General features: G+C 38.8%; 3 protein-coding genes across 3 annotated transcripts; all 3 read right to left on the bottom strand.

Moving 5' to 3' along the window:
• Positions 1-31,081: 31,081 nt before the first annotated feature.
• Positions 31,082-32,020, bottom strand: LOC101608450 (olfactory receptor 5M11). The gene has a single exon (XM_004667618.2). It carries the CDS (start codon positions 32,018-32,020, stop codon positions 31,082-31,084), a length of 939 nt encoding a protein of 312 aa, XP_004667675.2.
• Positions 32,021-39,612: 7,592 nt separating this feature from the next.
• Positions 39,613-40,554, bottom strand: LOC123457614 (olfactory receptor 5M11). Its single transcript, XM_045141496.1, has one exon. It carries the CDS (start codon positions 40,552-40,554, stop codon positions 39,613-39,615), a length of 942 nt encoding a protein of 313 aa, XP_044997431.1.
• A 5,066-nt stretch (positions 40,555-45,620) lies between these two features.
• LOC101608154 (olfactory receptor 5M11-like) lies at positions 45,621-47,408 on the bottom strand. Its single transcript, XM_012950957.2, has 2 exons — positions 47,098-47,408; positions 45,621-46,635 (listed from the first exon to the last, which is right to left on the bottom strand). The coding sequence occupies exons 1-2, from the start codon at positions 47,406-47,408 to the stop codon at positions 45,621-45,623; spliced, it is 1,326 nt and encodes a 441-aa protein (XP_012806411.2).
• Between the last annotated feature and the right edge of the window lie 24,681 nt (positions 47,409-72,089).

Raw genomic sequence — 72,089 nt, 5'->3', positions numbered from 1 at the left:
TGTATTTTAGGTAAGCCTAATGCTTGTCTTATCTAAGGAGTTGGTAATCTAATCAAATAACTCAGTTTATCCATCTGACCTTTTTGTCTAGTGAGAAATTTTATCTGTTAGAAATGACTTTAGATGTTTTGAACAGAGAAACTATAAAGAGAACCAAAGCTATATGCTGCTTGTCATTCCCTCTTTTGTCCGAAACAATTAACTATTTTATCTTTGGACAGGGTCTGGGAGACACATGGCTTAAACTTGCATGGGGTCTGAGGTAAAAGGATGCATCAACCCTTTTTCCAGACTCCAGCTTGCCATCACTTTAAATACCATATATTAGTAAATAAAAGCAATGGTAAATGACAGAACAGAGAGCTAAGCATCCTTACATTTATTGTCTTATTTTGTAATTGCTTATTTGATTTTACCTAAGAACTTTATTCTACCTATTTGTAATGCACCATAAGTAAGAGTCTTATCTATGTCTAACCTGGTTTGACCTCGAAATAATGTAACTTACATCTGTGTTTATGACTTTGTGACCTACCCAGGATAGGACATCACCTATGTCTAATGCAAGCTGAATTTATATTAAGTCTGTATCCCTATATAAAAATTTTAGAGCATCCTTAAGAGTCTGTAAACAGTTGAAAAATAATTTAGGCATGGTGTCTATCTATGTTTAACCTGTAAATTAGGTGCTTTGTACCTTATAAAAGGAAGTTATTTTTAGGCCAAATTTGATCTTTTTAAATCTCTTATATCCTTTATACATATGCATGCCTTCATACACAGATTTTAACATTCTAAGTTCCAGTCAAAAAAAATTATTTTAAAAAGCATTCTAGGGCTGGAGAGGTGGCTTAGCGGTTAAGCACTTGCCTGTGAAGCCTAAGGACCCGGGTTCGAGGCTCAGTTCCCCAGGTCCCACGTTAGCCAGATGCACAAGGGGGCACACGCATCTGGAGTTCGTTTGCAGAGGCTGGAAGCCCTGGCGCGCCCATTCTCTCTCTCTCCCTCTATCTGTATTTCTCTCTGTCTGTCACTCTCAAATAAATAAAAAATGAACAAAAAATATTTAAAAAAAAAAAAGCATTCTATGACCAACACTGCAAGATTCCTTTCCAGTAACACCCATCATCTCATCCTAATCCATAAGTAACAACCATCTTTCAAGTTAGACCTAGGATAAACTACACTAAATTGATTCATCTTATTACCCACTGTGGTGGTTTGATTCAGGTGACCCCCATAAACTTAGGTGTTCTGAATGCTAGGTTCCCAGCTGATGGAAATTTGGGAATTAATGCCTCCTGGAAGAAGTGTATTGTTGGAGGCGGGCTTATGGGTGTTATAGCCAGTTTCCCCTTGGCAGTGTTTGACACACTCTCCTGTTGCTGTGCTCTACCTCATGTTGGCCAGGGGGTGATGTCCACCCTCTGCTCATGCCATCATTTTCCCTGCTATCATGGAGCTTCCCCTCAAGCCTGTAAGCCAAATTAAACTTCTTTTTCTCAGAAGCTGCCCTTGGTTGGGTGATTTTTACCAGCAATGCAAACTGGACTACAACACCCACTGACAAGCAAGTAGTCTAGCCTCAAAGGTTTAATTAACCATTTTATTATTGGAAATTTGTAGAGAAATAGCCTTAGCAGAAAAACTTACAATCTCCTTAGTATTTATGTAACCAAACATCTCTACCTGACAACCAGACTTGTCTTATAATACCAGTATATATACCTATAAATTTTACATAATCCATTAACTTGAGATATCTTCTATTAATAAACTCCACAAAATGCATTTTTACAAGTTATCAACCTGTGAATATAGGCTAAATGTGGCAACTGTTTTGGGGCTAATCTTTATTAATACCTTTAACACCCTTAGAAATGATATCATTAAAAGCAACTAAGGCATATTTTTGTCTTTGTCTTGAAACAAGCTGGCCTGGAACTCAGGCCGGTTGCCTCCTCCTTTTAAGTAACAGGGCACTACAATATTTTTAAATACCTGACAAATTATGAACTACCACCTCAGGGAGAATTTTGTTGTTGTCAATAATCCTCTATGTAGGTTTAAGATGACCTAGAACATGAACTCAGTAATTGTATTTAGGATATCATGTAACAACTTATGGCCTGTTTATATAAAATTTCAGCTCACTGTAGACTTTAGTTAAATCTGACCTTTTAATGACAAAAAAAAACTCTTGAAATAAATCAATTGTAATAAAGAAACCAAAAGGTGTCTATAAATAACATCTTATTGGTTTAAAGCCTCAACAAAAAGAGAATATCAAGTATAATTTAAATTTAAACTATGTACTTATTTTTACCAAGCAATTTAGAAGTCACATGGTTTAAAAACATGGAGTTAGGCTGTCACATTGGAAACTTGAATTAGTGATCCTCCTGTCTCAGCTTCTCAAGTACCCAGATAATAGGCCTGTGCCATCATGCATAGGCCATTTTACTTTTTTTCTTCTTTCTTCCTTCTTTCTTTCTTTTTAAAGAGAGAAAGAATTTGCCACACATGAGCCACTGGAATCTAACTCCAGACTCTTGTGCCACCTAGTGGGCATGTGCAACCTTGCACTTGCCTCACCTTTGTGCCTCTGGCTAACATGGGAAATGGAGAGTGGAACATGGGTTCTTAGGCCTCACTGGCAAGCTCCTTAACCACTAAGCCATCTCTCTAGCCCTCATTTTACTTTTTGTGATACCTGTATGAGTAAAGAATTCATAGTTATGAAAAGATATATTTGTCATAGAGCACTTGGGCAGAAAATCAAGACAGATAGCAAGCACCATTCTGTCTCTGTATGTCCTGAGAGACATGGTTACCTCCCTAACTCAGTTGACATAGCCACAGTCAATGGGGGGAGGAGGCATGTGGCTGGTACCCAGACCTATTGAAGAAACCTTTCCATCCAGGCATCTAGGCTTGGGGCTTGGCTGGGGGTGGGGGCAGTTTCCATCTCCCCCTCATTTAGGTCAATAGAAAACCTACTGTCTTGGGTTGGTGGCTTCCAAGAGGTTCAGCCTCAAGTCTCCAATTGGACTAGGCAGGACTCCAATTGTACTAGGCAGAAGTTAGTACTGCAGTAGTGATGGAGCCCAGAGCAGGAGTCGGAGCTCCATCCTCCCATCCTCTATGGGCAGCCGTGTGTCTTGTGGCACAGTAGCTTCTAGTGGACAAAGGAAAAAGAAGGGGGAAAAACTTAGAAGTAATTCCTGGTTTCTGAACCTCTGTGTTGCCATGAGACTCCTCCTTAGCTCAAGCTCAGAAGAACCAGCTCCCAAGCTCTGGAGGAGTTCCACCTGGTTAAGTGTGGGTAGGAGTCAAAGAAGCTCAACAAAGTGAATCTCCCTTCAAAAATTGTCACCTTTATATAACAGCCCTGCCTGGTGACATACTAGTTTGGCCCAATAACAATAGTGTGAATTAACAGAGATTCTAATCCCAGCAGGGTGGAGTGGGCTGGAAGAGAAACTGATTTGCAGAGATGTGAATGTCACAGAGGATTCCAGTCCAAAGGGGGCCTGTCTTCCTGCCTGGCCACCACCAGGCACTATTCATGCCCTCAGTTCAGAGATAGTGATCTTAGCCTCCTGCAAGAAGAGAAAACAATCCAGTTTTCCCACAAGTGGAGATTAGCAGGAGAAATATACCAAGTCATGCTCACAACAGGAAAACATGGTTCTCATTTTCTCCAATAATATAATAATCATAATTTTTCTCCTCAAGATTGTTTTGCCAGAATTGCCTACCATAACAGGGTACTAGGAGTCCAGAAAAGTGCTTAAACCCCAAACCCTAAGCTTGTTTCTAATTGTAATCAATGAATTGAACAAAAAAATGAGAAGAATAATTTTTAAATTATCATATTTGTCGAGGAAAGTACACAGCCAAGGAAAGGCTCCATGTGGCTAGAGAACCCATGTGGAGCACTTGGCAAAACCATGAAAACAAGAGAGAGCAAAGAAAGTTCAGGGAGCTCCTGCCATGTGGGGACTTGTAGAGGATAAAGAACCATGTGGAGAGTAAGGTCTAGGGGAAACTTAGAGAAAACTCACCCACAGCTGAATGTTCCCAAGTGGTCAGAGAAATATTTCCTTTTTAAACCATGCAACATTGTTATATATAATATTTTATGATTTTGTCTTTTATAATATAAAAAACATGACACATCTCCCCAAAATAAGGATTTAGGAAATTATTAGCAGTTTAGGGCAATAAGAGGCACTATGTGCTTTGTAAAGCAGAAGTATCATTTATTTGCCTATTTTAATAGTTAAGAGACTTTATTCTAATAGGTATAACTACAGTTATTGTCAAAATGAAAACTGAAAGCAAGTAGAAAAAACATTTGTTGGGCTAGAGAGATGGCTTAGCAGTTAAGCGCTTGCCTGTGAAACTTAAGGACCCTGGTTCAAGGCTCGATTCCCCAGAACCCATGTTAGCCAGATGCACAGGGGGCGCACACATCTGAAATTCATTTGCAGTGGCTGGAAGCCCTGGCGCGCCCATTCTCTCTCTCTCTCTCTCTGCCTCTTTCTCTGTCTGTCGCTCTCAAATAAATAAATTAAAAAGATTGCTTACTAATTGTGTATTGAAAGCTCTCAGTTTTCAGGACACCAAAAAACAAGACAAAGCAAAACAAAAAAATAGTTCTGAAGTTTCCCAACAATAAATTAAAGTAAAAGAACCAGCTTCTTCAGTGGTTATAAAAATACAAAAGAAAATAACTAGAGGTCCTCTTTTCAGTGGTAAATTTAAGCCTTGCAGGCTAAGGAGAAAGTCCTTTCATACATGGAGATGGGGTGCTCTGGGATGTAGGTATTGGAGAATGACCTTCCCAACTTGGAATGTTCTCCTGTTAGTGAGACTCAGGCCTCTCACAAGACCATCCACATAGGCCCAAGAACAAGCTAGGGATGCACACATCAACCAACCACTGCCAACAGGGAGGAGCCACAACTGACCCCATGTCAGTCCATAGGTGACCATGTGAGAATGAGTACAAGCAAAACGCTATGGAATGCAGGTGACCCAATGACAAGCAAGACCTAGGAGGTCTACTGTGCAGCAGATAGTGGTTTGTTGTCATGGTTTCTCCTTTTCCTGTGGGAACCGCAAATTCAGTGGAGTAGTATTCAGTCCATTACTTCAAACCTATACAAGATATAATCTCCCTTTTTGTGCCCAAGTGTTTCTGTATTTCAAACTATTTCTTTGTTAATGAACTAAGTCTGGGAAATAAATGACTAAGGAAAGAAGCTAAAAGTTGAAGAGTTAATTACTGAGGATAAGGAGCTACACTTATCTTTGTCAGCAGATGGAAAAGTACTAAAGAGAGAACTGTTCAGAAAAAGTTCAGAAGGACAATCAGAAACAAAGACAGTTTGGGCTAAAACAAAGTAAAATGAAGTTCATTTGTAGGGTGGCCTGACAACAGAAATGATTGATATTCAAATTGCCACATATTGTTTGTTCACTTACCCATCCCCTTGGCTATGAAAATTATAAAATGGAAATAAAATCGCAGCTCAGGGTCAGAGCTTCTTTGGCCCCTGGGATAAATAAACTCCTCTACTTTCGCTCATCCTGTGTTAGAGTGATCTTTTCAGAGAACTTTGGCAACAATGCTGGAGGCTCCAGTGCAATTTTCCTTTGCCATGACAACCATTGGTCAGGACCAGCAGCCACCGCTGGGCCTCCCAGCCTGCCAAAGGTCCCTGAAACTGGGAAATGTGTGCCCCCAGACATGATTGTAGGGTCCTCCTCCAAGTGGCCTAAGGAGACTGTGAAACCCTGACCTGGAGTTCCTGAGTAGAAGGAGATGAGACTGAGTCAGATGTCCAGACCAGGTAAGAGCTCCCCAAGGAAATTAGAAATTGGTAATTGGAAATTACAAATTGAAATTGGGATTGTGACTAGTAAAGTCTGAATTATACTTGAAGTGATTTTGAGATCTGGAGGAAATGGCATGAATTGATCCCTGCAAGAGAAATCCTAAGCCATGAAGCCTTGATGCAGGTTTGAGGTAATGGCCCTCTTTCTTTTTTCTTTTTTTTTTTTTTTGAATTTATTTTTATTAGTTATGGACATACATAGTGTGTAAACAATGCATGTTGGTATACCCTTTCCCTCATCCATGCCCCTATTCCAAAGGCGCTCTCCTCACTGGGGATGCAGGTCGTCCCCGTGGGGATTGTGGGTCATGCAATGTGGGGGCAGCAGTCAGTTATGGAGGAGAGGCAATGTCTCTGTGCAAAATGTCCCAACTTGTGGCTCTAACAATCTTTTGGCTGCTTTCCCCCTTCCACAAAATTCCTTGAGCCATGCTGAGTGCATTTTAAGTCTGCTTCAGTGATGGGGGCATCTCTGGTTTGGTAGGTGTTGAGTGTCCTCAGTGTCTAGCTCCTTCACTCTTGTGCTGATACCAGGTTCACTGAGAAAGCAGCACTCTTGCTCATTTCCCCAGTTCCTCTGTGGTTTTAGCTGGGGCTGGACTGAGGTGTAACGTATTATTTATCTCCTTAGGACCTGCTCCCATATGAAAAAGAGAAGCAGATTCTCCAACTGAGAGTGAAGTCAGTACAGGTTAAATAGGATAACCATTACTAATTTAGAGAAAATTTAACTGGAGTAGACCCTCTTATAACCCAAGATTAGTGGAAGCTTGATATTAGAAAGCAAAATCATTATCTGGATATGATTCTAGCTTGTTTCCCAGTTCCAGACATGGTTTCTTTTCCACTAGGCAGATCTGTTAGCTAATCCAAGAGCCATTGGTTATCTACCATAGCTGTGTGCCATGATTGCTTTTGTGTGAACATCATGTCAGGCTGTTTCCTTCTAAGTAGCTCATATAGCCCCTTCAAGCACTAGATGGGCAAACTGTCTGAGAACTGGCTGTCTTCCAGATTCCAGTCAGGTTTCTCCATGCTCTGTGCCAACAGCATATCGTTTCTTCAGCAGCAGGGTCTTAGCACTGATTACTCTGGTGAGTAATCAAGTGCTGTAACAAAAGAATGTCTTTTTTTGGGAGACATGACAACTCATTGTGGGTGTTAACCACACCCTGGTAGGAGTTACAAGCCAGTGCCAACAGAAAAGAAAAAAGAAAAAGAAAGGAAAAAAAAAAGAGAGAAACAGGAGAAATTTAAGGTTCATCACACCCTCTCCAAGGTCCTTTGATTCAGGCACTCCCCCTAAGGCCCTGTGGGTTAAACCTTTTACTCTATCTTGCAGGATATAGGATTCTATGGTACAGTGCAACTTGGGTTCAGTTTTGTGTTTCCCCCTCTCTTACCCTCCCCTAAGACTTACACTCCCTATTATTCAGACCTCAAGAAGCCTATCAGGTATGTCAACAACCAGACCTGATTCAGGTGAAGATTCGCAGATGAGTGACATAATGCAATGATTGTCTTTCTGTGATTGTGTGAGTTCAGTGAGTATGATTTACTCCAAGTTCTGCCATTTTTCAATAATTTTCAAAGTGTCATTTTTTTCTTACTGCTGAGTGGAAGTCCATCGTGTAAATATACCACATCTTGATTATCCATTCATCCAATGATGGGCACCTGGGTTGACGCCAGTTCTTAATTAACTATTATGAATTGAACAGCTATAAAAGTGGTTGAGCAAATATCTCTGAATGGAGGTGTGGAGCTTTTAGGGTAAATGCCTAGTAAGGGTATAAATGGGTCTCTTGGTACCTCTATATTCATTCTTTTCAAAAGTCTCCATATTGATTTCCATAGTGGTACCAGCTTACATTCCCATCAACAAAGAATGAGGGTTCCGTCTTTGCCATATCCTCACCAACATTTGTTTTCACTTGATTTTTTAATGTTTGCCATCCTTATTGGGTTAAGGTGGAATCTCATAGTCGTTTTAATTTGCATTTCCCTAATGATTAGGGGTGTTGAATATGTTTTAAAGTGTGTGTTAGCCATTTGTGTTTCTTCCTCTCAGAACTTCCTACTCATTTCTCTGCCCCACTTATGGAGTGGGTTGTTTGATTTTTTTATTGTTTATTATTTGGAGTTCCTTAGAGATTCTATGTATTAGGCTTCTCTCAGTGGTTCAGCTGGTAAAGATTTTTAACCATTCAGTGAATAATCTATTAACTCTGTTCATGGCATGTTTCTCTGTGCATAAGCTTTTTAGCTTCATGAGATCCCATTGGTTGAGTGATTGTTTGATTTTCTGAGCTACTGGGATTTTGTTCAGAAAGTCTTTCTCCACTCTTATAGCATGGAGTGTGCCTCCTATTTTTTCTTCCAGAAGGAGAAGAGTTTCAGGTATTATATTGAGATTTTTAAACCATTGGACTTGATTTTTGTATATGGAGAGATGAGTGGGTCTAGTTTCATTTTTCTACAGATGGGCTCCAACACCATTTGCTGTCTTCTCCAGGCTACATTATTAGCATCTTTAGCAAGTTTGTCAAAGGTCTGGGTCTTCAATTCTATTCCATTGGTTTAGGTGTCTATTTACATGCCAGTGTCATGCTGTTTTTGTTACTATGGATTTGTAATATAGCTGTAGATTGGGTATGGTATCTCCTGAGGTTTTCTTGTTTGTTTATTGCTGAGGATGGGTATGAGGCCTGATGCCATTCCATATGAATTTTGAGATCATTTTTTTAACCTCTTGAAGAAAGATGCTGGAATATTTATTGTAATAGCATTATACCTGTACATTGCCTTTGAAAGAATTGCAGTTTTCACATTATTAATTCTACATATCAAGCATGGGAGGTCATTCTCAATTCCGCTACAATTTATTTCTTGAGATCTTTATGTTTTCCTTATATAGGTCTTTCATATCCTTGCTTAGTGTTACTCCAAATTATTTTTTGTTGTTGTTACTATTGAAAATGTGACAGCCTCACTGATTTATTTCTCTGTACATTTGTCCTTTGCATATACAAAGGCTACTGATTTTTTTTTTTGCATTTATTTTTATCCTACTACTTTATTGAAGGAATTAATCACACTTAGAAATTTTGAGATGGAGAATTTTGGGTCATTCATGTACAGGATCATGTCATCTACAAATAGGTCTAGCTTGACTTCTTCCTTTCCAATTTGAATCCCTTTTAATTTTTTTCTCCTGTCTTATTGCTTGGGCTAGTACTTCTAGTACTATGTTGAAGAGTAGAGGTAAGATTGGGCAGCCTTGTCTTGTTCCTGATCTCAGCGGGAACTCCTTGAGTCTTTTGCCATTAAGTTTTACTTGGGCTTTGTGTGCTTTATATATATATTCTTTATTGTGCTAAGATAGAAACTCTCTATGCCTATTCTTTCCAGCCTTTTGATCATGAAGTGATATTGTATTTTCTCAAGAGCCTTCTCTGCATCAATTGGATTGATCATGTGTTTTTATGCCTAAGTTTATTTATGTGGTGTATTATGCTGACTGATTTCCTTATGTTGAACCATCCCTGCATCCCTGAGATGAAGCCTACTTTATCAAGGTGGATAATGCTTTTAATGTGTTGTTGGATTTGTTTTGTGAGGATTTTTTTCAGGATATTTGCATCTAAGTTCATCAGGAATATAGGCCTAGAGTTTTATTATATATCTGTCTGGTTTGGGTATTAGGGTGATACTAGCTTGATAAAAGGAATTGGGGAGGATTCCCTGGTCTCTGATAATCTGAAACAATTTGAGAAAAATTGGTCTCAGTTTCTCAATGAAGGTTGATTGAATTCAACTGAGAAGCCATTCAGTTCTGGACTTTTCTTTTGGGGGAGGTTTTGATTACCTTTTCAATATCCATAGATGTAATAGTCTTGTTCAGGAGATTAATCTGCTCTGAGATTAGTTTTATTAGGTGGTAAATGGCTAGAAGTTCATCCATTTCTTCCAGATTATTCAATTTAGTGGAGTAGAGGTTTTGGAAGTATTCCCTGATGAATCCACCAATTTCACTGATGTCTATTGTAACCTCTCCTTTTTCATTTCTGATTTTGTTAATTTGATACTTCTCTCATTTTTGCTGGATCAAATTGCCCTTGGATTTATCAATCATATTTATTTTTTCAAATGATCAGCTATTTATTTCATCAAGTTTTAAATTGTTTTCTTCATTTCTAACTAATTAATTTCTGCTTTGATCTTAATTATTTCTTTCCAGCTGGAGCTCTTAGGGTTGGATTCTTCTTGCTTTTCCAATGCCTTTAGGTTGACAGTTAGGTTATTAATTTGGGATCTCTCTATCTTTGTTAAGAAGACATTTAGTGCTATGAATTTCTCCCTTATGACTGCATTTCTTTTCCCATGTTTTATAACTCATGTTTTCATTGTCATTTAATTCTAAGAATTTTCAAATTTCCTTTTATATTTCCTCCACAACCATTCATTTTTTAAACATGTGCTTTTTAGTCTGCAGGAGCTGGTGGAGTTATTCATGTGTCTCTTGTTGTTAATTTCTAGCTTTAAAGCATTGTGATCTTATATGATTCAGGAAGTTTCTTCAATTTTCCTGAATCTATAGGGGCATACTTTATGGTTTAATACATGTCCTATTTTGGATAAGATACATGGGCTGCTTGGAATAATGTGTATTCTGTAGATCTGGATGCATAGATAGATGTTAGATCTAGTTTATTTATGGTGCTGTTGACTTCTATTACTTCCCTCTTGATTTTATGCTTGGATGATCTGTTTATTGATTATAGTGGAGTGTTAAAGTCTCTGACTATCATGGTGTTGGTTTTTATTTATGTTTTGTTGTAAAGTAGCTTTTTGTTTTGTAAGCTGTGGTGTACCTGTATTTGATGCATGTAGATTTATGATTATGGTGTTTTCATGTTGGATCATTCCCTTGATGAATAAGAGGTGGCCTTCTTTGCCCATTTTTATAATTTTTGGTTTGAAGTCTATTTCATCAGATATTAATATAGCAATACCTGCTTATTTCATATTTCCATTTGCTTGGAATATCATTTTCTATCCTTTCACCCTGAGGAGGTATCTATCTTTAGTAGTGAGGTGGGTTTCATGAGGAAAGCAAATAGAAGGGTACATTTTTCTGTTTTGATTTTGTTTTTCAAGATAGTATCTTACTTTAGCCCAGGCTGACCTGAATTCACTAACTAGTCTCAGACTGTCCATGAACTCAGAACAGTCCTCCTCTCTTTGCTTCCCAAGTACTGGGATTAAAGATGTGCACCATCATACCCAGCAGTGGAGTCCTTTTTTTTTTTTTTTTTTTTGCTTTTGATCCACCCTGATAACCTGTGTCTTGTGATGGGTGAGTTAAGCCCATTAATATTTAAGGTTATCACTGTGAGATTTGAATTAATTTCCTCCATGATGAAGCGTTTTAGAGGGTTTAGTGCTTTCTTGTGTTTTGTAGTTGTTTGAGCCTGGTCCATTTTTGCTTATTGTGGTCTTCTTCTTGTTGGCTCTTAAGATTTGTTGTTTGACTCTTCTGTGTGGAGTATTCCCTGGAGTTTTCTCTATACGTTTGGCTTTGTGTTCATATAGTTGTAGAGTTGACTTTTTCATGTATAGTTTGCCTTTTGCTATCTATTATGAAGGATCCTTTTACTCTGTAGAGTAGCTTGGGTTTCCATTGAGAAATCTGACATAATTTGGATGGGGTTGCCTTTGTATGTTTTGAGTTGTTTCTCTCTTTTTAACACTCTCTTTTTATCGTCATTGTGAAGAGTTTTAGCTATGGTGTGCCTTGAAGAGTTTCTTCTTTGTTCCTGTCTGGTGTTCTGTGGGCTTCTTGTATCTGGATGAGCCTCTCTTTTGAATGACTAGGCTTTTTTTTCCAATAATTTTGTTGAATATGTTCTGTATGCCTCTAGCCTGGAATTTCTCTCCTTCTGGCATACCAATGATCCAGATATTTGGTCATTTTCGGGTATCCCACAGTTTTTTTCACATTCTGTTCACTTGATCTTTTTGAACTTAGCAAAGTGTTTGGCCTCCTGATCAATTTCTTGTTTTGTCTTCCAGGTCAGAGGTTATGTCTTCCACATGAGTAACTCTGTTAGTGAAGTGTTCTAGACAGGCTTGTATAAACTCTCTTTGATTTTTGTTTTCTGATGTGTTATTCTGCACCATGTCCATCTCTGTTTTGAGGTATGACTTCAATTTGAGTTCTGATTTTCTTGATGCTTTCTGGAGTTTATTCTTACATTTGATCTAGTTTTCATTAAACTTAATCTGTTGGTTGTTGATACCTTCAATTTCTTGACTCACCTTCAACTCATTCATATCTCTTTTTAGGGTTATAACATTTTCTTCAATAAGGTTAAACCTACTGTCAAAAGCTGAATGCTCTAAGAGATGATCCTGTTCTATTTCATTGATATGATTTTTGTTTTATTGGTAGTTTGCTTCCAGTTCAGAAATTCTTTTTATCAGGGTCTTGTTGATTGTTGTGTGTTCACTTGGGATTTAATTTGTATTGATTTCTCTGTAATTTCATTGGAGGTTTCCATTATTTGACTAGGCATCCTTGGTGGCGATCTCTGTTTTCTGACTTTTGTTGGCTGTTTTGTATATTGGCATACCCATCTTGGGGATGCACTTATTCTATTGAGGAGGGAGCCAGTTTTTGCCCTTGTAGAATCTTCAGAGGGTGTTCTTTTTTAAGTGTGAACCAGGTGGTTGTAATGACATATAAAGGGGCTATAACCACAGAAATGTAGATTGTGGAGTTTGCAGGTATATCAAAGGTACCTTGGGATCTGGGAGCTCTGTCCTACTAACTCTATTTACATGTACCCTTCAGCACACAGTAATAATGGGTTGGAGAAATCAGGCACCAGTAAGTTAGAGAACCAAAGGTAAGTGGCCAGCTACTACAGTGGCCTGTGCATCTGCTGACTCAGGTGGATAGATGTCAGTACCCAGTGGCCAGTGAGGATACCATAGCAAAAGGCCTGCTTTCACAGCCCCCCATGGGGATGAGTGCCTCCCCAAGCCAGGATCAGTGAGACCTACCAGGCCCAGGGACTAGGAGGAGCCAAGGAACAGGGATTTGGCCTACTCTGTGCCATGTAAGCACACCCTCTGGGCAGAATTCTGGGGCCAGGCAACCAGGACCTGGCCTACTCACTGTGTGCCATGCAAACACATTATCCACTTCAGGGTCTCATTTTTTTCCATTTTAAAGAATTTTATTCTTATTTATTTAAAAGAGAGAGGCAGAGAGAGAGACAGATATCTGAGCTACTACGGAATTCCACCATTTTGTGGCCTCACACTGAGGAAGAGGTTAAAGGATGGGGAACAAAGGAAACAGGATAAAATCTCCCTGCAAGGTTTTACAAATGCCTCTGAGCTAAGGGAATGTGAGTGGAAGTCACTCAAACCCTAAATCCAACCACATACATACCAGAAGAGGAGGGGCAGTCCTCCATACTTGCAAAGAAGGGTAACCGCTGTCCTGCTGTGTTCCCAGAGGCAAAGGTCAATTAGGAATAGCTAAATTCTGGGGCCAGTCCTAGGCAAATGCTAAAGTCCTGGGGAAACTTGTCTGTCTTACTCTCACTTGCTGTGGCTGGGGTATTTCTCCAAGACTAAGGACAAAATGGGGGACAGGACATGAGCAGGCACCCCGCAATTGCAATGTATCACTTAGTGCTTCCTTAGCAGGGCTTAATCTGCTTGATGGCCAGGTAGCCCTAGAATAAGAGGGGGAACCTGACATACAAGCATCATTGTTGGACAGGGAGATAAGGCAAAAACCTCTCTGTGTTTATGATGCACTCAGGGAAACCCCTGATTGCTCTGCTTTCTTGGTTTCCTTACCTTGCTGAGCCAGGAGATCTATATACACAGGGAATCTCAGGTTCCTGGCCTCAACATGATGATGAGTGAGGCCCAAATTGCTGTTGCTGTGGTCAGATGGGGACTTCTTGTAATAAATTTGTAACTATTTTATGTTTACTTCAACTCTGTATACTTCTTTGTTACTGCTAACTGACAACAGTCCCAAGGTTTGTGTGTAAATTCAGAACTACTCAATACAGAGTTTGTAAAAATTTTCTAAAATTTCTAATAGTCTAATCTGCTTTCCTAGTTTTTTAAACATGTGTTTCAGAAAGCTGACAAAAGAGGTTCCAAAACTCAACAAATGATAAAAATCAATATGCACATTCTGAATAAATAATATAAGCCAAATCTGGTCTTTTCTTTTATAAAAGGTTATTTCAAAGACAATAGAAAAAAACACTTAAACGGTCATATTAAAAAGACTTATGATATGGACAATAAAAATTTTGCTGGTAATTATAATGAGATAAACTAGTTAAAAGGATAAATTGAAGAAGAAAGTTTAATTATTGGTTGTTAAATGTTTGATTAAAAAATGATTGTTACAGAATGGTTACACAGATTGTAAAGTAAAAGTATGTATATAGATGATGGTATAAGTAAACTTAAACAGAAGGATTAAAGACAAAGATGAGTGAGTTTTAAAGTGCTTGATCAGATGACAGATTTCTTAAGATTAAGATGATTAATAACCTAGGGCCTGGAGAGATTGCTTAGTGGTTAAGGTGCTTGCTTGCACAGCCAAAGGACCCAAGTTCTACTCCCCAGAACCCATGTAAGCCAGATGCACAAGGGGTGCATGCATCTGTTCATTTGCAGTGGCTGGAGTCCCTGGCGTGTCCATTCTCTCTCTCTCTCTGTCTCTGTCTCTCTCTCTCTACTTACATATTTCTGTAAAAATTATTTCTCTCAAATAAATAAATAAAAGTAAAATATTTAAAAGGTGATTAATAACCTTATATTATAATGTTATATTAGACTTATTAACCTTTATATAAGCTTATAATTAGATTAACAAAAGATGGCCTTAGCTGGTTGAAAGATGTTATGATATTCAGGTTGTAAATTTCAGACTTTAATTTACTGGTGTTAATCTGATCACAATACTAGTTATGAGGTTGTAAAGGACTGGCTTTAAAATGCTCAATCAAGTTATCTATGTTCCTCTATTTGTCAACCTTTTAGTATGTAATTCTCTTATAAGGTTATTATACCTAAAAAACACTGTAACCTTAAGTTGGTTCCTGTCTTGTTAATGATGATTTAGTGGGTCAATATCAGGGAGATTGTTGTCTAAATCTTATAAAAGGTGATTTAGTCATTGTGTCTGTTCTTAGGCAAACTGAAAAAGTTCTTCATGTCCTATTTTAACCTATTATATACAAATAGTGTTAGTTTAGTTTATCTAAGCTTCATATATTCTAACAGTCATAAATATTGCTTTATGTTAAATTTCAAAAATGATTCAATGTTTAAAGGTACTTGACTAAGAAATTATTTTAGGACTGGGGAGATGGCTTAGTAGGTTAAGGCACTGGCCTGCAAAGCCTGAGGACCCAGGTTCAATTCTCTAGGACCCACATAAGCCAGATGCAAAAGGTGGTGCATGCGACTCTAGTTTATTTTAACAAAAAAGAAAAGAAATTATTTTACATCTGTCAGAGTTTGCCTAATGTATGTTAAACTCAGGCTAATTTAGCTGAACAATGTCCAGGTTTGACTTTATTCTTTACTAGTGTCTTATATTATATCTTTTTCCTCCCACAGGAATATCTGTTTCTTTTTACAGAATTTGGTACAACCACCTCTGTCTAACTGTAGGAATGTCCTGTGCTGTCCTGCTCACAATGAGATTAGTCCCAGTTGCTCCTGCTGACTAATATTTTTTTAAATTAATTATGGACATACTAAGTATGCCTACATCATGTGTTGGTACAGTCCTTTCTCTTGCCCTGCCCCTTGCAAGGCTGTGTGCTACTATTGTACTTGTGTGTACATCTCATCAGGGTTTTTGCTTCTAAGTAACTTAGACCTCTGGTTGCTTGGACAGTTTTTGGCCACACCCTACTCCTGCCTAGTAGCTGATGTGGTGCTTTCCAACACTAGATCATAATAAACATTTAGAATTTATATAAATAGGCCTTCTGTTCATTTGGACATCTAAATTATTGAATTCAAGAAATATTATTATGTATGTGGCTCAGAAGTACATATTTCACAATTTAAAGACACTAAAGTAGTATATCTCCAAGAGGTGAGACACTAGCATTTGGTGGGAATTTAAACAGCGAGAAAATTTATAGCAATGCAATACACCCAAGTTTAAATACTCTCTCTATGAGGGAGAGGAAGGGATGGCTGGCTGACCATTTCAATTCAACATTGTAACCTCAGCATAGAGCAACACAATAAGAATGGAAAGATGAAAACTCATAAATTGCAATAAGAAATAAAACCATTTAACTCAGAGATTACACAAGATTAATATTAGGGAATTTACAAAATACATTAAAAATCCTTCCTAAAACTAATGAAGAAATTAGTATATTTTCAAGAAGACAGACTGATTATTATTTAAATGCAATATATATATATATATATATGATGTTTATTATCATACATGTGCTAATAAAAGACAGTATAGAATAAATAAGACATAAAAATCCCCCTGGCCTTAGAATTCTGAATGATGTTGAATTAATTTGTTGTTGTTAAATTCTGATATAAAATTGCAATTTTTTATTTTAAAATATTTAATTTTTATTTATTTATTTGAGAGAGAAATGGGGAGAGAGAGTGATGAAATAAAGAGGTCAATACAAGGCATAAATAAGGAAATAGAAATAATGAAGAAATACCAATCATAATTACTAGCAATGAAGAGCACAGTTAATAAAATAAAAAAAAACCCTGTAAAAAATCTCACCAGGAGCTTCCGGTTAAGATGGCGGCGTAGGTACCACGCCAAAGCTGCTTAGGGGGGAAAAAGACCAAAAAAACTCAGCAAAATACACACTTTTACTAAAAAGTGAGGTGTATAGGAAATAGAGGCGGCAGCGGAGAAGTAGAAGAGTTATAGAACAGCCAGAGCCCGCACAGGTGGGATAAGCGGCTCCGGCAGCTCGGCCAACTGCCCGCGGCCCCAGCGCAGCAGAAAACCGCCAGACTCGGCTCGAGCCGCAGGAAAAGCCAGGTGCGGGATTTTCCCCTCACACCGTGCTCTCCGCAACTCGGGACATGTGAGGGGAGAGCGGCAGCGAGCAGTGGAGGAGAAGACCGCGAGGTAGAACACGTGGAGCAGCGAGACAACCAGAGCAGCCGCGGCTCCCTCCCCTCCCCCACCGCCTGAGCCCAGCTCCAGCGAACACAGCAGCGGCCCGGGACCCGGCCACGCCAACTTGGGCTGACAGCGGGACCCAAGCAGGAGCAGAGTTCGGCAGCAAATTCAGGGGCTCCAGCACCGGTACCAGTGGCCCCAGCAGCAGCGGACCCAGGAGCGGAGGCGGCGGCAGATCCCGCAGCAGCGGCTTCGGGGGGGAGCAGCGGCTTCGGGGGGAGCAGCGGCGGTGGACACGGCAGCGGCAGCTTCAGCAGCGGTGGTGGCTCCGGTGGTGGCAGCTACGGCAGCAGCAGCTGGCAGCAGCAGCAGCTCGGTTTGCCCCGTAGGAAAAGTAAGTGCCCAGCTCCAGAAATCAGAACAGCAGCCCGACGACCCAGGCAGCAACTTGACTGAGACCAAAATCACCCAAGGTAACTGGAATTGTACCAGGGAAGGGTCTCACTTGGTCACAAGCTGACTTGGATCCCTCAACAGACCAGAAATCTAAACCTCTTTGTTGATAGAGGATCTGGTCATTATAATAACTACTCTTGCATACATACTCGGGGCTGTTTTTGATTGAATGTGTACAGAGTTTAGTTAAATTTTAGAATCTACCTGTATTTTATTCCACTCAGCCTGCTTGAATACTCCTATAGCAGGGAAACTCAACCCCTAAGAACATCTTTGTAGATACTCTGAGAGTCTTAAGAGCCACACCTAATACCTTAAGGTCCTACCCTGAAAATATATTACATCAAATCAATTGATACAGCTAAGAATACACAGCTAGCTAGAAAATCTAAGCATTAACTTAATCCAAGATGCAAAAATATATACATTATAACACAAGAAACACTAAAAAGCAAGACGATATAAATCCACCTAAAAGTATTAATGCATCAGAAATGTCCTCCAGTGAGAAAGAGTTAGAGGAAATGCCTGAGAAAGAGTTCAAAAGAATAATTATAAATATGTTCAAAGAGGTCAAAGAACACATGAAAACAATCAAAGAAGAAATCAAAGAGGAAATCAAAGGAATCAAAGAAGAGGCAGGACACCAATTTAATGAAATAAAGAAGGCAATACAAGACATAAATAAGGAAATAAAAATCATAAAGAAAAACCAGTCAGAATTACTAGCAATGAAGAACACAGTTAATGAAATAAAAAACTCTGTAGAAAATCTCACCAGTAGGATGGATGAGGGAGAGGACAGAATATCTAAGCTAGAAGACCAGGTGGCAGACCTAATGCAGTCCAACAAAGAGAAAGACAAACTTATAGAAAAGTATGAGTGGGAATTTCAAGATATTTGGGACACTATGAAAAGATCCAATATAAGAATTCAGGGCATAGTAGAAGGAGAAGAACTCCACTCCAGAGGCATAGTAGGCATCTTCAACAAAATCATAGAGGAAAATTTCCCCCAAATTGGGAAAGAGGTGCCAATACAGTTACAGGAAGCCTTTAGAACCCCATCCAGACAAAACCCAGAAAGAACCTCTCCTCACCATATTATAATCAAACTTCCAAACACACAAACCAAAGAAAAAATATTGAAAGCAGTTAGAGAGAAAAATCAAGTTACCTACAAAAGCAAGCCCATCAGGATTACAGCAGATTATTCAACACAAACTTTTAAAGCCAGAAGGGCTTGGAGTGATATATTCCAAGTTCTGAAAGATAACAACTGTCAACCAAGGTTACTTTATCCTGCAAAGTTATCCATTCAAATAGATGGAGAAATAAAGACATTCCATGACAAAAACAGGTTAAAGGAGTATTTGAAGACAAAACCAGCTCTACAGAAAATACTTGCTAGAATCCTCCATGCTGAAGAAAAGGAAAAGCACACATATAAGGAACCTAGAAAAAACAAGCTATACTCAAATACCAGTTAACAGAAGAGAGCACAGGTAGAACCAGTAACACACACACACACACAAAAATGGCAAACATAAATACACACCTTTCAATAATATCTCTTAATATCAACGGTCTCAATGCCCCAACGAAAAGATATAGATTTGCAGACTGGGTTAAAAAGCAGGATCCTACAATTTGTTGTCTCCAAGAAACACACCTTTCTACAAAGGATAGACATTATCTTAGGGTGAAAGGTTGGAAGACGGTGTTTCAAGCAAATGGGCCTAGAAAACAAGCAGGGGTTGCTATCCTAATATCAGACAGGGTAGACTTTATTCCGACGTTAGTCAAGAAAGATAAGGAAGGTCACTTTATATTGATTAAGGGCACACTCCAACAGGAGGACATTACAATCCTAAACATATATGCACCTAACATGGGGGCTCCCAAATTCGTCAAACAAACTCTATTAGAACTAAGGTCACAGATAACACCAAACACAGTGGTGGTGGGTGACTTTAACACCCCACTCTCATCAATTGACAGGTCATCCAGGGAAAGAATAAACAGAGAGGCATCTGGACTAAATGAGGTCATAGAAGGAATGGACCTAACAGATATATACAGGACATGTCATCCAAAGGCTGAAGAATATACATTCTTTTCAGCAGCACATGGAACATTCTCTAAAATAGACCATATATTAGGACACAAAGCAAATCTTAACAAATTCAGGAAAATTGAAATAATTCCTTGCATTCTATCTGACCACAATGTAATTAAACTACAAATCAGTAGCAAGAAAGGCTATAGAGCATACACAAAATCATGGAAACTAAACAATACACTACTAAATGATGAGTGGGTCAATGAAGAAATCAAAAAGGAAATCAAAAAATTTATAGAGTCAAATGATAATGAGAACACAACATACCAAAATCTCTGGGACACAATGAAGGCAGTTCTAAGAGGTAAATTTATAGCCTTAAGTGCCTATATTAAGAAATTAGAAAGGTCGCAAGTAAACGACCTAATGCTTCGCCTTAAGGCCTTGGAAAAAGAAGAACAAGGCAAACCAAAAATTAGTAGACAGGAAGAAATAATAAAGATTAGGACAGAAATTAATGAAATAGAAACAAAAAGAACAATCCAAAGAATTAATGAAACAAAGAGTTGGTTCTTTGAAAGGATAAACAAGATTGATAAACCCTTAGCAAATCTGACCAAAAGAAAGAGAAAAGAGACACAAATTAATAAAATCAGAGATGAACAAGGTAACATCACAACAGATTCCAGAGAAATTCAAAAAATCATAGGGACATACTATAAAAGCATATACTTCACAAAGCATGAAAATCTGAAAGAAATGGATGATTTCCTTGATCTATATGACCTACCTAAATTAAATCAAAATGAGATTAATCACTTAAATAGACCTATAACAAACATGGAGATCAGAACAGTTATCAATAATCTCCCAACTAAAAAAAGCCCAGGCCCGGATGAATTCACTGCTGAATTTTACCAGACTTTTAAGGAAGAGCTAACACCATTGCTTCTTAAGCTTTTCCAGGAAATAGAAAAAGAAGGAATTCTACCAAACTCCTTCTATGAGGCCAGCATCACCCTGATACCAAAACCAGGCAAAGATAGAACAAAAAAAGAAAATTACAGACCAATCTCCCTCATGAACATAGATGCAAAAATTCTCAACAAAATATTGGCAAACAGAATACAAGAGTATATCAAAAAGATCATTCACCGTGACCAAGTAGGCTTTATCCCAGAGATGCAGGGATGGTTCAACATACGCACATCTATAAATGTAATACATTACATAAACGGGTTGAAGGACAAAAATCACATGATCATCTCATTAGATGCAGAGAAAGCATTTGACAAAATCCAACATCCCTTCATGATAAAAGTCCTACAGAGACTGGGAATAGAAGGAACATATCTCAATATAATAAAGGCTATTTATGACAAGCCTACAGCCAACATATTACTAAATGGGGAAAAACTGGAAGCTTTTCCACTAAAATCAGGAACAAGACAAGGGTGTCCACTGTCCCCACTTCTATTTAATATAGTTTTGGAAGTCTTAGCCATAGCAATAAGGCAAGAGACACACATAAAAGGGATACAAATTGGAAAGGAAGAGATCAAGTTATCATTATTTGCAGATGACATGATTCTATACATAAAGGACCCTAAAGACTCTACTAGCAAGCTGTTAGAGCTGATCAAAACCTACAGCCATGTAGCAGGATACAAAATAAATAGACAGAAATCAGTAGCCTTCATATATGCTAACAACAAACACACAGAGGATGAAATCAGAGAATCACTCCCATTCACAATTGCATCAAAAAAAATAAAATAACTTGGAATAAACCTAACCAAGGAAGTAAAGAATCTATACAATGAGAACTTTAAAACACTCAAGCGAGAAATTGCAGAAGACACTAGAAAGTGGAGAAACATCCCTTGTTCCTGGATTGGAAGAATCAATATCGTGAAAATGGCAATCTTACCTAAAGCAATCTACACATTTAATGCAATCCCTATCAAAATTCCAAAGGCTTTCTTCATGGAAATAGAAAAAACAATCCAAAAATTCATTTGGAATCACAAAAAACCTCGAATATCTAAAATAATACTGAGCAACAAAAAAGAGGCTGGTGGTATCACCATACCTGATTTTAACCTATACTACAGAGCCATAGTAACAAAAACAGCATGGTACTGGCACAAAAACAGACATGTAGATCAGTGGAACAGAATAGAGGACCCAGATGTAAGCCCAAGTAGCTATAGCCACCTGATATTCGATAAAAATGCCAAAAATACTCATTGGAGAAGAGACAGCCTCTTCAGAAAATGGTGTTTTGAAAACTGGATAAATATCTGCAGAAGGATGAAAATAGATTCTTCTCTCTCGCCATGCACAAGAATTAAGTCCAAATGGATTAAAGACCTTAACATCAGACCGGAAACTTTGAAACTACTAGAGGAAAAAGTAGGGGAAACCCTTCAACATATTGGTCTTGGCAAAGACTTTCTGAATACAACCCCAATTGCTCAGGCAATAAAACCAAAGATTAACCACTGGGACCTAATGAAATTACAAAGATTTTGCACCGCAAAGGACACAGTGAAAAAAGCAAAGAGGCAACCTACAGAATGGGAAAAAATCTTCGCCAGCTATATATCTGATAGAGGATTAATATCTAGGATATACAAAGAACTCAAAAAGTTAAATAATAAGGAATCAAACAAGCGAATCAAAAAATGGGCTATGGAGCTAAATAGAGAGTTCTCAAAGGAAGAAATACGAATGGCATATAAGCATCTAAAAAAATGTTCTACGTCACTAGTCATCAGGGAAATGCAGATTAAAACTACATTGAGATTCCATCTCACTCCTGTCAGATTGGCCACCATCATGAAAACAAATGATCATAAATGTTGGCGGGGATGTGGAAAAAAAGGAACCCTTCTTCACTGCTGGTGGGAATGCAATTTTGGTCCAGCCATTGTGGAAAACAGTGTGGAGGTTCCTAAAGCAGCTAGAGATTGATCTACCATATGACCCAGCTATAGCGCTCCTAGGCATATATCCAAAGGACTCATCTCATTTCCTTAGAAGTACATGCTCAACCATGTTTATTGCTGCTCAATTTATAATAGCTGGGAAATGGAACCAGCCTAGATGTCCCTCAACAGATGAGTGGATAATGAAGATGTGGTACATTTATACAATGGAGTTCTACTCAGCGGTAAAGAAAAATGAAGTCATGAAATTTGCAGAAAAATGGATGGACCTGGAAAGTATTATACTAAGTGAGGTAACCCAGGCCCAGAAAGCCAAGCGCCACATGTTCTCTCTCATATGTGGATCCTAGCTACAGATGACTGGGCTTCTGTGTGAGAATGAAAATACTTAGTAGCAGAGGCCAGTAAGTTGAAAAGGAGACATAAAGGGTGGAGAAAGGAAGGGAGGAGGATACTTAATAGGTTGATATTGTATATATGTAATTACAATGATTGTAATGGGGAGGTAATATAATGGAGAATGGAATTTCAAACGGGAAAGTGTGGGGGTAGGGAGGGAGGGAATTACCATGGGATATATTTTATAATCATGGAAAATGTTAATAAAAATTAAAAAAAAAAAATCTCACCAGTAGAATGGACAAAGGAGAGGACAGAATATTTAAACTAGAAGATCAGGTGGAAGATCTAATACAGTCCAACAATGAGAAAGCCAAACTAATGGTAAAATATGAATGGGAATTTCAAAATATTCAGGACACTATGAAAAGATCAAACATAAGAATTCAGGGTATAGTAGAAGGAGAAGAATTTGACTCCAAATGCAGTAGGCATTTTCAACAAAATCATAGAAGAAAACTTCCCCCAAATTGGGAATGAGGAAACAATGCAGATACAGGAATCCTTTAGAACATCAACCAGATAAAACCTGGAAAGAACCGCTCCTCGCCATATTATAATCAAACTACCAAACACACAATCCAAAGATAATACATTGAAAGCATTTAGAAAAATCAAGTTCCTACAAAGGCAAGCCCATCAGGATCACAGAAGATTACTCAACATAAATTTTAAGAGCCTGAAGGGCTTGGAGTGATGTATTCCAAGTTCTGAAAGATAACAACTGTCAACCAAGGTTAATTTATCCTGCCAAGCTATCCATCCAAATAGAAGGAGAAATAAGGATATTCCACAACAAAAGCAGGCTAAAAGAATATTTGAAGACAAAACTAGCTCTACAGAAAGTACTTGAAAGAATCCTCCATGCTGAAGAGAAAGAAAAGCACACATACAAGGAACCTGGAGAAAAAAAAAAAAAACTCAAATATTAGGTAATGCAAGAGAGCAAAGGTAAAACCAGAAGAACTGCAAAAAATAGCAAAAATAAATACACACCATTCAACAATATCTTTTAATATCAACAGCCTCAATGCCCCAACCAAAAGACACAGGTATGCAGACTGGGTTAAACAGCAGGATCCTTCAATTTATTGCCTCCAAGAAACTCACCATTCTATAAAGGATGGACACTATCATAGAGTGAAAGGTTGGAAAATGGTGTTTCAAACAAATGGGCCTAGAAAACAAGCAGGAGTTGCTATGCTAATATCTGACAAGTTAGACTTCAGTCAAAAATTACTTAGGAAAGATAAGGAAGGTCACTTTATATTGATAAAGGCACATTCCAACAGGAGGACATTACAATCCTAAACATATATGCACCTAACACAGGAACACCCAATTTCATCAAACAAACATTATTGGAATTAAGTCACAGATAACACAAAACAAAGTTGTAGTGAGTGACTTCAACACCCTTCTCATCAATTGACAGTTCATCCTGGAAAACATAAACAGAGAGGCATCTGGATTAAATGAAGTCATAGAAGAAAAGGACCTAACAGATATATACAGGACATTTCATCCAAATGCTGCAGAATACACATTCTTTTCAGTAGCACATGGAACATTCTCTAAAATATACCGTGTATTGGGACACAAAGCAAATCTTAACAAATACAAGAAAACTGAAATAATTCCTTGCATTCTATCTGACCACAATGTAATCAAACTACAATTCAATAGCAAGAAAAGCTATAGAGCATACACAACGTCATGGAAATTAAACAATACACTACTAAATGATGAATGTTCTAATGAATACATCAAGAAGGAAATAAAAAAATTCATAGAGTCAAATGATAATGAGAACAGAACATACCAAAACCTTTGGGACACAATGAAGGCAGTTCTAAGAGGGAAAATTACAGCTTTAAGTGCCTATATTAAGAAATTAGAAACATCTCAAGTAAAAGACATAATGCTTCACCCTAAAGCATTGGAAAAAGAAGAACAAGGCAAACCAAAAATCATTAGATGGAAAGACATAATAAAAATTAGAGCAGAAGTTAATGAAATAGAAACAAATAAAAAATCATCCAAATAATCGATGAAACAAAAGTTGGTTCTTTGAAAGGATAAATAAAATTGATAAGCCCTAGCAAATCTGACCAAAAGAAAGAGAGAAGTGACACAATTAATAAAATTAGAAATGACAAAGGCAGCATCACAACAGATACCAGAGATTCAAAAAATCATAGGAACGTTGTATAAAAATGTATAGTCCACTAAATATCATGATCTGAAAGAAATGGATGATGTCCTTGATTTATATGACCTACCTAAATTAAATCAAGATGAGATTAATCACTTAAATAGGCCTATATCAAGTATGGAGATCCAAGCAGTAATCAAAAATCTCCCCCCAAAAATGTCCATGCCCAGATGGATTTACTGGTGAATTTTACCAGACCATCAGGGAAGAATTAACACCATAGCTTCTAAAGCTTTTCCACAAAACAGAAAAAGAAGGAGTCTGATCAAATTCTTTCTATGATACCAAAACCAGGCCAAAAATAGAACAAAAAAGAACATTACAGTTGAATCTCCCTATTGAATATAAATGCAAAAGCTCTCAACAAAATATTGGCAAACAGAATACAAACATATATCAGAAGATCATTCTCCCCAACCAAGTAGGCTTTATCTCAGAGATGCAGGGATGGTTTAACATATGCAAATTGACAAATGTAATACATTATATAAATGGAATGAAGGACAAAAATCACATGATCATCTCATTAGATGCAGAGAAAGCATTTCATAAATCTAATATCCCTTCATGATAAAAGTCTTACAGTGACTGGGAATAGAAGGAACATATCTCAATATAATAAAGGCTATTTATGACAAGCCTACAGCCAACATATTACTAAGTAGGGGAAAACTGGAAGCTTTTCCACTAAAACCAGGAAGAAGACAAGGGTGTCCACAGTACCACTTTTATTTAATATAGTACTGGAAGTCTTAGCCATAGCAATAAGGCAAGAGACACATATTAAGGGGATACAAATTGGAGAGGAAGAGATCAAGTTATCATTATTTGCAGATGACATGATCCTATACGTAAAGGATCATAACACTCTACCAGCAAACTGTTAGAGCTAATAAACATCTATAACCAGGTACCAGGATATAAAATAAATACAGAGAAATCAGTATCCTTCCTATATGCTAACAACAAACACACAGAGGATGAAATCAGAGAATCATACCCATTCACAATTGCATCAAAAAAAAAAAATAAATAAATAAAGTACCTTGGAATAAACCTAACCAAGGAAGTGAAGGATCTTTACAATGAACACTTTAAAACATTCAAGTGAGTAATTGCAGAAGACACTAGGAAATGGAAAAATACCTCTTGTTCTTGGATCAGAAGAATCAGTATTGTGAAAATGGCAATCTTACCAAAACCAATCTACACAATCAATGCAATCCCCATCAAAACTCCAATGGCATTCTTCATGAAAACAGAAAAAGAAATCCAAAAATCTCTAATATCTAAGTCAATACTGAGCAACAAAAATAAGGCTGGTGGCATCACCATACCTGATTTTAACCTATACTACAGAGCCATAGTAACAAAAACAGCATGGTACTGGAACAAAAGCAGACATGTAGATCAATAGAACAGAATAGAGGAGACAGAAGTAAGTTTGGGTTGCTATAGCTATCTGATATTCAATAAAAATGCCAAAAATACTCGTTGGAGAAAAGACAGCCTCTTCAGCAAATTGTTCTGGGAAAACTGCATATGTACATATAGAATGATAAAAATATATTCATATCTCTCCCTATGCATAAGAATTAAGTCCAAATGGATTCAAGACCTTAATATCAGACCTGAAACTCTGAAAATGCTAGAGTAAAAAGTAGGGGAAACGCTTCAACATATTGGTCTTGGAAAAGACCATTTCTTTTTTTATTTTTTTTATTTTTTATTTATTTATTTGAGAGCAACAGACACAGAGAGAAAGACAGAGGGGGAGAGAGAGAATGGGCACGCCAGGGCTTCCAGCCACTGCAAACAAACTCCAGACACGTGTGCCCCCTTGTGCATCTGGATAATGTGGGACCTGGGGAACCGAGCCTCGAACCGGGGTCCTTAGGCTTCACAGGCAAGCGCTTAACCACTAAGCCATCTCTCCAGACAGAAAAGACCATTTCTTTAGCCTGACAAAAGACATTTATTTTTATTTTTGTAGTCAGTAAATACAGTCAAGTTAGTACCATTGTTAGCCTTCTCCCTCTCTCCCCCCTCAACAGTGCATTGTGGGATTAGTCTTTAGTATTGTGTGTGAGGAAATGTCTCTGTATGTCATGACCCAACTTATGGCTCTGACATTCTTTCTGCCCTCTATTTCACAATTTCCCTGAGCCATGTTGGGTTCATATTAGGTCTGCTTCAGTGTTGAGGTCTTAGGAGCCTCAGTGTCTCTGGATATCTGGTTTGGTAGGGCTTGATTGTTCTCTGTGTCTACCTCCATCACCATTGTGCTGGTTCACAGTTTACCAAGAAAACAGAATTCTTCATGTTTCCCCAATTATTCTTAGTTTCAGCTGGGGTACTTTTGAGGTATAATGGGGTAGTTCTCTCTTTAGAATCTGAATCAGTCAGAAAAAGGGAAGCAGATTCTCCAACAGAGTATAAAGTTAGCACCAAGTAAATGTGATAACTATTATTTTTTATAGAGTTTAATGGAAAATGGGCTCATTGTTGAATATGGTTCTTACTTGTTTTCCAGCTCCAGCTATGGGTTCTGTTCCACTGACCAGATTAGTTAGCCAAACCAAGAGCAGATGGTTTCCCACCATGGCTATGCACCACTATTGTGCACATATGAGCATGACATCAGGTTATTTGCTGCTAGGTAGGTTAGACAATGCATTGCTTGGCGACAAATTGGTCATTTTCCCCCAGTTGCTCATGTAGCACTTTCTGGCACTAGACACGCTGTCTGGGGACTCATTCTCTTTTGGTTTCCAGCCATGTCACTCCATTATATGTGCCAAGAGTGTATGGTGTCTTTAGCAGTATGGTTTTACCACTAACCTATGGTGGGTCAGCAAGCACTCTAACATAAATCTCTCTTCTTTTGGGAGACCTTGTAGGTCTCTCTGTTCAAAAGCTCATTTTGGATGATATCCATCTGCTGGTACTTGGAGTTACATTTCAGCACCCAAGAAGAGAAGGAAGAAAAGGAAAAGTGGTATAAAAGAGATAGAGAGATGAGAGAGAAGAAAGAGAGAGAAATAAAAGCAGGAAGAGATAATGGTCAGTTTTCATCATACCCTCTCCAGGGCCTGTGAATCTGGTGTTCCATCTAAGGGCCTGGTGAAGGGTCAACCATTTGGTCTGTTTTTTATGATGTAGAGTTTTATGGTACTATTATTGTCCCCTACCCCCTTCCCCACCCTCTTCTCCCTCCCCACCCTCCCTACCATCCTGTCCTTGAGATGCTTGCTAGGTAAGTCAACAACCTGGGTAGATTCAGGTTAGGAGCTGTAGATGAGTGAGGCTATGTGGTGATTATCTTCCTATGATTGGGTGAGTTCACTGAAAATGATCTGTTCCAGCTCAACCATTTCTCTTCAAATTTTGTTGTGTCATTTTTAGTTCACTGAGAATGACTTGTTCTAGATTTGGCCATTTTTCTTCAAATTTCCTTACTGCTGTGTAGAATTCCATCATGTAGATATACCACATCTTAGTTATCCACTCATCTAATGGTGGACATCTGGGGATTGGTTCTAGCTCTTGGCTATTATGAATTGAGCAGCTATAAAGATGGTTGAGCATGTATCTCTCAGCTGAGGCATGGAGCTCTTAGGGTACATGCCCAGTAAATGGGTTTTTTGACTTTTTATTGCCTAGAATTTTGAGTTCTTTGTAGATTCTAGAGATTAGGCCTCTGTCAGTTGGATATTCAGCCAATATTTTCTCCCATTCTGTGGGTAATCTATTGGCTCTGCTTATAGTATGTTTGTCTGTGAAGAAACTTTTCAGCTTTTGTTGAGTGATTGTGTGTGTTACTGGCGTTTTGTTCAGGAAAGTCTTTTTCCATTCCTAAATCATGGAATGTTCCTTCTAACTTTTCTTCTATTAGTAGCTGAGTTTCTGGTTCATTTGGACTTTATTGTTGTGCATGGCAAGATGTGTGGATCAAGGTTTAATTTCCTGCATATGGTTATCCAGTTTGTCCAGAACCATTTGTTAAAGATGCCTGACAAAAGACATTTTGATGATAAAACAAATCTATATTTTTCTTATCATTTATTAATTTTTACCTAAGTTTTGAGTAAAATCACTTTTGCATTTTAATGTACTCCCTAAGCATTTTCTTTCTTTTTCTAAGTAATATTCTCATATATGCAGTATATAAAACAACCCTTGTCCTGTGTGAATGCTTACAAGGAAATAGAAACTTTACTTTCTGATCATAATTTGGCATAAAAAGTAGAATCAAAGGGATGCAGTTATTTTTTTACACCTCAAAGGAGATTAGTTTATTCTGATGTCAACTAAGAGTGACAATGGCCTTAGCAAAAAAAATTCAGTTTATTCCAAAGTCCAATCTCTTTATACTTTCAACAAGTTTTCATATCACCTGAACATGGTAAGAAATATGTGAAGACCCTACAAATACACCTGTGGAAACATCAGGTACTTAAGCTGCAGCAATGTGGGGAAATCACTACTTTAGACATCAGATGCTTTCTGATGGCATTCTTAGTCTTTGCGTTAGTGAAAGCAAGGGGTTCTGTTTATACAATCCAAAAGTATTTTCCTAGTTGTCTCAGGATGTTAGATCACTTAGAGGTGATCAATAAATGGCTCTAGAAGCACTAAACATAGTCTAGGATAGTTTGGCTTCTGGTTTATAGCACCCCAACTCTCTAATCAGAGAAATAATATCAACCAAAATTGAGATTATAAGGGGAATTAATTTGAAATTGGCTATCTTTCTACTTTCATTTCTTATTTTTACCACAGAAATAATTAGTGCCACTTCAGAATGGTTTATTATAATCAAAAGAGGGTTTTGATTTATGAACTGGTTTGTAAATTCTTAAAAATATAAATTGTTACAGTATTGTTCTTTAAAAAATCGTATCATGACTCATTCCCAGTTCAGTTTTCCCAGGGTCCTGTAACTCAAGAGCATGACATCGCCATTTGCATGCTTTCATGACACTAACTCAGGAGCCACTGTCCACATCCAAGAACTTAGTCAACTGATTCTACCTCTCAGGTCTTTCTCAAAACCAAATACTTCTTAAAGCAAAGTGGCCATACACTCGTAGAAGGACATGTCCTCTATTTAATATTTGTTCCTTCGTTTTACTACCATCAAAGCTGGTAGAATTGTAAAAACAGTATCAAACTCATACCTGTGTAAACAAAAATTCCCATTAAATAATAAGCCACACCTGTGCTAAATGTCCCAGAAGGCAACATGGTTTTTGGTTAACTCAATGTTCAACCTGCCTATCAATATTGCAGAAATTTATCAAAGATAGCAAGTTCAGCACAACAGACTTGAGGTGAAGAATGTGATTCTGCATTTCTCACACCCCCTAAGGTAAGACCAATGCTACAGATGTGTAATAGTTAACTTTTCTCATGACTGTGAGAAAATACCAGACAAAGAAAGAAGGAAAGAATTATTACTTTCCTATAATGGCTTAAAAATGGATATGATCAATCATAGTTGGAAAGCATGTAGGGAAATATGAGGCTTACACAAACAAGGAAACAGAGTGATGACTGATTGTGGTCATATTTTCTCCTTACTTGGTATGTTATTCCATTTAGGAGAGTCTGGATGAAGTCAATGCTAAATACTAGGGTGACATTTTCCTCCTGAAGTAAAACTCCTTACTGGCATGCCTAGGAATATGCCTCATTGGTGAGTTTAAATCAAGTAATATTGAAAATGAGCAATGGTCCACACAGTACATATTGAGAAGGAAGACCTATAAGAATAATGAAGGTTCATTTGCTCCTAATATGAAAATTCTAAGCAAGATAAATAAGGCATGCTCAAAGAGATAATAAAGCAATAACAAAATGCAAATGCACCTGAATCAAAATTATAAAAGTTGTGCAGGAAAGTGAAGGGATTTAGCCCATCCTTACATTTCTTCTGAGGACAGATTTCCAGGCCTGCTTTACATCTTTGTTCCTCAGGCTGTAGATCAATGGATTCAGCACTGGACTTACAAAGGTGTAGAAGACAGCAATCACTTTCGATTCCTCCACAGTCTTATCAGTTGGAGGTCTTACATACATACAGAACAGAGTGCCATAAAATAAGGTGACAGCCATCATGTGGGAGCCACAGGTGGAGAATGCCTTGTGCCTTCCCTCTGCTGACTTGATCCGGAGGATGGCAACAATAATGAAGGCATAAGACACGAGGATTATGGTGAGAGAACTGGAGAGGTTGAAGCTTGCTGATATTAGCATAGCATGTTCTTTGACATAAGTGTCAGAGCAAGAAAGCTTGATGAGTGGGGGATCAGCACAGTAGAAGTGGTTGATGACATTGGATCTGCAGAAGGTCATTCTGAAAGTCAGAATGGCCTGGAATAGCCCATCTGAGAATCCATAGACATAAGGAAATAGGGCCAAAAAGATGCAGACTCGCCTGGACATTTTCACACTGTAGTGCAGAGGGTTGCATATGGCCACATAGCGGTCATAGGCCATGGCTGCCAGTATATAAAACTCTGTGAGGAGAAGAGCAATGAAAAGGTAACACTGTATAAAGCAGCCAACAAAGGAAATGGTCTTCTTCTCTGATAAGAAATTAGTCAACATCTGAGGGGTTGCAGTGGACGTGTAGCACAAATCCACAAATGCCAAGTTAGTGAGGAAGAAGTACATGGGAGTGTGAAGACGAGAGTCTATTCTGATTAGCACTATCATGCCCATGTTGCCTGAGACAGTGACGGTGTAAACAATGAGAAACAGTACAAAGAGGAGAGGCTGCAGTTCTGGGCGATCAGTGAGCCCGAGTAAAATGAATTCTGTTACCAGGGTGCTGTTGGTGATGGACATTGCCTGAGAGCCAGCGGCTTCACTGGAAGCTAGGTAAATCATGTATACAGAAAGATAAAAGTTAATAATAGTTTAAAGCATGCTGTTTTTAAAATACATCTTCCATCTTACTACATCTCATGTGCATATTTTTACCAAGCTATTATTTCTTTTGTCTTGTCTTAAATTTTTATTATAATATGTATCTTTGTGTGTATTACTTATGCTGACATCCATAAGAAATTAGCTATATCTTTTCCATCTCATCATGACATGTTTCTATACTGTATTTCCTATTCTGGTATCCCAGGTTAAATGCTACTTTGAGGTATTTGAAATCTGACTCCCATGAAATATGAACCTGCTGTAATCTCTTTATATTCTCTAGTTCTAGCATATGCAAATCACCTGTGATGAATGCTAATCACAGTCATATCACAGTTACAACTCCATTTTCTCCTCTAGCATTTTAAATGGAGGGACAATGTTCAATTTTATATAGTGAATTACTAAAATATAAAAATAAGTAAATAAGACAGAATGAGTTATATGCACATGCCTGAGGGATTTTTAAAATATTTGGTATGTGGGGAAATAACTGTACTTTTCCATATTTGTGTAAATTAAATTTCTTAGACATCTATGATTCAAAAAAATTCAGATAAATCCAAATAGTAATGTAATATTGTGCTCTTTACTAGAGTTTTATTCAGTCATAAATAAGAGAGGATCATGTCATATGCAGGAAAATACATGAAACTAGATGTCATTTTACAATAAAAATGAAAATACGTGAAACCAGATGTCATTATACAATAAAAATATACAAAAATGTATCTTGTTTTATTATTTAAATATATCTATGTAATAAAAATATATTTTTATTGCAGGGTAAAGAAGAGGGATAAGGGAGAGGAGAGGTAATAGCAAAGATGGGTAGTATGGAGGATGGGTGTGAAAGCTTGGTCCATGCAAGCATGTAAACCTACAGTGAGACTTATTGTGATCAAACATATACACAATTTGAAACAAAATATCAAGAATATTCTAACTGAAGTCTTTGCAGAACATAGCTATAAAAGATCCCATCACAGTGACAGGAAATAGTTGGGTTGTACCTTAATAGTAGGCACTTGCTTGAAATGTATGATATCCAAAGTTTAATTCTAACTCTGCCATTTATCAAATGCATGAATAAGTAGTTATCACATTGGTAAAATATCTCATAGTGTAGCAGAAAAGTAACAATAATAAATTGATATATTTACAAAGACATGAAATTAGGTCTTTCATAATTAACATATAGAGTGTTGAGTACAGAAACATCCATAGTATTTTACTTCTTATGACTCACCCAATTAACAAACAATTCCCTTTACCTGTCTCTTATAGTACTCAAAATTTTGCTCTTCTTCTTATATTTAAATATTTCTAACAGATTTTCAAAATCAGATCTCAGTACAACTTTAATCCCCATACTGAACTTAGAAAACATTCGAAAATTAGAAAATTAGAAAAATTAAAAAACATTAGAAAATTAGAAAATTAGTCTTCAACATCAAAATAAAAGAGAGACTGATTGAGACGGGGAGGGGATATGATGGAGAATGAAATTTCAAAGGAGAAAGTGGGGGGGGAGGGAGAGTATTACCATGGGATATTTTTTATAATCATGGAAGATGTTAATAAAAATTGAGAAAAAGAAATAAATTAATTAAATTAATAAAATGAAAAGTAAAAACAGGAAAAAAGAGAAAGTAAATTAGTCTTCAAGTAAATTTGTCTCTGTTGCTTTTATATGCAGAGCAATACATACATAACAGTCTTTAAATGTAATAGTAATAGCTACTGATGACTATATGGGTCTTTACACATTGTCACATATAATTCTAAGCTAAACCATTTTGCATGCATTAACAGATTTCACAAAATCTACTAAAGAGAAATAATTATAATTTTCATGTTACTTTCCATAAAAGTGAAGAATAGGAAATTAGCCAAGTTAAATTCCAGCCAACAATGAATGCATTATCTGACATAAATATATAAGAATGTCTGATTTGGGAATATATTTTATTAAACATTATTGTATAAACTTAACTTTAATTAAGGCATCCCATAGGCAGACCTTAAAGGTCTTGGGATATGTGATAATACATTTGGGGACAGTGACTGTCAAGATATCATTACACAGTGCATAAATTTTTACCTTCAACATAGAAATGGAATCAACTCATGTCCTTTGATTACTTGCATCTAATGTATATATTGCTCCTACTTGTGTGTGAAAGAATACATTTTTATATTAGAAATGGGTTTGGAGTACTGCCTATTAGTTATATAGTCACTGGTATTTAACATTTGAAAATGTCAAGTAATGTCTGTCTTATCTGCCTCTCAATGAGCATCATATTAAATGCTCATTAAATGATCCTAATACCCAATGTACTCATTGAGTGGGTGAGCAACAGATTCCAGAAAACAAACATTATCTTTAAAAATACCTGACATCTACAATGTTTCTGGTACTTAGAAATTAATAATATTTGAATAAATGTTGTTTCAAGTGGCAGATGTGTACGTCAGGAAGACCTCACTTTAATCATGTTCTTTTGTCACAAACAGAAAGAAGATGATGGGTGGCTAGTTGCAGAAGAGTTTTCTAGGAAGGATAAACAGAACATTAAGTGAGAGATCTCTCTTTGGAAGAGTAATTGTGGGTTTAGATTCGTTATGACAAGGAAAATAATCCTGGATTTGCTTTACATCAAAAATTTTATTCCACTGAAAGTCTGACACAACTCTACCTACTATGTTCCCATGAAGAATAGCAACAGAGGTTGTTGAAGCTGCTTTTCAAGAATTTTCTAGGATGAGAAATTTTCCTCACTTGGTAAAAGGCTTGGCCTATCATGAGCAAAGCATGGAGTTTGATCATTAACACAGTAGAACTGGGTGTGGACACACAAACCTGCAATTCAAGAGCTAGTACTTTGGAGGTGGAAGCAGGAGGTTCAGATGTTTAAGATCATCTCTGTTTTCATAGGCAATTTGACGCAAGTCTGAGCTACAGGAGACCCTTTTGTGCATATTTTCAAAATCTTCCATATCCAAGAAGCCCCAGAAAGATAACAAATGGTGGTTACTGGAACAGAGAAAAATAAACAAGAATTTCAGCTATACATTTAAACAGACAGAATTATAAATTATCCTTGTATTTTTGTAAGAGGACTAGTAGACAACTCAGTCTCATAAATTTTAAACTTCTTTGACTTATACGTTCTAAGTTCTGAGAGTTAATGCAATTACCAGTAAATGGAACTACACTATTCACAAGAGAGAATTAAATGCTGTGAGTGAAATATGCTCATCTGTCTATGTATATACTCAGTAGTAGAGGCCCTAACATATGCAAGACAGTTGGAGTAATCCTCAAGATTAAAAAAAAAAAAAGTTGTAATTTTAAAAAGATAGGTTCCTCAAAAAAGAAAAGCACAAGTCTGGTTGCCTGTGTATTGCCAGAGGATGATTGCAAGTTTGAAACAAGAAACCATCTGGTTTCCTAGGGATGTACTTTGTAGTACAAGTAGAAACCGAAAGATAATGCAATGGCAGAAAGAATGAAAAGATACAAAACCTAAAACTCAGACCAAATACATAAACTACTGGGCCAAGTCAGACTGGAAATGTGAAGACACCGGTTCAAAATTTAAAAACTTCAAGCTCATGGAAGCAGAATATTGAGTCATAGTTAGGGCTTTTTAACAAGAAGGCAAGCCTGTAATAATAGAACAGACAATATACTTGTGACCCAGCTGTGCCTGGTGGACATATACAGTAAGAATTCACAGTGGAGTTAAGGAAGGAGAAGCTGCACAGGTGCCCCTGACTCCAAAGTAAATAAATATTGAGAAATCTTTCCCAAAAGTAAGTGTCTTTGGCCCTAATCAGGTTATACAAGAGTATAACCAATTTCAAAAGCATAAATTTTGTAGGCTGATAAATTACAAATGAATGAGCAAAAATTCAGGGAACATGAGAAGTAAGAAAAAGTCTCAACAAGAATTCACTGTTGTAATGGTTCTTAAATTTTTGGTTTGTTTCTTCATTTATTTATATTGACTCATTTATTTATATTGACTCTGAAGACACTGAGTCAGTTACAAAGTGAATGCCTGCAATCAACCTCTTACCACCCCTACTATGAGGAACTCCTCAATCTCGTGGTACTAAGGATATGATCTCTCTGTGAAAATAACCCTCATTCCTCCTCTGAAGATGGCCTTAAACTCTGAGGTAGTGAGTACAGCTTTCCCAATCCTTTGTGCCAGTGTGAGATCATCAATGTATCAACTAAGATCAAACCAAATGAAAATATACCTAATGTTATCCCATAACTGCACTTCAAAGTCTAATGCTTAGGACCAAAGAGAGTGCCAGGTTATAACTTTAGTAAATGGTGTTCAAAAGTTCAATTTTCTCTAAAGATATCTAGGGAAAATTTTCTTATTTTATTCCTGTAAAATAAGAGATAATCCATATGGTTGACATGCACTGCAAAAAGATAACAACTAGCTGATCATGAATAAGCAAATTTCTAATCACTTAACTTTTGGATGAAAATGTTTGCTAGCATATCCAGTAGCTGATATACACTAATATACATATACATTACATATACATTACAATGCTAACTATTGTAAATGTAATTGTTTCTCTTCACAGCCTGCATCCATACTCTACTTCTTTGTATACAGTCTCTTAAAGAAAGCATGTCTTCATTTACTATAAAAAGTTAAGGTTATAGTTGGCCAGTATATTGTAAAATTGTACAAAACCCTGACTTTTTGTTCTTCATATATTTTTGGTACATTCTATTTTTATGCATATACATGAATATATGTGTGCATGTGTATAAAACATCCTGAAATAATGTGTGAAAAGTTATAAGCAGGGAATAGAAAGCCACAGTCCATTTCGCTTTGTCGTTTTATCTCATGCCCACTGTGAGATAAGAGACCAAGCATGGAGCCAGCATGGCGGCCCACATCTTTAATCCCAGCACTCAGAAGGCAGAAGTAGGAGGATTGCCTTCAGCCAATTTTGACATTTTTTGTTCTTGTTGTTTTTGTTTTTCAAGGTAGGGTCTCACTCTAGTCCAGGCTGGCCTGGAATTCACTGTGTAGTCTCAGGATGGCCTGAAACTCAAAGCGATCCTCCTACCTCTGCCTCCCGAGTGCTGGGATTAAAGTCATGGGCCACCAATGCCCATCTCCCAATCCTGACTTTTAATGCACTAAATTATAGATAAATTTGCCCTCAATTTTTTACTCTACAATAATTTCTATTTTACTGGGAAAAAAATGGAGGTAAAAGCTCAAAGACTTACTTCTAGTTGTAACACACATCTCTTTTCTCATTCTCTGGAAATTTATCAGTGCTTCTGAAAGCTCAATCTTATGTCCTACTTATACCAGCATTAGGGTGGTGGAGACACGCTTAAAGCAATTTACTGAGGGACTGAGGACTAGCAGTGATGAATGTCTCAGTGGAATTTACCCTTCTTGAGCTTAATTGGAATATTCTGGGATATGAATATAATTATCCACCTCAGGAATATTTCCCATAATTTCATACTTAATGATGCCCATCCAATGAAATCTGTAGAGGATAAACAAAGTTTATCTTGATTTTACTTTCAGCTGGTAAAAATATTTACCATAAAATCTAAATTCTTTTTACTTTTTTAGTGCACAAGTCTATGGTAACCATGCCAGAGAGAAAATTTTACTTTAGATAGCCAAAACTGATCTTCCTTCACAGATAACATTTATAGACCTTAAATAAGAAATCCCTATGTTACCTAAGTTACCCATTCCACCTCTCTGCTCTGTTCATATGACTTTGGCTAGTATAAATTCTTCATATATTTAAGATTATTTTCCTTCATTGGCTGGCTTCTTTCTTTTAGGACAATGCGTCGATGATTGTCACATATAGCAGAATCGCTTTACTATAAGGCTGAATAATAAGCCAATGCATTTATATACTGCATTTTAATGTAGTCATCTTCTAGAACACAACAGAGTGCTCTCCATTATTTGCCCGTTGCTTATCATGTTGTAATGAACATGAAAAGCAAAATATTGATTTCAATTCTTCTTTATAAATGCCAAGGAAGTATTTCAATGCAGAATACTTTTTGGTAGACAATCAGCCAGGGAAAGAGGCCCAAGGAGAACATGGATGCCACCTTGTCTGCCCTGGAAGTGAAGTGGGGTGTTAAGGGTCAGGAAAGTACTTGGGCCTAAACTTGACCAATTACAATGTTAGGATTAAATCCTAGGAAAGAAGACCTTCTTCCAGGAAGGACCCAGGTTGCTTGTGGAAAAACAGATCTAGGGAAGACATACGAAGTCAGGTCATACTTTTGATTTCTAGCAAAGTGAAGACTTGCAAGGATATGTTCAGGGGTCCAATCACTCTAAATGTCTGACAAAGCTACTAGACTTCTTCTAAGAAGGATTAAAACCAGCACCTGACACAACCTCTTCCAAGATGGCTTCAAGCAACAATTCCTCAGAAGGACTTCATGCTTCTTCAACTTTTCTGGGCTTAGCACACCTGTGGGCTATCTCCTACTGAGGTCAGCCTTTCGAGCCCACCAGCCAATCAGGTATCTCACACGAGAGTCTGATGATGAGGCTCATTGTTCTTGGTTGTTTGGCTCATATTAAGGAGCCGAGTCACATGTGCAAATGTTCTTGACTCTTCTTGCCTTAGACCCGAGCTTTCTGGCTCCTCTGGTAAGGGTGTGGCTCTTTCCTATGGGAGAGGTGACCCTCTTGGTTCCTCGTTGGGCACTTTATTCTTTTGCTTTTGTGTTCATTATTGCTTTGCATCCTGTGTGCTCTCTTTAAGCTCTGAGCTCCTTATTCTGTCTCTTGGTCTTCTCTGACCCCTAGGGGAGGGAAATCATTTGGCTTTGGCACTTCTGCTTTGCCTTCCATTGCCCAGAGGCATCTTCCCTGGAGATAACAGGGAGACTTCCTCTGTACCCCTCCTCTCAGTGTGCTTGGAATTAGGAAAAATTCATTTGCTTGGGATTCCCTGCTAGCTTTCTCTCTGGATCCTAATTCTCTTCAATATCCTTCATAATTCCTTATTTACCATCCTCGGCGTTCTCAGTTTTTGGATGAATTGGAACAGGACCCAAATTTGGGATCCATGGAACTGAGATCTATGCATCCTTGGGGACATCTTAGGACCTCCCTGGCCTCTAAACATTCTGCCTTTGTTTTAATGGATTATATGTTAGTTTTGTAAATGTGTGTATTTTAATGATCGAGGCATGCTATGCATTTTATAGCAACTACGTGATTCACTATAGACATGAGTTATTTAAACAATTGCAATATATACAAACTCTGACAAACTTGTTAAGCTCACATGAGTGGTAATTATAAGTAAATAATAGCAGGTCACTTATTGGCAGGCATTATCATTTTAACTAAAACATTTAAGATAACCTAGAGAGAATATTAAAATACATTTTCAAAATGGAAGCACATTGAGCCAAATAATACACACACTTTCCAAGTAACTGAAGTCATTTATCTCATCATGATAGTATTTCTTCTGAGGATGGATTTCAAGGCCTGTTTTACATCTTTGTTTCTCAGGCTGTAGATCAATGGATTCAGCACTGGACTTACAAAGGTGTAGAAGACAGCAATCACTTTCGATTCCTCCACAGTCTTATCAGTTGGGGGTCTTACATACATACAGAACAGAGTGCCATAAAATAAGGTGACAGCCATCATGTGGGAGCCACAGGTGGAGAATGCCTTGTGCCTTCCCTCTGCTGACTTGATCCGGAGAATGGCAACAATAATGAAGGCATAAGACATGAGGATTATGGTGAGAGAACTGGAGAGGTTGAAGCCTGCTGATATTAGCATAGCATGTTCTTTGACATAAGTGTCAGAGCAAGAAAGCTTGATGAGTGGGGGATCAGCACAGTAGAAGTGGTTGATGACATTGGATCTGCAGAAGGTCATTCTGAAAGTCAGAATGGCCTGGAATAGCCCATCTGAGAATCCATAGACATAAGGAAATAGGGCCAAAAAGATGCAGACTCGCCTGGACATTTTCACACTGTAGTGCAGAGGGTTGCATATGGCCACATAGCGGTCATAGGCCATGGCTGCCAGTATATAAAACTCTGTGAGGAGAAGAGCAATGAAAAGGTAACACTGTATAAAGCAGCCAACAAAGGAAATGGTCTTCTTCTCTGATAAGAAATTAGTCAACATCTGAGGGGTTGCAGTGGACGTGTAGCACAAATCCACAAATGCCAAGTTAGTGAGGAAGAAGTACATGGGAGTGTGAAGACGAGAGTCTATTCTGATTAGCACTATCATGCCCATGTTGCCTGAGACAGTGACGGTGTAAACAATGAGAAACAGTACAAAGAGGAGAGGCTGCAGTTCTGGGCGATCAGTGAGCCCGAGTAAAATGAATTCTGTTATCAGCGTGCAGTTGGTGATGGACATTGCCTGAGAGCCAGCAGCTTCACTGGAAACTAGGTAAATCATATATGCAAAAAGATAAAAGTTAATAACATTTTAAAGAATGTTATTTTAAAATACATTTTCCAAACTAGAACTTACTATACCTCATGTGCATTTTTTACCAGGCTATTATTTCACTTGTATTTGTCTTAAATTTTTATTATAATATGTAAATTTGTATGTATTACTAATACTAACATCCATAAGGAATTAGCTTTATCTCTTCATCTCTTCATGACATATATACATACATACATATATATATATATATATATATATATATATACACATACATACACACACACACACATATACATATATACTATACTTCCTACCTTGGTATCCCAAGTTAATTGCTTACAGGCACTTGTAATCTTACTTGCATAAAATATGAACCCACTATAATTTCTTTGTATTGTCTAGTTCCATCCTATCCAAATCATTTGTGATTAATGCTAATTACATTCATATCACAGTAACACATCCATTTTGTATTTAAGCATTTTAAGAATAGGGACAATTTCTTATTAATTGGTATCCCATAATGGTCAATTTTACATGTTGAATTACTAAAACAGCAAAATAAGTAACACAAGACAGAATGAATGATATAGACATGCCTGAGACATTTTTAAAAATTTATGTGGTGAAGTCCTTTTACTTTTCTCTATTTGTGTAATTATATTTCTTAGAAGTGCATAATTCAATAAAATTCACAGATAGTTTCAATTGGTCTTGCACTATTATGTTCTTTAGTAGTTTTATTCAGTCATAAATGAGAGAGGAGATCTTCTTGCAGATGTTTTCAAGATCTTCCACACCCAAGAAGCCCCAGAAAGATAATATTTGGTGGTTACCAGAACAGAGAAAAATAAACAAGATAAGAATTTCAGCTATATATTTAAACAGATAGAATCATAAATTATCCTTGTGTTGATTTGTAAGAGGACTAGTTGAAAAGACAGTCTCATGAATTTTAACATTTTGACTTATAAGTTCTGAGTTATGAGAGATAATGAATTACCTGCAAAGGTGGAACTAAACAACACACAAGAGAGAAATAAATGCTGTAAGATGTGCTCATCTGGCTATGTATGTAACTCAGTGGTAGAACCCCTGTCTAACATATGCAAGGTATTTGGAGAAATCCTAAAGATTAAAAAAAGTTTTAATTAAAAATAGATAGGTTCCTCAAAAAAGAAAACTACAAGTCTTGCTGCCTATGTATTGCCAGAGGATGATTGCAAGTTTGAAACAAGAAACTATCTGGTTTCCTAGGGATGTTCTTTGCAGTACAAGTAGAAACTGAAAGATAATGCAATGGCAGAAAGAATTAAAAGATACAAAACCTGAAACTCAGACCAAATACATAAACTACTGGGCCACGTCAGACTGGAAATGTGAAGGCACCGGTTCAAAATTTAAAATTTCAAGCTCATGGAAGCAGAATATTGAGTCATAGTTAGGGCTTTTCTACAAGAAGGCAAGCCTGTGATAATAGAACAGACAATATACTTGTGACCCAGCTGTGCCTAGAGAACATATACGTTGAGTTAAGGAAGGAGAAGCTGCGCAGGTGCCCCTGACTCCTATCAACAAAGTAAATAAATAATGAGAAATCTTCCCCAAAAGTAAGTGTCTTTGGCCCTAATCAGGTTATACAAGAGTATAACCAATTTCAATCTTGTAGGCTGTTAAATTACAAATGAATGAGCAAAAATTCAGGGAACATGAGAAGTAAGAAAAAGTCTCAACAAGAATCCACTGTTGTTAATGGTTCTTAAATTTTTGGTTTGTTTCTTCATTTGTTTATATTGACTCATTAAAAATTCTGAAGACACTGAGTCAGTTACAAAGTGAATGCCTGCAATCAACCTCTTACCACCCCTACTATGAGGAACTCCTCAATCTCGTGGTACTACGGATATGATCTCTCTGTGAAAATAACCCTCATTCCTGAAGATGGAGATGATGGCCTTAAACACTGTGGTAATGAGCACAGCTTTCCTACTCCTTTGCACCAGTATGAAATCATCAGTGTATCAAGTAAGATCAAAACAAATGAAAATATACCTAATGTTAGCCCATAATTGCACTTCAGAGTCTACTGCTTAAGGCCCAAAAGAGTGCCATTTTAGTAAATGGTATTCAAAAGTTCAATTTTCTCTAGAGATATCTAGGGAAATTGTTCTTATTTTGGTTCAGCAAAGAAAGTGATAATCCATATGGTTGACATCCACTGCTGAAAGATAACAACTAGTTGATCTTGAACAAGCAAATTTCAAGGTCACTTAGCGTCTGGATATACACTAATATGTAATGCTAACTATTGTAAATGTAATTGCTCCTCTTCACAGCCTGCATCCCTGCTCTACTTCTTTATACACGGTCCCTAAGTGAAAGCATGTATTCATGTACTGTAAAAAGTTAAGGTTATAGTTGGCCAGTGAATTGTAAAATTGTAAAAAATCCTGACATTTTGTATGTATACTTTTTTGATACTTTCTATTTTTATGCATATACATGAATATATGTGTATACATATATAAAACTTCCTGAAATAAAATTTGACAAGTTATAACTAGGGAACATAAAACCACAATCCATTTCTCTTTCTCATTTTATATCATGCCCACTGTGAAATAAGAAACAAGCATGGAGCAGGGCATGGTGGCCCACACCTTTAATCCCAGCACTAAAAAAGCAGAGGTAGGAGGATCACAATTAGACAATCCTGAATTCAATGACTTAAAATATAGATAAATTTGCCCTCAGATTGTTACTCAGAAGTAATTTCTACTTTTCTGTAAAAACAACAAAAAAAAAAAAACCATGAAGGAAAAACATGAAAGACTTACTACTAGTTGTGACACACATCTCTTTTTCTCATTCTCTGGAAATGTCCTACTTATAATAGCTTTGGGTTGTAGAGACACTCATGAGGCAATTTACAGAAGGACTGAGAACTGGCAGTGATGAATGCCACTGTGGAATTCACCGTTCTTGAGTTTAATTGGAATACTCTGGGATGTGAATCTAATTATCCACCTCAGGCATATTTCCCATAATTTCACACTTAATAATGATCATCCTAAGAATTCCACAGAGGATACACAAAGTTTATCTTGATTTTTGTTTACAGCTGGTAAAAATACTTACCATAAAATCTAAATTTTTATCACTTTTTTAGTGCACAACACCACAATGACCACTCCACAAAATTTTACTTTAGATAGCCAAAACTCATAGTCCTTCAGAGAAGACTGATAGACCCTACATAAGAAATCCCTATGTTGCCCATTCCATCTCTCTGCCTATTCATATGACTCTGGCTAGTATAAATACTTCATATATTTAAGATTACTTTCTTTCATTGGCCAGCTTTTGTCTTTTAGTACACTGTGTCGACATTTGTCAATATTGTCACATCACTTCTATATAGGGCTGAATAATAAACCACTGCATTTATATAGACCATGTTAATACAGTAATCTTCCAGCAGGCAACAAGAGTGCTCTCCATTATTTGCCTGCTATCTATCATGTTCTAATGAACATGAAAAGCAAAATTGTGATTTCAGTTCTTTTTCATAGATGCCAAGGAAGTAGTTTGAATGCAGAATAGGAGATAGGTAGCTTTTTGTAGACAATCAGCCAGGGAAAGAGGCCCAAGGAGAACATTGATGCCACTTGTCTGCCCTGGAAGTGAAGTGGGGTGTTAAGGGTCAGGAAAGTACTTGGGGCTAAACTTGACCAATTACAATGTTAGGATTAAATCCTAGGAAAGAAGACCTTCTTCCAGGAAGAACCCAGGTTGCTTGTGGAAAAACAGATCTAGGGAAGACATACGAAGTCAGGTCATACTTTGATTTGTAGCAAAGTGAAGACTTGCAAGGATATGTTCAGGGGTCCAATCACTCTAAATGTCTGACAAAGCTACTAGACTTCCTCTAAGAAGGATTAAAACCAGCACCTGACACAACCTCTTCCAAGATGGCTTCAAGCAACAATTCCTCAGAAGGACTTCATGCTTCTTCAACTTTTCTGGGGCTTAGCACACCTGTGGGCTATCTCCTACTGAGGTCAGCCTTTCGAGCCCACCAGCCAATCAGGTATCTCACACGAGAGTCTGATGATGAGGCTCATTGTTCTTGGTTGTTTGGCTCATATTAAGGAGCCGAGTCACATGTGCAAATGTTCTTGACTCTTCTTGCCTTAGACCCGAGCTTTCTGGCTCCTCTGGTAAGGGCGTGGCTCTTGCCTATGGGAGAGGTGACCCTCTTGGTTCCTCGTTGGGCACTTTATTCTTTTGCTTTTGTGTTCATTATTGCTTTGCATCCTGTGTGCTCTCTTTAAGCTCTGAGCTCCTTATTCTGTCTCTTGGTCTTCTCTGACCCCTAGGGGAGGGAAATCATTTGGCTTTGGCACTTCTGCTTTGCCTTCCCCATGTCTATAAACCGTTGCCCAGAGGCATCTTCCCTGGAGATAACAGGGAGACTTTCTTTGTATCCTCTCCTCTTTCTCAGCATTCTTGGAATTAGGAAAAATTCATTTAGTTGCGATTCCCTGATAGCCTTCCCTCTGGATCCTAAGTCTATTATCTTTCTTATAATTTCTTATTTACTCTCCTCTGAGTCCTCAATTTTTTGATGACTTGGAACAGGACCCAAAGTTGGGATCCATGAACCTGAGAACTATTGAATCATTGGGGGCATCTTAGAACTTCCTGGGCTTCCCAAAATTCTGCCTCTGTTTTAATGGATTATTGGTAGTTTGATAAATATGTGTATTTTAGACATGCATTTTTATAGCAACTACACAATTCACTATACCCATGAGTTATTTAGAAGAGTTGTAATTTATACAAACCCAGACAAACTTGTTAAGCTCACATGAGTGGTAATTATAAATAAATAATAGCCAGTCACTTTTTCACAAGAATTATCATTTTAACTAAAACATTTAAGATAAACCCAGAGAGAATATTAAAATATTAAATATTAAATATTAGAATATTAAAATATTAAAATCTTCAAAATGGAAGCACATTTAACAAAAATGATAATATAAACAGTTACAGGTAAGTGTAGGCATTAATCTCATCATGATAATATTTCTTCTGAGGACAGATTTCAAGGCCTGCTTTACATCTTTGTTTCTCAGGCTGTAGATCAACAGATTCAGCACTGGACTTACAAAGGTGTAGAAGGCAGCAATCACTTTGGATTTCTCCACAGTCTTATCAGTTGGAGGTCTTACATACATGCAGAACAGAGTGCCATAAAATAAGGTGACAGCCATCATGTGGGAGCCACAGGTGGAGAATGCCTTGTGCCTTCCCTCTGCTGACTTGATCCGGAGGATGGCAACAATAATGAAGGCATAAGACACGAGGATTATGGTGAGAGAACTGGAGAGGTTGAAGCCTGCTGATATTAGCATAGCATGTTCTTTGACATAAGTGTCAGAGCAAGAAAGCTTGATGAGTGGGGGATCAGCACAGTAGAAGTGGTTGATGACATTGGATCTGCAGAAGGTCATTCTGAAAGTCAGAATGGCCTGGAATAGTCCATCTGAGAATCCATAGACATAAGAAAATATGGCCAAAAAGATGCAGACTCGCCTGGACATTTTCACACTGTAGTGCAGAGGGTTGCATATGGCCACATAGCGGTCATAGGCCATGGCTGCCAGTATATAAAACTCTGTGAGGAGAAGAGCAATGAAAAGGTAACACTGTATAAAGCAGCCAACAAAGGAAATGGTCTTCTTCTCTGATAAGAAATTAGTCAACATCTGAGGGGTTGCAGTGGACGTGTAGCACAAATCCACAAATGCCAAGTTAGTGAGGAAGAAGTATATGGGAGTGTGAAGACGAGAGTCTATTCTGATTAGCACTATCATGCCCATGTTGCCTAAGACAGTGACGGTGTAAACAATGAGAAACAGTACAAAGAGGAGAGGCTGGAATTCTGGGCGAACAGTGAGCCCCAGTAAAATGATTTCTGTTACCAGAAATGTCTGGTGACAGACATTGCCTGAGAACCATCTTTTTCTCTGAAAGCTATGGAAACAATGCAGACAGGATGATAAAAAATTAACAATTCTTGAAATCCTGTTTTTTTAAAAGGCAATACAATATAATTTTCTCTGTAGTATAGAGATAGGAGGATAAGTGAGGTTGTAGGAGGAAGAGAGGCAAAGAAGCCTGCACTGGAGGTATATAGGAATGCTGCTCAGGAGTGTCCTCCATGTCGTGTCATGGCCATAGGGTCCAGTCTGCTCCCTTGGCTGTTGGGACCATGGGAAGATGCTGCAGGCCACATTTCTGTGATCTGGGGGCTTCTACTCCAGGAATGTGGAGTCCTCATTTGCAGCTGAGGGAGTGCAAAATTGTTCATCTGCCAGGAAAATAAGTATGGTGGCTGGTATTACCTGATTTATTTTAGGTGAGTCCTGGTATGGCCTGACACAGGAACATAGTTGACTGAGGCAGTGCTGTAATTATTGCCACACCTTTCAGTGCCTTTGGGGGCCTTGGGTAGAGGCTGCAGGCCTCTCTGTGCCTTTGGGATCACAGCTCGAGGCTGCTGATGCTTCTGAGGATTCTGGATGGCTTGCTTTGCCTTGGGTCAAGGCTGTAGGCTTTTCTATCACTTCTGGGAACTCCACTCTACTCCTCTGGCCATGACTGCCATTGTGGGAAGCTACCAGCTTCTTTGCTCTGGTCTTGGGGGTTTTGATGCCCTTGACAAACTTGAGAACATTGTTGGGGATGGGGGCACCTTGAGCAGTCAAGGTATAAAGAGAATCGGATCCTTGGGTGAGAGTGGGCATCTTCTGTATAGTGGGTACACTGTATGTTCTCTGGATATTTCATTTTGACTGCTCGCCTTCCTTGGGCTGCTGGTGGTTTTTAAGGCCTAGCTGAGATTTTGTTTGCTTGATGGTCAGATGGAAGTCAGAAGGATGAGTGTGGCATAGGAAAAGGCACCTTCCTAGGATGTGTTGGTGTGTCTTGGGCCTTGTCCTCAACCTCCCTGCAGACCTATGCTCAAAAAAGAGATATGTTTCCATTATGCTAGTGAATTTTCTTTGCAAAATCAAAAGACAAGTCTCTGTTGTACTTAATCCAATAGACTTCATGGCAACCAGGATGGCAGTGTCTAGCCTTCTTCAGAATGTCTTCTCTATTTGAGCGGACGCCTCTTGGCCTTATTGGAGCCATGGGTGTTTTATCACCTCATTCACTGCACTCCACTGATCCCAGATGAATACTTAATAGGTGCTTGACCAGATCTTTTACTTCTGAAACATGATTGGGTGCATTTTATTTCCCTTTGATTATTTCCTGTCTCTATACCTTCCATGTAGTTGTCCTTTTGAATGGTCAAGTGCCAGTAATCATATGCTATAATATGATACCCGCGGCCCACATGTTTTTTGGTTTGTTTTTTTTCTTTGTGTGTGTGTGTGTGTGTGTGTAGCCTCATAGGTTTGACCCTTGAACAGTTCTGGTGGAAGATATGAGAATCACCCACAGAACATGGTAAACTTCCTCCCTGGGATAAATGTGGTGACCATACCAAAGTCAGTTATGACCTTGCCTGTAGCATCCACCATGATGTTGTCTGGGTTGATGTCTCTGCTATTCCTCAGTCGTGGCAGTAGTGAATGGCTTCCAGAATTTGCCAGAATATTCTGCAGACCTTCTCCCTTTCCATGCCACCCTTTGTGATGTGCTTACAAAGGCTGTCCTGGCACAGTTCCTGAACCAGGTAGATTTTCTATTCTGTCTCAATAACTTAGACAAGGGTGACAATATTAGGATGATCCATAATCTTCAAAATGTCCACTTCTGAATATATAAGAATTTCTCATCAAGCTTGTCCAATATTTTGATGGCAACTAAAACACCAGTAACTTGGTGTTCAGCCATGCTGACTTGTGAACAGCCTCCCAGGCCTATGTGGTCCATGGCCTCATATGAGACCACAGGGTCTCATCAGAGTAAAGAGACATTGTAGCAAGGCTATGGATGCCAAATAAAAAGATAAAGCAAAGTATGAATGAAATATGTAACCAATAAAAGAAATTAAAATAAAAACCAAACCAGGAGAAAAACAAGTCCTGCACCAAAGACAAAATATGTAGCTAATAAAACAAATTAAAATAAGAAGTCAAAAATCAAAACTAAAAACAAAATTACAAAAACAAACAAACAAACAAACAAGAATTCCCACTGTTAGGGTTCTCTAGAGGAACAGAACTGCTAGAATGAATTATTTTCAAAAGGGAATTTACTGGATTAGCGTATAGTAGTCCAATAGCAGTGGCAGGCCCGAGAATCAAGGAACCTGGTAGCTGCTCGGTCCACATGGCCAGATGCCTCAGCAGTCCCAACCTGGCACTGCAGATAACCCCTGAAGGCCTGGAGGCTGCCTGAGGAGCCACTGGGTTTCAATCCACGCAGGTCTTCAGCTGACGTTGGTCTTTCATCTGTGCTGGTCTTCAATCCACACTGGAAGGCAGCAAGCAGCGCCGGCAGCCAAGTGGAAGGAAGGGGCTCTCTCTACCCAGAGCTTCCTTATATGAGTTCCCCCTCTAAGTGGGGCCTCCCACTCTGGGGGAAGGTCTCCCTCTGGGGGAAGGACTTCCTCTTTTAGTTGATCCTTCCTGGAAGCAACCTCTGAGACCCACACGAATGGGATTTCTGTGGATTACTAAGCAGATCAACTTGACAACACCTTAACTATCACAAGTCCATCCCTTGTCAACTTGGCACCAAATCATATCTCCTTACATGATACTTAATTTCCAAATGAAAGCAGTAACAAGCTCATAATTCCACCTGACATGGTATAACTATTTCATGTACAACCAGTACCGCAAAATCTTCCCCCCAATACAAAGCTTAGTCTCTAATATAATAGGTCTAATATAAATTCAACAGTTAGCTAGTGATAAAATCTCAATATTAGTATAGATATGTACAAACACTCTGTATCAAGGTAGGACAGAAACTTTGCAATTATAATCCTCATTTCTGTAACTGCTCATGTGGCCTTAGCTGGTATTGTAATTGCCTTCTTCTACTACCCATTCTATATTTCCTCCACCTTCAGCAAGCACCTCAGCAGGTCTTGGTTCTTTACCTGGACGGGTGACCCATACTTTCATTCCTGAAGGATCTGGGCCATTTATCACACTACTTCTACTGGGTTGTTGCAATCATCCATTGACTTTGATAACAGGGCATGGTAACACTAAGATACTCTTCTTTACCTCCATTGTGGAGGTGCAATCTAATTTCCCCCTGGTAATCTGGATCAATCATCTCTGCTATCACTGTAACTCCTTTCTCAGCCTGTTTGCTCACAGGCATTAGGAACCCAAAGTGACCAGGGGGAAGTCTTAGCTTCCAGTTCAATATAATGTTCTTCATATACCCTGGCAAAAGCACTCTCCCCTCTGGAACAAAGACTTGTAGGTCAGCAGAGCATGAGGTTGTGGGAACAGGAAGCAAAAATTTAGCCAATGGGTCTCTTGGAATCATGGTAAATGGGACCATACCCATTTTCACCCCTTGATTCCTGGGCCCATGAATCCAGACTATAGAAGAATCATTACTGTATATAGGATGCTGATTCAGAGCACATACAACCTGCTGGAGGACACTCCCCCAGCCCTCCAAACTATTGCCATCTAGTTGGCACTTTAGCTGTTTCTTTCAAAGGCCATTCCCCCATTATATCAAGCCAGCTGCTTCAGGATTGTGGGGCACATGGTAAGACCAGTGAATTCCATGATCATGAGCCCACTGCTGTATTTCCTTGGCAGTGAAGTGAGTTCCTTGGTCAGAGGTAAAGCTATGTGGTTCATCATGATGGTGGATAAGGCATTCTGTAAGCCCGTGGATGGTAGTTTTGAGAGAAGCACTATGTGCAAGAAAGGTAAATTCATACACAGAATTAGTGTCTATTCCCATAAGGACAAAATGCTGCCCTTTCCATGATGGAAGTGGTCCAATGTAGTCAACCTGCCAGTAGGTTGCTGGCTGGTCACCCCAAGGAATACTACCATATCAGGGTCTCAGAGTTGGTCTCTGCTGCTGGCAAATTCGGCACTCAGCAGTAGCCATAGCCAGGTCAGCCTTAGTTAGTGGAAGTCCATGTTGCTGGGCCCATGCATAGCCTGCATCACTGCCACCATGGCCACTTTGTTCATGGACCTTTGTTCATGTTCATGGGCAATTACAAGGGTGGCTAAGGAAAGATGTTGACCACTATCTGTAGAATGGGTCAGCTTATCTACTTGATTATTAAAGTTATCCTCCAATGAGATCACCTTCTGATGAGCATTAACATGGGACACAAATATCTTTATATACTTTGCCTATTCAGAGAGTTCTATCCACATACACCTTCCCCAAATGTCTTTCTCATCAGTTTTCAAATTGAGCTTCTTGCAAGTCCCAAACCATCCAGCCAAATCATTGGCCACAGCCCATGAATCAGTGTATAACCACACATCTGGCCATTTTTCTTTCCAAGCAAAATGTACAGCTATGTGTACTGCCCAAAGTTCTGATCATTGTGAATACTTCCCTTCACCACAGTCCTTCAGAGTTGTTCCAGAAAGGGGCTGAAATGCTGTCCACTTCTGGGAGGTGCCCACATAACATGCAGAACCATCTATAAACCATGCCCTATTCCTCTCCTCCTCAGCCAATTGATCATACAGCACACCTCATGATGCCATAGGTGCATGCTTGGGGACAGTAGGCATTGTAACAGGAGTAGCAACCATAGGCATTTGGGCAACTTCCTCATGTAACATGCACATACCTTCAGGGCCTGCTTGAGCTAGATCATATATATACCACTTCCACTTAATGATGGACTGCTGCTCTGCACATCCAACTTTATGGCTTGGTTGGTCAGAAAACAACTGTTAATGAGCAGCTCAGGTTGCATAGTAACTTGGTGGCCCATTGTCAAATATTCAGCTTTCACTCAGGCCCAATAGTAGGCCAAAAGCTGACTCTCAAATGGAGAATAATTTTGTGCAGATTAAGGTAGATCGTGCTCCAAAATCCTAAGGGTCTCTTCTGAGATTCACCTGTGGGGGCCTGCCAAAGGCTCCAAACAGCATCCCTTTCTGCCACTGAAACCTCAAGTACCATCATATCTGTTGGATCATATGGCCAAAGGGGCAGAGTAGCCTGCACAGCAGCCTGGACCTGCTGAAGAGCCTTCTCTTGTTCTGGGCCCCACTGAAAACTAGTAGCTTTCCAAGTCACTTGGGATATATGACTGAGTAAAACACCCAAGTAAGGAATGTGCTGTCTCCAAAATCCAAACAGGCCCACTAGACGTTGTGCTGCTTTCTTAGTGGTAGGAGGGGACAAATGCAACAACTTATCCGTCACCTTAGGAGAAATATCTCTGCATGCCCCACACCACTGAAATCCTAGAAATTTCACTGAGGTAGAAGGTCCTTGAATTTTGTATGGATTTATTTCCCATCCCTTTATGCACATATACTATACCAGCAACTCCAGAGTGGTTGCCACCTCGTGCTTATTTGATCCAATTAACATTATTTCATCAATATGATGGACCAACATGACACCCTGTGGAAGGAACAGGCAATCAAGGTCCCTGTGAACTAAGCTATGACACAGGACTAGAGAGTTAATATAACCTTGAGGTAAAACTGCTGACCTTGAAATCTGAAGGCAAATTGCTAATGGTGGTCCTTAGGGACAGGTATGGAGAAGGAAGCATTTGTAAGATCAATAGCTGCATACCAGGTAGCAGAAGATGTGTTAATCTGCTCAAGTAAAGTAGCCACATGTAGTACAGCTACAGCAGCTGCAACTGGAGTCACAACCTGATTAAGTTTCCAAAAATCCACTATCATTCTCCATGATCTATCTGTCTTCTGAACAGGCAAAATAGGAGGGTCAAAGGGAGATGTGGTGGAAACCACCATCCCTGCATCCTTCAAGTCCTTTATAGTGGCACTAATTTCTGAAATCCCCCCAGGGATGTGATACTCTTTTTGATTCCCTATTTTCCCTGGTGGTGGGAGCCTCAAAAGCTTCCATTTGGCCTTTCCAATTGTTGCAGTCCATTTCACATTGCTGGTAGAAATCACCCAACCAAGAGCAGCTTCTGAGAAAAAGAGATTTATTTTGGCTTACAGGCTCGAGGGGAAGCTCCATGATGGCAGTGAAAATGATGGCATGACCAGAAGGTGGGCATCACCCCCTGGCCAATATAAGGTGGACAATAGCAACAGGAGAGTGTCCCAAACACTGGCAAGGGGAAACTGGCTATAACACCCATAAGCCTGCCCCCAACAGTACACTCCCTCTGGGAGGCACTAATTCCCAAATATCCATCAGCTGGTAACCTAGCATTCGGAACACCTAAGTTTATGGGAGACATCTGAATTGAACCACTACATTCTGTCCCTGGCCCCCATAAACTGATACCTATACACATTATAAAATGCAATGCACTCATCTAACTCTAAAAGTCCCCATAGTTTTTATCAATCCCACTGATGTTCAAACATCCCCATAATCCAAGGTCTTTTAATTGAGCCATAATACCAAAAAATAACCTCAAAAAAACCATGATGGCACAGAATAAATATTCACACTGCAAAAGATGGCATTGGGCATAGCAAAGAAACATTCAACCAATACAAGATTTAAAACAACCAAGGCAAACATCAAGCTCTGTAGCTTCAAGTCCCACAACTCTAGCCAGTGACAAATCTCCAAGTCCGATAACTCTAACCAGCAACAAGTCTCTGATGTTCCAATTCTGCCCAACCAGCTAGGCTACTCACAGTTAGGGAAAACTTCTTGGGGCCAGCAGCAATCCTTGGCAGCCATCTCATGGTCCCAGCATCTCCACTGGGTCTCCACTGCAAGCAACAGGTCATCCTCATGGCTCCATTGGGTCTCCATGCAGGCATCCAGCAAATCTGCTTCACACTGCCCATGGCCATTTCCAAAACACAAGACCGTGTTGCAGACTCAGTGACCCTCTTTCCCACATTTCTTTTACTCCATGATACCAGGCAGGGTGCCAATTTGTTATTCCAAGGGGGAATAAAGCAAATTTTGAAGAACAAGACATCCTTGAGCACTCAGGCCCCTTCAAAAGAATCGACATTCTTCCTGTGCCATATCCTTCTGCTCACACCAGTTCATTTCTATGCAAAGCAACCCGGCACAGCTTCTCAGGACATGGGCATAAGAGCGAGCTGTTCACACAAACTGCAAGCCCAGTCCAAGCAAAGCTCTTTCTCACCCCTCAAAGGGTGAGAAACCTCACAGTCCATAGTTTTTACCGCATTCAGTTCTTGCAGCTCAGACCAGAATAGTCCATCAAGCTGTACTTACAGCACTGCAAGGCATCTCTTAGGCCAAGATTTCAAATCCTCCCACATTCCTCTTGAAAATCAGCTCCAAAAGGCCAAAGCCTCACAGAAGCAATCCCACTCCTCCGTATTACATAACTGTTGCAGTCAGGTTCACATTGCTGGTAAGAATCACCTAAGCAAGAGCAGCTTCTGGGAAAAAGAGGTTTATTTTGGCTTAAAGGTTTGAGGGGAAGCTCCATGATGGCAGGGAAAATGATGGCACGAGCAGAACGTGGACATCACCCCCTGGCCAACATAAGGTGGACAATAGCAACAGGTGAGTATGCCAAACACTGGCAAGGGGAAACTGGCTATAACACCTATTAGCCCGCCCCCAACAATACACTCCCTCCAGGAGGCATTAATTCCCAAATATCCATCAGCTGGGAACCTAGCATTCAGAACACCTATGTTTATGGGGGACACCTGAATCAAACCACCACAACAATAATAATTGCCCTCTCTCCACAAGTCAGGGGACCAATGTGGGGGTTCTGCCAACTCCTAAGTATATCTATCCCAATTATGCATTCTGGGACTGGGGAAATAACCACAGGGTGAGTTCAGGAACCCACTGGGCCCACTGTCAGTCTAACATTGCCAAAACTCCATTGATCACCTGGCCTCCATAAGCACCTACTTTAACTGGAGGCTCACAGTGCTTTTTTGGGTCTCCTGGAATCAGTGTCAACTCAGAGCCAGTGGCCAATAGGCCCCAGAAGGTCTGATTATTTTCTTTCCCCCAGAGTACAGTTACCCTAGCAAAAGGCTATAGATCCCTCTGAGGAAGGATAGGTGTAAGCTTAATATTGAAACTTTTGGGAGTTGTAGGAGGGATAGGGTCTTTCCTTGAGGCGACCCGTACACCCCTTCAATCAAGGGGATCAGGATCTGTAAACTGGCTCAAGTCTGGAAACTGATTAAGAGGTCTTGATTCTCTGTTGCTATAATTCACACTGGCTTTATGTTCCCTTGCTCTGGAACTTTTTTGCTTATACAGATCAAGAAGGAACTCAGTAGGCTTGTTACCTATTTGGCTTCTGGGAACACCATGATTAATCAGCCAATTCCAAAGGTCCATAAGAGTCATACCTTTATGTGCATAATTTTGCCTATGCTGTCTATTACAAAAAACATGTTTGCCCTGCCTTTGGCAATTCAGCGCTGCCACTTGGCCCTTGTTACCCCGAGATCCAGTTAGACCCATTGCATCTAAATCACCTAATGCAGCAACTGCAGCTCCCACTGTGAGGTCTTCTTTACATAAAAGACCAATGATATGGGACTTTAAGTATGCTGGGGCTCCCCTCACAAATATGTTTTTAATAGTCTTAGTGAAGGGCACATCTTCTAGATGCTCCCATTGTGGGGGCAAAGATGAGTTTACATGGCAAAGCCACTCTAGCATTCCAAGTTCTCTGAGCTTTTTAATCCCTTCATCAACATTAAGCCAATGAATATCAAGCAGCTCAAGCTCACTCTCAGTAGGCCATCTTTGGATCCATACTTCAGCCACCCAATCAAATAAACTCTTAGCACCCCTTCCAATAGCATGCGCGCATTGTTAAATCTAAAACCTCTGCTCAATGGGACAATTTCAGTAAAATCAGCCTGAGCTAATCTTTTGTTCCTTCCTCCATCATCCCACACCCTTAAAATCCATTCCCACCCATATTCCACATGCTTCTGCCTATACAAGTTAGAAAACTCCTGAAGTTCTTTATGGATGTACCTCACCTCCTCTTGTGTCACACTTTCTATCGCACCTTTAGGAGCCTGCCTAGCCTTCCATCTGATTGTCTGGTTATAGGCCTAGAGGCAAAGATGGGTGGGGACTGAGAAGCACCAGAATCTCCTGATTCCTCAGACAAAGAGGGATTAATTCCCAAAGGCAAGGGTAGGGAGGGTAATACTGCAGGGTGTGGAGGTGGGGATACAACTTCTGCTAAGGGAGGAGAGGTCATATTTTCATCCAAAACAACTTCTTCAGAATCTGACACTTCGATGTCCCCAGGTTCTTCAGGATCTTCCCACACATCACTATCCCAAGTCACAGGATCTCACTCTTTTCCAATCAGTGCTCTCACTTTAACTTTTGATAGCTGGTGAGGCTGGGACTTGAGTTTACATTGTAAATTAGCCAGTCTCACAATGAGAGCTTGGGTTTGGTTTTCTGCAATCTGAGACCTGTTCTGGCTAGAGAGGAGACTCTCCTCCAGGGCACCCTTAGAAACCTTGAGATCATGTATGTGGTTCTTAAGCTTGGAATTTTCCTCTTTTAGCTTCTGCTGTTCCTTCACTAGTTTCTCTGGGGATGCTAAAAGCAACCAACCAGCCTCATCATTTGTCTTACATTTCCACAAATATTCACATGTTTTAAATACAGAGTCACTAAATCCCTTGCTCTTCAAAAGACATTACTCAGGATCACCAAATACATCTATCTCACAGAGTTCTTTAAATAGTGCGCACCATGGGTTATTAGTGCTCTCCTATTTCCAGTAAAATTGCTCTCTTTATCACCAGTGGGGCCTCTAAAAGCATTGAGCCAAGTGGAAGGAAGGAGCTTTTTTCATCCAGAGCCTCTTTATATGAATTCTCCCTCTGAGAGGGGCTGCCCACTTTGTGGGAAGGGCTCCCTCTGGGGGAACGACTTCCTCTTTTAGTTGATCCTTCCTGGAAACAACCTCTGAGACCCACCTGAAAGGGATTTCTGTGGATTACTAAACAGATCAAGTTGACAACACCTTAACTATAACACTCACCAACAATAACCCAAAGAAAGGAAACCAGAAAGTAAAGTCCAAAGATGCAAAAACATAAACTTCAGAAGGCAAAAAGCCAAAAGAAATGAAAACTTGCAAGTAAAGGTGAAAGTAAAAAGTTAATGAAATATGTAGTTAATTAATAAAAGAAATTAAAATAAAAATAAAAACTAAAAACCAAACCAGAAGAAAAACAAGTCCCACACCAAAGACTACCCAAAGAAATGAAACCAGAAAGTAAAATCCAAAGATGCAAAAAAATAAAGTTCAAAAGGCAAAAAGTCAAAACATCACACACACAAACTAGATTACACATACAAATAGTCAACCACACAAATCACTTCTCCTCTCCTCTCCTCTCCTCTCCTCTCTCCTCCTCTCCTCTTTCCATCTGTCCTCTCCACTCTCCTCCTCTCCTCTCTCTTCCTCTTCTCTCCTGCTCTCTTCTCTCCTTTTCTCCTCTCCACTTTCCTCCTATCCTCTCCTCTCTTCTTCTCTCCTCTCCTTCCCTTCTCTTCTGTCCTCTCCCTCCTTTCCTCACCTTTCCTCTCTCTTCTTAATAATCAGCACAAATCACCAAATAACTGCTACTCTCCTATCCAGTTTCTGGGTCCATTTACTCTCTCCACTATATTAACCCATACAAAATCCACAGCTGGCCAGGCCCCCTTATATCTGCTGTGGCCGGCTCCATCTCAATGGCCCTGGCCATATGAGCTCATAGAGGACATGCACCAATTAGGGGTGGTCATGACCAAGAATCCCAGAAGGGATTTGACTGTGTGTGATGCAGGTGGGCCATGGAGGTTCATATTTAGGCCTTTGGAAGTTAAAGCCTAGAGGATGTTTCATGTTCTCTGGGTTCTGCTTGGAAAGTCTGTAATAACTTTTGTTTGAAAGACCTGTGGTCTCTCCACTCACCCTGTGACTTTCCATCTCATTCTCCATGAAGATCCCAAGTATATGCTGCCCCTTTATTCATAACCACAAGCTGTGTTCTCAGAAACCCTGACCTACTGATTATTAACATTTATGAAGTGATGTGAAGATCCCATTCTTGGTTTTGATTGTCACAATCATGTTATTTAATCTTTGAACCTTTCACATTTCAGAAACTGTCTTGTTTATTGCCAACTTCTATTGTCACAGACAATAAGTCATGATATTTCTTTCCCTTTCTTTCCCCTTCATAACTCTGCTCTCCATAAGTGTCTCTTTTAATTTGATGTCATCATCTTTTTCTAATATGAGGCTGATGGGTGGGTATTATTAGGCACTGCAAGGTCTTAGATATTGAGGCCAAATTCTGTCTGGACAGTTGTATGTAAGGAGTGGTACCCTTCCTTTGGCTCTTACATTCTTTCTGCCACCTCTTTTGCAATGGACCCTGAACCTTGGAATGTGTGAGATGATTCAATGCTGGACACTCCTTTATCACTTCTTCTCAGCTTTACATTGCTGTTTGTGTCATCCCAGTGGTCATTACCATCTGAAAAGAGAAGCTTCTGTAACCAGAAGTGAGGGTAGCATTAATATATAAGTATGAACATTAAGCGTAGTGCTTTTAGGGCAATTTGGTGAGAGTAATATATGCATTTATCCAGACAAAAGCAGGCTTTACTCCCCTAAGGCTCATGACCTCCCCTGCCATAAGGCTTTTTAATTAGGTTTTATAGTTCCAAGTCTGTATTCCTTCCCATAGAGTGGGCCTTCAGTCCAATTAGAGAGTGGTTGTTTTTCCCCAGAGCAGGCATTCCACTATTCCACTCATTCAGTCATTTGGCCAACTTGAGGCTTCCAGTGTCCACTGTTTTCACTGCTGATGACTTATGTCTCCCATAAAGCTGCATACAGTGCAGCTTTTTCCAGCTTTTAGTTGGCTGGTCTACAGAGAGAAGGTTTTCTGCTCAGCACCAGGTTGTTTTCTCAAAGACTTTGCTGCTCAGGCATGTGCAGTCTTCAACAATAGGCTCTTATCATCTCTTTCTCATGGGAAACCAAGGGCCTTGGCAATAACCTATAATGTTTTGGAGGCAACAGAAAACTCCCAGGCCAACAACTCACTGGCACTGAAAATTTTCTAGTAACAATCTATGGCTTCTAGATGTGTCATTATTCAAGAAAGTAGATTTTCATATGTCTTATTCAGGATATCTTGAACTGTGATTGACCCTCCCCCACCCTTATTTTATACAATCTCTTCCACTGAACTCATTAGGCCATTCTCCTCCCTGTAATCTGTTTTTCTACTTACATATATACAATATCATCTCCTTAAGACCTTCCCTCACCTCCCTCCCTTAAAGCCTTTTCTCTAGCTTATGGACCTCTGCTACTGACTTTTTGGTTTTTCAAGGTAGGGTTTCACTCTACCCCAGGCTGATCTGGAATATACTATATAATCTCAGGGTGGCATTGAACTCTGAATGATCCTCCTACCTGTGCCTCCCAAGTGCTGGGATTAAAGGTGTGTGCCACCATGCCCTGCTGAAATCATGCTTTTCCTAAAATACAGCATCTAAGTTATATTTTACTATAGCTCATGCATATTTTTATTAAGCTGTTATTTTTCTTTGTCTTAAATTGCTACTATATATTTAATTCTATACATATATTAATACTGGTATCCATATAAAAACAGATGCATCACTTCTATGTCTGCATTATGTTTTTTTATGGTATTCTATGTATTTGGAATATTCTCAGCTAAATGCTTCTTTATGAGGCATTACTCACCCTACTTATCTAATGTATTATGAAAATAGAATATAGACTGTGAAGGCTAAGAGAAGTGGAAAGAGAGGATGGGATAAGACAGGAATATATGAGGTATGGGCATGATCAGAACATGGTACATACATGTATGTTACTGTGACAGGGAAGATATTAAATTTTGTAATTTATACGATCAAAATATTATGATAATAGAAAAATATCCAGGAAATTCTAATGAATATCTTCACATATCAGACCCCAAAAATGCACAGACATCATGTCAGAAAACAGATGGGATGTAGCTCAATGGTAAAGCACTTGCCTAGTCTGTATAAACACTAAGTCTAATTCTAGAACCACCATATATGCATGTGTATGTGGTGTGTGTGTGTGTGTGTGTGTACATATCCATGATCATCAGGACCTTAATTTAAATATCTACTTTTCTTTCTTTCTTTCTTTCTTTCTTTTTTTTTTTTTTTGTATTCCGTGAATACAAAATACAGTCAAGTTGGTTCCATTGTTAGCCTCATCCCTGTCATCTCCCCTCCACAGAGACCCTCCTAGTTGGGGTATATGGGTGGTGCATTGTGGGGTTAGTCATCAGTTATGGATAGGAGGAAATGTCTCTGCATACCATGATCCAATGTGTGCCTCTGACATTCTTTCTGCCTCCTCTTCCACAAATTTCCCTGAGCCATGTTGGGCTCATTTTAGGTCCCATTCACTGTTGAGATCGTGGGAGTCTCTGTGTCTCTGGATACGTGGTTTAGTAGGGGTTGATTGTTCTCTGTGTCTATCTCCTGCACCATTGTGCTGGTTCCTGGTTCACCAAGAAAGCAGCATTCTTGCATGTTTCCTCAATTATTCTTAGTTTAAGCTGGGGCCCTTTTGAGGTATGATGGGGTGGTTCTTTCCTTAGAATCAGTATCTATCTGAAAAAGAGAAGCAGATTCTTTTTTTTTTTTAATTTTTTTTTAATTTTTTTATTTGAGAGCGACAGACACAGAGAGAAAGACAGATAGAGGGAGAGAGAGAGAATGGGCGTGCCAGGGCTTCCAGCCTCTGCAAACGAACTCCAGATGCGTGCGCCCCCTTGTGCATCTGGCTAACGTGGGACCTGGGGAACCGAGCCTCGAACCGGGGTCCTTAGGCTTCACAGGCAAGCGCTTAACCGCTAAGCCATCTCTCCAGCCCGAGAAGCAGATTCTTTAATGGAGAGTTGAGTTAGCACCAGATAAATGTGATAACCACTATTTTTTAGAGAAAGTTTAATGGGTATAGGCCCACTTGTAGCCCACGATTGGTGGGAGCTTGATAGTGGAGAGAGGGCTCATTTTTGGATACGGTTCTGACTTGTTTCTCAGCTACAGCTATGGGTTCTGTTGCACTGAGCAGTGCAGTTAGCCAAATCAAAAGCAGCTGGTTTCCCACCATGGCTATGCACCACTATTGCACCTGTGTGAGCATCACAGCAGGTTGTTTGCTGCTAAGTAGGTTTGACCATGAGTTGCTTGGACAGATATTGGTCATTTCCCCCAGTCACTCATGTAGCACCTTTGGCACTAGATGCACTAACTGTCTGGGGACTGACTCTCTTCCAGATTCCAGCCATGCCACTCCATGTATGTGCCAACAGCATATTGTGTCTTCAGAAGTAGGGTCTTACCACTAACCTTTGTGGGTCATCAAGTACTCTGACAGAAAGACAGAAATCTGTCTTCTTCTGGGAACCCTTGTAGGTCTCTTTGATCAAAAGCTCATTGTGTATGATACCCACCTGATGGTACCAGGAGTCACAGGTAAGCACTCAAGAAGAGAAGGAAGAGAAAGATGAGTGATATAAAAGAGATAGAGAGAAGAGGGATAGAGACAAGAGAGAGAGAGAGAAACAGAAATTGGACGGGACAAAGGTCTGTTTTCTTCATACCCTCTTCAGGGCCTTGTGAATCAGATGTTCCCTCTAAGGGCCTGTTGAAGGATCAACTATTTGGCCTGTTGTTTAGGATGGAGAGTTTTATGTTGCCATTGCCATTTGGTCGAGTTTTGTGTTCCCCACTCCTTCCCTTACTCTCCCCCCTGCCCCCATTGTCCACTCCTCTAGATGCTTGCTAGGTATGTTCACAACTTTGGTAGATTCAGGTTAGGAGCTGGAGATAAGTGATACCATGTGGCAATTATCTTTGTGTTATTGGGTGAATTCACTGAGAATGATCTGTTCCAGATTCAACTATTTTTCTTCAAATTTTATTGTGTCATTTTTCCTTACTGCTGTGTAGAATTCCATTGTGTAGATATACCACATCTTAGTTATCCATTTGTCTAATGATGGACATCCGAGTTTATTCCAGCTATTATGAATTGAGAAACTATAAACATGGTTGACCAAATCTTTCTGGACTGAGGCGTGGAGCTTTTTGGGTACATTCCCAGTAAGGAAATACCTGGGTCTTTTGGTAACTGTATAGTCCACTTTTATAGCAGTGTCCATATTGCTTTCCAAAATGGTTGTACCATCTTATAGTCCCACCAGCGGAAACTGAGGGTTCCTATTTCTCCACATCCTCATCAGCATTTATTTTATTTTTGATAGTTGCTATCCTTACTAGGGTAAGGTGGAATATCATAGTTGTTTTAATTTGCATTTCCCTGATGATTAGGGATGATGAATATTTTCTTAAGTGTGTGTTTGCCATTTGTATTTCTTCCTCTGTGGACTGCCTGTCCAGTTCTTTGCCCCATTTTGTGAGTGGGTTGTTTGACTTTTTATTGTTTAGGTTTTTGAGTTCTTTGTAGATTCTAGAGATTAGGTCTCTGCCAGTTGTATATTCAGCAAATATTTTCTCCCCTTCTGTGGGCAATTTATTAGCTCTGCTTATTGTATGATTGTCTGTGAAGAAACTTTTCAGCTTCATAAGATCCCACTGGTTGAGTGATTGTTTAAGATCCTGTGCTAATGGAACTTTATTCAGGAAGTCTTTTCCCATTCCTCTATCATGGAATGTTCCTCCTAAATCTTCTTCCAATAGTAGCCAAATTTCCAGTGTTATATTTAGGTCTTTGACCCATTTGGACTTAATTGCTGTGCATGGCGAGATGTGTGGATCAAGTTTTAATTTCCAGTTTGTCCAGCACCACTTGTTGAAGATGCTTTCTTTTTTCCAGCCTATATTGTTAGGGCCTTTGTCAAATATGAAGTAACTGTAGTTAAATGACACAAAGTCTGTGCTTTCAATTCTATTCCATTGGTCTAATCACCTGTTTTAATGCCAGTACCATGCTGTTTTTAATTGCTATGGCTTTGTAATATAACTTTAGATCAGGTTATAGTGATGCCACCAGAGAGGTTTCTTTTGCTGAGGGTATATTCTTGGATACTCAAGGCCTTCTACTCTTCCATATGAACTTTGAGATCAATTTTTCTATCTTTGTGAAAAATGATGTAGGGATTTTGATTGGAATTGCATTAAATCTGTATATTGCCTTGGGTAGGATTGCCACTTTCACGATGTTAATTCTTCCTATCCAAGAGCATGGGAGGACTTTCCAATTTCTCCAGTCATCCTCAATTTCTTTTTTGAGTGTTTTTATGTTTTCATTGTATAGATCTTTCTCTTCCTTGGTTAATGTTATTCCAAGGTATTTCTTTTGTTGTTGTTGCTATTAAAAATGGGAGACTCTCTCTTATTTCTTTCTCTGTATGTTTGTCATTTGCATATAGAAAGGCTACTAATCTTTGAGCATTGATTTTGTATCCTGCTATTTTGCTGAAGTAGTTTATCACCTTTAAGAGTTTTGGGATGGAGACTCTCAGGTCTCTTAGGTATAGAACCAATTCATCTGTGAATAGTGCTTACTCAGCTTCTTCCTTTCCAAATTGTATCCCTTTAATTCTTTCTCCTGTCTTATTGCTTGAGCTAGGAGTTCCAGTACTCTATTGAAGAGCACAGGTGAGAGTGGACACCCCTGTTTCTTCCTGATCTCGATGGAAATTCCTTTAGTCTCTCTTCATTAAGTATTATTTGGGCTTGAGGAGTTTATATATAGCCTTTATTGTGTTAAGGCATAAATGGACCATGACAATTCTCTCCAATGTTTTGATCATGAAGTGATATTGAATCTTGTCAAAGACCTTTTCTGCATCTATCAAAATGATCAGGTGGTTTTTGTTTAACCTTGTTTATGTGGTGTATTACATTGACAGGTTTCCATGTGTTGAACCACACCTGAGTTCCTAGGATGAATCCTACATGATCAAAGTGGACAGTGATTTTGATGTGTTGTTGGGTTCAGTTTGTGAGGATTTTGTTCTGAAACTTCGCATCGAAGTTCATCAGGGAAATAGGCTGGTAGTTTTCTTTTCTTGTGGCATCTCTACGTGGTTTTGGAAATAGGGTGATACTATCTTCATAGGAAGGGTTGGGGAGCTTTCCCTGTTCTCCAGTTGTGTGCTACAATTTGAGAAAGATTGGTTGAGTTCTTCCATGAAGGTTTGATAGTATTCAGCTGAGAAGCCTTCTGGTCCTGGACTCTTCTTTTTTTTTGGGGGGGGGTGGTTATTACCTTTTCAATCTCGATGAGTGTGATAGGGTTATTTAGGAGATCACTTTGCTCTGAGTTTAGCTTTGGTAGATGGTACGTGTCTAGGAATTTATCCATTCCCTCAATATCATCCAGTTTTGTGGAGTATAGATTTTTGAAGTAGCATGTGATAATTCTCCCAATTTCACTTATGTTTGTTGTTATCTTTCGTTTTTCATTTCTAATTTTATTAATTTGATACATCTCTTCTTTTTACTTGATCAAATTGACCAGGGGTTTGTCAATCTCATTTATTTTTTCAAAGAACCAACTTTGTTTCATCAATTTTCTTAACTGTTTTCTTAGTTTCCAATTCATTAATTCTTCTCTGATCTTAATTATTTTTTCTGTCTGGGGCTTCATGAGTTGTATTCTTCTTGCTTTTCCAGTGCCTTTAAGTGGATGGTTAGGTTATTGATTTGGGATCTACCTGTCTTTGTTATGAAGGCACTTAGGGCTATGAATATTCCCCTGAGGACCACCTTCATTGTGTCCCATAAGATTTGGCACAATGTGTTCCCATTGTCATTCATTTCTAGAAATTTCACAGTTTCATTTTTATTTTGTCCACTACCCATTTATTGTGTAATAGTGTACTGTTCAGTTTCCAGGAGCCGATGCTATTAATATTTTCTCTTTGATGTCAATACTTGGGGACTTAATGACAATATGTCTTGGAGAGTTTCTCCTTTGGTTCAATCTGTTTCTCGATGGGCCTTTGTTTTGAGAAAGTGGAAATGTTTTCTTCAATGATTTTTTAAAATAAGTTCTCCATGCTGTTGGTCTGAATTTCTTCCCCTTCTGGTATTCCCTTGATCTGAATCTTAGGACATATAGGGTATCCCACAATTCCCCCACATGTTCTGTTCACAGAAAATTTTGATCTTATTGAAACTTTTGAACTCTTGAACTGTTTCTTCTGTTTTGTCTTCCAGATCTGAGTTTCTATCCTCCACATGGCTGACTATTCTTGAGAACTTCTAAAGCATTTTGGGCTTCTTCAATTAGGTTTGCATTCTCTACTACTTTTCTATGTATGGTTTTCAACCCTCTGTCAAGTTCCCTTTTCACATCATTTTCTAATTTTCTTGATGCTTCTTGGAATTCATCCTTGCATTTCTTTATGTCTTCATTTAGCATAACCAGATACTTTTTGAGGTCCCTCTTTATTTCTATATACTTCATATCCTTTAAATGCATTTGTCCCCTTCCATTTTCTTATCTATTAGGTCTAGTCTAGTGATGGCAACATCCACATGATTATCAGTCTTTTGTTGCTTTTCTGCAAGTTTTGCCAGTAGGTTGGTAAGGGTTGCATTGCTCATAACTTCATTTTTGGGTTCTGATCCAAATGTCTCTTTAGATTAGAGACATCCTTTGCAGGTCTGCGTGATTTTATTGGATTTGCTTGCATTTGATTTTTTAAAAAATATTATTTATTTATTTATTTAACAGAGAAAGAAGGAGAGAAAGAGTGAGAGAATGGGCATGCCAAGGCCTCCAGCCACTGCAAACAAGTTCCAGACACATGCACCCCCTTGTGCGTCTCACTAACTTTGGCCGTGGTGATTTGACCCTGGGTCCTTTGGCTTTGCAGGTGAATGCCTAAACCACTAAGCCATCCCTCAAGCCCTTGCATTTGATTGTTTACATTATTCCTTTTGTTATGTGGTCTGTCCATCACAGTGTGGGGGTAGAAAGAATGGGACTGTGGTCCCAATGGGCAGGACAAGTGGTGCCACTTCATGGGAGCAAGGACAGGCTCAGGGGCTGGAAGGACCAGATTCAAAGTCATGTGGGAACAGGGTAAAGCAGAAAGGGTCCCAAGTTTCACTGGGCAGAGCAGAGCAAAGAGGGTCTGAAGTCACTGGGGGGAAGAGGGAAGCAGAGAGGGACTGCAGTTGCATGGGGGTGGAGTGGAGCAGAGAAAATCTGAAGTTGCATGGGGGCAGGTCTGAGTTGATCTAACTTTGCACAGGGCAGGGCTGAGTGGAGAGAGTCTGAGGATGTGTGGGTGGGTGGGGGTATCCGGGAAATCTCTCATGCCCTGCAGTACAGGGGGAACTACTCTTGCCTGGGTCCCCTTGTGTGCAGTTAGTGTGGGAACAGCCTGAGACAAAGGACTGGTAATCATGTGGATGCTGTCATCAGTAGACTAGAAGCTCTCAAGAGTAGTTAGCTATATGGAGGAAGCATCAAGAAAATCAGAACTCAATTAAAATCATACCTCAAGAAAGAGATGGGCATGATGCAAAATGACCAACCAAAAATGAAAATCAAATAGAAATTGTAGAAACATCTCTAGAACTCCTCAGCAATGGAGATACTCATGTGGAAGACAGAATCTCTGATCTGAAAGATAAGACTGAAGAAATTTATCATGAAGCTAAAACCTTTGCTAAGTTCAAAAAAATCAAGTGAACAGAATATGAGGGAACTGTGGGACAACCTAAAATGACCAAACATCTAGATCATGGGTATACCAAAAGAAGAGGAAATCCAGTCCAGAGGCATAGAGAACGTATTCAACAAAATTATTAAAGAAAAGTACCCAAATCTTGCAAAAAAAGAGGCCCATCCAGATACAAGAATCCCACAGAATATCAAACAAACATGATCAAAGAAACTCTCCAAGACACATCATAGTTAAAACTCGTAACAATGAAAACAAATAAAAGCAGCAAGAGGGCTGGAGAGATGCCTTAGTGGTTAAGTGCTTGCCTGTGAAACCTAAGTATCCCCGTTAGAGGCTCAATTCCCCAGGACCCACGTAAGCCAGATGCACAAGGGGGCACATGTATGTGGAGTTTGTTTGCACTGGCCAGTGGCCCAGGTGCACCCATTCTATCTGCCTCTTTCTCTCTCTGTCTGTCACTCTCAAATAAATAAGTAAAATTAAAGAACAATGAAAAAAAAAAAAACATTTAAGAAAAAAGCAGCAAGAGAGAAGCAATTCACACCATACACATGCAATCCCATCAGAATTACATCAGATTTCTCAATGGAAATCCTGAAATACAAAAAGAAGGGCCTTGAATGGAATACTTAAAAGTGTAAAAAACTATGGCTTCCAACCCAAGCTACTTTACTCAGCAAAAGTACCCCTCAAAATAGATGGTGAAAGAAAAATTTTCCATTATTAAAGTCAAGTCTCTGATTTTATGAACACAAAGCCAAACATTCAGAGAATACTTGAGGGAATACTACACACAGAATAGTCAAACAACCAATCTCAAAAGCTAATAAGAATAAGACCGTAATAACTGAAATAGTCCAGGCCTAGAATAGTACATAACACAAGAAAGCACCAAACCCCACAAAACACCTCATCATGGCAGGGATTAATTCAAACCTCTCAGTAATAACCTTAAATATTAATGGTCTTAACTCATCTATCAAAAGACACAGGTTATCAGAATGGATAAAAAATGGACCCTTCTATCTGCTGTCTTTAAGAAACCCACCTCATCACTAAAGATAGACACCTCTTCAGGGTGAAAAGGTGAAAGGATACAAAATGATATTTCAGGCAAATGGAAATTTTTAAAAAGCAAGTGTTGCTATTAATATCTGATAAAATAGACTTCAAACAATAAATAATTTTAAAAAGGACAAAGAAGGCCACTTCTTCCTCATCAAGGGAATGATCCCATGTGAGCTCAGCACAATCAAAAATATATATGTGCCAAACACAGGGGCACCACAGTTTGTAAAACAAAATCTACTCAACAATAAAACAAACACCAACACCATCATAGTGGAGACTTCAATACTCCACTATCATCAATAGGTGGATCACCCAAGCAGAAAATCAACAGGGAAATAATACAGCTCAGCAACATCATAGACCAACTAGACCTAATGGATATCTATAGAACTTTCCACCCCAACTCTACAAAATACATATTCTTTTCAGCAGCCCAGGTAACCTTCTACAAAATTGACCACATATTAGGCCAGAGAGCAGGCCTTCATAAAATCAAGAAAATTTAAGTAACTTCCTGCATTATGTCACATCACAATGATTTAAAGTTAGAAATTAACAAGAGAGACAGCTCTACCAGCTCCTGAAGACTAAACAACACATTTTTAAACAGTGAATAAATTGTGGAATAAATCAAAAAAGAAATTGCAAAATTCCTAGAATTGAATGATAATGAGGAAACAACCTACCAAAACTTATGGGACTCAATGAAGGCAGTCATAGGAGGAAAATCTATAGGCCTAAATGCATTCATTACAAAGACAGAGAGACCCTAAATCAATAACCTGATTATACACCTAAAGTTGATGAAGAGAATACAAAGAGCTCCAGACAGAATGAAATAATCAAGACTAGAACAGAAATTAATGAATGGTAAACTAAGTTAAAAAAATCAATGAAATGAAGAGCTGGTTCTTTGGTAATAAACAAAATTGACCAATCCCTGGGCAGGATGATCAAGCAAAAAATGAGGAGTCTCAAATTAACAAAATTAGAAATGAAAAAGGAGAGATCACAACAGGCATCACTGAAATTGGATGATTAATCAGGGTATACTTCCAAGACCTCTACTCCACAAAATTAAATAATCTGGAAGAAATGGACAAATTCCTAGACACATACCACCTACCAAAACTAAACTCAGAACATATTAATCTCCTAAACAAACCTATCACAACCATGGAGATTAAAAAAGTAATCATAAACATCCCCCAAAAGAATAGATCAGGACGGGATGGCTTCTCAGCTGAATTCTATCAAACCTTTGTAGCAGAATTTAAACCAATTTTTCTCAAACTGATGCACATAATCAGAGACCAGGGAATCATGCCTGATACCTTTTATGAAGTTAGCATCACTCTAATACCAAAATCAGACAGAGACGAAAAGGAAAAAAATATAGGCTTATATTCCTAATGAAGTTAGATGCGAAGATCCTGAACAAAATCCTTGCAAACCAAATTCAACAGCACATCAAAAGCATTATCTTCTTTGATCAAGTATGCTTCATCCCAGGAATGCAGGTATGGTTTAACCCATGGAAATCAGTCAACATAATACATCACATAAATAAAATGAACCACAAGAACCACATGGCCATCTCAACTGATGCAGAGAAGGCCTTTGACAAAATATAATACCTCTTCATAAAGGCTATATATAATGGTCCTGAAGCTCAAATAATACATAATGAGGGAAAAGTCAAGGAGTTCCCACTGAGATTGGGAACAAGACAAGTATGCCCACTTTCACCACTGCTCTTCAACATAGTACTAGAAGTACGAAGCCAATCAATAAGGTAGGAGGAAAGAATACAAGGGATTCAAGTGGGAAAGAAAGGAGTCAAGTTAACCCTATTTGAAAATGACATGATTCTATATATGTTACCCCAGAATCTCCATCTCAAAACTTCTAAAGGTGATAAGTTCCTTCAGCAAAGTGGAGAATAGAAAATCAGTGCACAAAAATCAGTATCTTTTCTATATACACAGGACAAATATACAGAGAAAGAAATCAGTGAGGCTGTCCCATTTTCAATAGGAACAAAATATTAAATACTTTGGATAACACTAACCTAGGATATGAAAGACCTATATAATGAAAACATAAAAGCACTCAAGAATGAAATAGAAGAGGACTTGAGAAGATGGAAAGGCCTCCTATGCTCCTGGATAGGGGGAATTAATATCATGGAAATGGTAATTCTATCAAAAGCAATACCAATAAAAGCACCAGCATCATTCTTCACAGAGAGTGAAAAAAATGATCTTAAAATTCATATGGAATGACAGAAGGCCTTGGATGTCCAAACATATCCTCGGAAAAAATCACCTCTAGTGGTATCACCATACCTGATCTAAAGCCATATTACAAAGCCTTAGTTACAAAAACAGCATGGTACTGGCATAAAAACAGAATCATAGACCAATAGAACAGAATTTAAGACTCAGACCTTAGGTCAAGTAACTACAGCTGCTGGATCTTTGACAAAGGTGCCAATAACGTAGACTGTAGAAAAGACAGCATCTTCAACAGATGGTGTTGGACAAATTGGATGACCATATGCAGAAAAGTGAATTTAGACCCACTCTTTTTACCACACACAAAAATAAAGTCCAAATGGATTAAAGACCTCAATATAAGGCCTGAAACTCTTCAACTACTGGAAGAAAAAAATAGGAGCTACTCTCCCTGATATAGGAGTAGGAAAAACTTCCTGAGAAAAACCCCAGTAGCCAAGAAAATTAAACAAGCACTTAATCATCAATGGGATCTCATGAAGCTTAAAAGCTTTTCTACAGACAGACATACCATAAACAGAGCCAATAGACTCCTCAATGAATGGAAGAAAATCTTTGTCAGCTATACCGCTGACAGAAGCAAAATATCTAGAGTCTACAAAGAACTCAAAAAAATAAAAAAGGAAAACCAAACAGCCCCCTCCAAAAATAGGATGGAGAACTAAATAGGCAGTTCTCAGAGGAAGAATTACAAATGGCTAACACACACTTTAGAAAGTGTTCAGCATCCCTAACCATTAAGTAACTGCAAATTAAAACAACTATGACATTCCACCTTACCCCAGTAAGGATAGCAAACATTAAAAATCAAACAAAAACAAATGTTGGCAAGGCTGTGGAGAAATAGGAACACTTATTCACTTTTGGTGGGAATGTAAGCTGGTAGAACCACTATGGAAAACAATATGGAAGCTCCTTAAAAGGATGAATATAGAGTTACCAACAGATCCTGTTATTCCTTTACAGGGCACCTACCCTAAAAGTTCCACTTCTCAGTTCAGAGATATTTGCTCAACCATGTTTGTAGATGCTCAATTCATAATAGCTAAAAACTGAAATCAGCCCAGGATGGATAACCAAGGTGTGGTATTATCTACCCAGTGGAATTGTACTCATTAGTAAGAAAAAAATTACACATTGAAATTTGTGGAGAAGTGGTTGAACTTGAAACAGATCATTCTAAGTGGACTCACACAAACACAGAAAGACAATCTTAGCATGGTTTCACTCATCTGTAGTTCCTAACCTGGATCAGCCCAAGTTGCTGACATAAATAACCCAAATTGAACTGGTACCATAGAATCCTATATCCTGGAAGTCAGACTAAAAGGTAGAAGAGATCATTAGGGGGAGAACCTGAATCAAAGTATACTAGAAAGGGTGAGACTTAAACTAACCTCACATTTCTCCTGTTTCTCTTTATTCTCTGGCTTTTTCTTTTTCCTTTTCCCTGGAACTGGCCTATAATTTCCTATACCAGGATATAATCAACATCCATAATGAGCTATTGATCAGAGAGACCTATTAGATCTCCCAAAACAAACAAGGCAGACTTATGCTGGAGCATTTGATTACTCACCAGAGGTTAATTTTGCACCATACACTGTCAGCAGAGACCATGGAGAGACCTGATTGGAATCCAGAAGAGAACTAGTCCTCAAACAATTATTATCCCATTTTAATGCTGGAAGTTGCTATATGAGCTACTGGGGGATAGTGGCCAACATCTGTCCAAGCAACTCAAAGTCTAAGCAACTCAGAAGCAAAAACCTGATGTTTGCACACAAGTGCAATAGTAGTGGCACAATGCCGTGATGGGTAACCAACTGTTCTTGGATTGGCTAAGAGATCTTCTCAGTGGAAAGGAAACCATATTTGAAACTTGGAAACAAGTCAGAATCATATCCAGATAATGATTCTGCTTTCCATTGTCAAGCTCCTACTAACCTTAGACTATGAATGGGTCTACACCATCTTAATTCTGTCTAAATTAATAATGCTTATCCCATTTAACCAATGCCAACTTCATTCTGTGTTAGGGAATTTACATCTCTTTTTCAGACAGTATCTAGACCTGAGGAGATAAATGACCCAGTGTACCTCACTTTGGCCCCAACTGAAACCACAGAGGTATTGGACAAATGAGAAAACTTTCTACTTTCTTAGTGAAATCTGATGTCAGCACAAGGGTGATGGAGATAGATACTGAGGACACTCAACACTTACCAAA

Source organism: Jaculus jaculus, chromosome 1 (genome assembly GCF_020740685.1).
Source record: "Jaculus jaculus isolate mJacJac1 chromosome 1, mJacJac1.mat.Y.cur, whole genome shotgun sequence".
In the NCBI taxonomy this organism is placed as follows: Eukaryota; Metazoa; Chordata; class Mammalia; order Rodentia; family Dipodidae; genus Jaculus; species Jaculus jaculus.
This window is presented reverse-complemented; position numbering and strand designations above follow the sequence as displayed.

Excerpts from the sequence above, each read along its gene's own strand:
- LOC123457614 (XM_045141496.1), bottom strand. The coding sequence starts at position 40,554 with ATGTCCATCACCAACTGCACGCTGATAACAGAATTCATTTTACTCGGG.
- LOC101608450 (XM_004667618.2), bottom strand. The coding sequence starts at position 32,020 with ATGTCCATCACCAACAGCACCCTGGTAACAGAATTCATTTTACTCGGG.
- LOC101608154 (XM_012950957.2), bottom strand. The coding sequence starts at position 47,408 with ATGCCCACTCTCACCCAAGGATCCGATTCTCTTTATACCTTGACTGCT. Across the intron at positions 46,636-47,097 it reads TCTACCCAAGGCCCCCAAAG|CTTTCAGAGAAAAAGATGGT; the intron begins GCACTGAAAGGT and ends TTGTTTCCATAG.